At 35.9% G+C, this 72,089-nt stretch overlaps 5 protein-coding genes and 1 pseudogene across 7 annotated transcripts; 2 read left to right on the forward strand and 4 right to left on the reverse strand.

Moving 5' to 3' along the window:
* Positions 1-11,942: 11,942 nt before the first annotated feature.
* On the forward strand, positions 11,943-13,436 carry MYBR1 (myb domain protein r1). Its single transcript, XM_086592128.1, has one exon. The coding sequence runs from the start codon at positions 12,242-12,244 to the stop codon at positions 13,181-13,183; it is 942 nt and encodes a 313-aa protein (XP_086448254.1). The 5' UTR covers positions 11,943-12,241; the 3' UTR covers positions 13,184-13,436.
* Positions 13,437-16,013: 2,577 nt separating this feature from the next.
* On the reverse strand, positions 16,014-18,671 carry LOC147520579 (DNA-dependent metalloprotease WSS1-like). The gene is made up of 5 exons (XM_086592129.1): positions 18,532-18,671; positions 18,112-18,290; positions 17,831-18,026; positions 16,920-17,477; positions 16,014-16,466 (listed from the first exon to the last, which is right to left on the reverse strand). The coding sequence occupies exons 2-5, from the start codon at positions 18,264-18,266 to the stop codon at positions 16,278-16,280; spliced, it is 1,098 nt and encodes a 365-aa protein (XP_086448255.1). The 5' UTR covers positions 18,267-18,290; positions 18,532-18,671; the 3' UTR covers positions 16,014-16,277.
* Positions 18,672-20,212: 1,541 nt separating this feature from the next.
* Positions 20,213-25,398, forward strand: LOC147520580 (UNC-50 family protein). The gene is made up of 10 exons (XM_086592133.1): positions 20,213-20,506; positions 20,814-20,881; positions 21,124-21,149; positions 21,823-21,913; positions 22,469-22,564; positions 23,054-23,122; positions 24,248-24,306; positions 24,410-24,532; positions 24,843-24,914; positions 25,000-25,398. The coding sequence occupies exons 1-10, from the start codon at positions 20,417-20,419 to the stop codon at positions 25,053-25,055; spliced, it is 750 nt and encodes a 249-aa protein (XP_086448259.1). The 5' UTR covers positions 20,213-20,416; the 3' UTR covers positions 25,056-25,398.
* A 2,794-nt stretch (positions 25,399-28,192) lies between these two features.
* LOC147520581 (putative cinnamyl alcohol dehydrogenase 1) lies at positions 28,193-31,755 on the reverse strand. 2 transcript variants are annotated; one of them, XM_086592131.1, is made up of 5 exons: positions 31,577-31,755; positions 31,259-31,372; positions 30,944-31,171; positions 30,418-30,857; positions 28,193-28,495 (listed from the first exon to the last, which is right to left on the reverse strand). In XM_086592131.1, the coding sequence occupies exons 1-5, from the start codon at positions 31,663-31,665 to the stop codon at positions 28,314-28,316; spliced, it is 1,053 nt and encodes a 350-aa protein (XP_086448257.1). In that variant the 5' UTR covers positions 31,666-31,755; the 3' UTR covers positions 28,193-28,313. The 2 variants fall into 2 exon arrangements, with proteins under 2 accessions (XP_086448257.1, XP_086448256.1); XM_086592130.1 differs by lacking the exon at positions 28,193-28,495 and adding an exon at positions 29,741-30,061 and having other exon boundaries at positions 31,577-31,754.
* Positions 31,756-43,362: 11,607 nt separating this feature from the next.
* On the reverse strand, positions 43,363-48,589 carry LOC147520582 (Pseudouridine synthase family protein). Its single transcript, XM_086592134.1, is given in 11 exon segments — positions 43,363-43,843; positions 44,469-44,856; positions 44,973-45,019; positions 45,700-45,811; positions 46,484-46,585; positions 47,173-47,286; positions 47,611-47,691; positions 47,791-47,838; positions 47,925-48,034; positions 48,037-48,076; positions 48,161-48,589. Coding segments are annotated over 10 exon segments (1,395 nt in total). The 5' UTR covers positions 48,548-48,589; the 3' UTR covers positions 43,363-43,843; positions 44,469-44,502.
* Positions 48,590-55,763: 7,174 nt separating this feature from the next.
* LOC147520583 (putative aldo-keto reductase 2 pseudogene) lies at positions 55,764-57,188 on the reverse strand (annotated as a pseudogene). The gene has a single exon (XR_015212697.1). The product of XR_015212697.1 is annotated as a putative aldo-keto reductase 2 pseudogene (transcript).
* Between the last annotated feature and the right edge of the window lie 14,901 nt (positions 57,189-72,089).

Raw genomic sequence — 72,089 nt, forward strand, 5'->3', positions numbered from 1 at the left:
GACCCTCATAAACCCGACCACCAACTTCCAAAAATAAACCCCCCCCCACGCCAAAAAAAACCCACCAACTGAGGTAATCACCATGCTTGTGTGATTAACAAAAAAAAAACTTGAAGGTTTGTTGTCAGTCCTTGCTGTTTTGTAGGTTTGGGTTAGTTATGTTTTTTGTTTAGTTTCTTGTGGTTGTTTATTGGATTCGATGGAGTTGAGGTTGGTTCAGTGTTGAGTTTGTTGACTGGGTTTGATTTGACATAGCATTCTTGTTTGTTGTGGTTTGGTTTTGGTTTCGTATGATTTTGGATTTGTTAGAGCATAAGGTGTTATTGTTATGCTCTCTCAAAAGGAGCATGTGCATTGCCCCTTTCGTGAGTTAGACAAGTGCAAAAATTGGGCAAATGGTGGTGGCGACGGCTTCGCGATTTCATATATTGAAACTCATATTAAGAAACAACACTTGAGTAGGCAGGGAGATGCAAACAGACTACGAGATAAAATCAAGGAAGACGTAGGTTTATATTTATCCGTTCTTAACTTCTTGAAAACGGTGAACAAATGGATATGTGGTCAATGTGTCAGCTTGTATACACTAACCATACCATGTCGTCATTCATGAGGCATTATAAAACCACCAGAAAGGACTGATAATGGGGAATTGGGATGTCTTATTGTTGGTATACTTGAACCACTACCCATGCATCCCTAAGACCATGCAACTTGCACTCTCATTGCAAGGAGACACTGCCTCTTGTTGTGGTTCCCTCTCTTGATGAGACACTACTTGATAGGGCATTCTGTATACCTTTTCGCATTGTAAAAAGTATACATCGTGCTTGTCGTCTGGCCTTTTCTGGTGCATTGAAATTTGCACTCTGGGATATTATGTTTGATCCTAGTTCAGTTATGCCATGGGTTCATCTCCTCTTTCTCCTATGCTGCACTCTACATGTTTTTCAACCACAGAATTGTCAGGAACATCGGTCTGGTACTAGGAAAAATTTCAGCAGAAACAGATTCTCCAAGCTTTGATGACATGGAATGAGCCTAGTGGACTATTTTACCTTTTGGAGTCTGTAATAGAGCCGCCTTCAATCCAACCCCCAAGAAATCGGTTCCTACTTAGAATGTGCGTCAATGCTTACAGAAAATTGCTGATGGACATTTTGCTACATCGGTAAAAGTGTTGCCATCATCAGGGGTTGCCCCTAACTCAATGGAGATTGTACATGGATTATTAGAGGAGAAGCACCCGATGCGTCAACCACTTGTAAGACCTACTATTCCTTTTGTTAAGCCTCCTTTATTGGTAGAGAGAGACACTTTACTGTCATGCATCAGCTAGGTCGTTTCCGAAAGGCACATCATGTGGTCGTGATGGTCCCCGTGTTCAACACTTGTTGGATGCTATGAGTGGTGTTGCAGTAGCTATATCGTCTAACATGTTAGATGCCTTGATCCCTATGGTGAATCTTTGGTTACAGGGACGATGCCCACAACCTTTAGCAGAATTCATAGCAAGTGCCCCGCTTACTCCACTTCTTAAGCCGGATAATGTCATTCGTCCTACAGTTGTGGGCATGATTTGGCGTCGTCTTGTCTCCAAGATTGCAATGAAAGAAGTTTCTAAAGATGTGGTAGAGTACTTACAGGATTTTCTGTATGGGGTCGGTGTTCCTAGTGGAGCAGAGGCGATTTTACACACTGTTAATCGCATGGTATATGCTAACAGTGACAATACCTCTCTTTCTATGTTGCTTGTAGATTTTCAAAATGCTTTTAACATGGGTGACCGGACTACCATGTTGAGAGAGGTTCGTATTTACTGCCCGACTATTACCTCTTGGGTCGAGTATTTGTATTGTCAACCTGCGATGTTATACTTGGGGGTTGATTACATATGGTCTGCTACTTGGGTCCAGCAAGGCGACCATTTAGGTCCCCTTCTCTTTGCACTGGTGTTGCATCATCTCATTTTACAGATCCAGTCCAGATGTCAGGTATTGCTACATGTTTGGTACTTAGACAATGTGACTCTGATTGGGGATACAAACCAAATACGTGACATTTTTGTGTATGATTCAGGAAGAAGGACCTTCTTATGAGTTGCCTCTTAATGTGGCTAAAATTGGGATATTTTGGCCCTCACTGGATCCACATCGCTCCACTCCCAATCTCTTTCCTTTAGATTTATCCCGTCCTCAGTAGAAGGTTAGGTTGCTTGGAGGGGCAGTCAGCATTGATTCATCTTTTGTCATGGGCATTGCTCGTAAGCATGTTGAAAAAGTTATGACTTTGATAGACCGTTTAGCTATTTTGGAAGATTCACATTGTGAGTTAACACTTTTACAAGCTTGTGTGAGGATCTCTAAGCTGGTCTTTACGATTCGCACTTGTCCACCATCCTTGTTTAGAGAGGTAGCTAAGACTTTTGATCGGCATCTCCGTAGTATTCTTCAGGGTATTATAGTTTCTGATGGTCTTGGTTTCAATGATTTACAGTGGCGTTTAGTTATGCTTCATTTACGTCATGGTAGGTTAGGTATCTTTTGTGCCACTGATGTCTCTGCATTTGCTTTTGTGACCTCCCGTTTCCAGACTGTTGAGCTTCAGAACCACATTCTTAGGAGTTGTGGTACAGTGCTTATGTGTGAGATTTTTGATGATGCTAGCATTGCTTTGCATCATGTCTACCCGATCTACACCTTAATTCTTTGACTGTGAGTTCTACCGTCCCCTCAAAACCACAAAAAAATTTGGCGGAAGCTTTCTACAGTAAGATCATTGCAAGTCTTGAGAGGGAGTTCGAGTTATCTGCTCGTCAAAAGGTAGTTATTAGATGTTTGAAGTCGGAACACGTAAATAATTTTCTATTTGCCATTTCGATGGAGGGACTTGGACAACATATGTCGCTAATGGAGTATCGTTCTATTATCCGGTACCGTCTCATGATTTCTTTGTACTCTGATGGGGGTCTATGCCTTGTATGCAAAAAAGTAAACTAAATTACTATGCAACACATTATCGACATTTTTCAAATTTCAAATACGAATATGATCGTGTCAGAGATATTTTATGTAATACATTTTGGAGGGCTGAGATATAAGTGAAGAAGGAGGCTCCCGTCAATTTTCTCACGGATCCGAATGAGAGAAGATCGACACTTCGTCCTACGGATGTATTAATCTACAATTGGTCTGAAAATAGGCATGCATGTGTTGATGTAATTGGAGCCTCTCTATTGGTAGGGCTTGGGAATTAAGTCTTTGAGGTGAGAGAAGAAGCTAGTAGAGCAACGTTAGAAAAGATTGAAAAACATGAGAAAGTTTGTAGGGCTAACCAACATTGTTTCATTCCGTTTAGTTTTAACACTTTTGGTTTCTTTGCATAACAGTCTGTTGAGCTCCTTAAGAGATTACATAAAATTATAGACTGCAACATAATGATAGCTGGTTCTAACAAATTTATTTTTATGAGAATAAAATTTGTCATTCAGAAAAAACTTATAGCGTAATTTGTTGGCCGTCTGTAGTAATCATTTGTAAAACTAGTTATCCTTATCATTATCAAAAGACCGCATATGAGGCTAAAGTTTTAACTTTTAACTTTTAAGTTGATGTTAGATGTATTTGGCACCTGTTTCAAACAGAATGTGCATGGTAGTATTGTACACGCTTGTCGTCAAAACGGAACAAATTCATGCTAACCTCGTTGCTTTCTGGTTTCTTCTACTTTACCTTTAATATTTCGTCGTTATCCGACGGTCGGTAAAGAAAACAATGATTTTCAAGTTTCTCAACCAACGACTAATTTGCGTGTTAAAAACTACAATTCGCGACGCACGTGCCTATCAAGATGGCAACAAAATAAGTTTGGGTAGTTAGCACTTAGCAAACCACACCACCTGTCTTATAGCAAACCGCTCCAACGCAAAGAGTACAATTCCGAATTTGCGTTTAACAGTTTAACTATAACTATTTTCTTTTTCCGTTTTGTCTGTCTATCACAATTAGGGCTGTCAATTGTTTTAGATAACTAACTCGAACCAAACCCATAAAAAACGCTTTGAGTTTTTGTAATTTAGTTTGCCCTGCACCGAATTGATAAGATAACATTTTAGTAATATTTATAATTAATTTTGTATATGTTTATCAATTGTGTGGCTAAAATTAATTGATTTAATTTTTGATTGAATTGATTTTATACTTTTTGATTCAGTTGGTTTGGTTTTGGTTTGTAGTATATTTTATTGGTTCGATTCGGTTTGGTTTCAGATTCTCAATTTTATCAGTTCGATTCGGTTCGATTTTGGTTTGTAGTATATTTTATCAGTTAGATTCGGATCGGTTTCATTTAGGATTTAATTGATTTTATGGTTTTCGATTCAGTTTACCCAAAAAAAAAGTTTTAAGTTTTGGTTCAGTTTCAGTTTGAAATATATCTTATTAGTTTGGTTCGGTTTTGGGGCGGGGAGATTACATATATATAATAGCAATTAAGTTATAAAACATCGTTAATTTGATTTTACAGTAGAAGTGGGAGCTTGGGATGGTATAAATATATGGGAGGGGTTCTAGGGGCATATTTTATCTTTAACATGTAAACAAATTCAAAATTGTTATGACATTTTTAAGTTTTAGATTAGGCTAATTTTTTGTAGATATAATTTCTTAACTATTATAAGTATTGTCACAAATAATCAAAAAAAATCAAAAAATCAAAACTTACCAAATGTAGTTAGAATTTTATAAAAATTGGCTAATAATTGTAGACTGTTTATTTTCACTATTTTTTATATTATATTTGGCAAGTTTAGAAATTTTTGATTTTTTTAATTATTCGTGACAATCTTACTATATTAGAAAAATATGGGGTAAGAGGAATAGTATTTTGGTGTCACATTTGTGTCCGTCACAAAGATAGAATGATAATTACCTGATTTTCAGAAAAATATGGCAAAACAGTAAAAAGTGTTTAAGTCTTAAAGATAACTATTATAATAGTTAATATTTATTTATTTTTGTCATTTTCGGTTTTTTTATCTGTTCTGTGGGCTACTAAAATAAAATAATTAAAAAAATGTAAAAAGAGAGATAGACGGACAGACAGTGTTTTTTTTTTCTCTCTCTCCAACTGTGGGCTCTATGTATACTAAATATTTTTTTGCTCACGTGCATAGCACCTGGTGTTTGCTAGTGTTTATAATAGTTAGAAAATCATATATACACAAAATTAGCTTAATTCAAAATTTATAAATACCCTAATGATTTTGAATTTGTTTAAGTACTAGAATTTAACCCGTGGCTATGCCACTCGAGTCATTATTGGTAAATTTAGCAAAATAAAATCGTATCAATTTATTATTTTAACCCTAATTTTATTGGAAAAAAATCAAAAGTGTTTCCACTATTATTTTACATTTAAATTGAACTTTTGTGCATCATACATACTCAATTTTCGACAATATAGATATAAAATAATGTACCTACAAGTGCTTCAAATTGAGTAAATATGCCTTATGCCAACAAAACATGTAGTTGTTAAGTCCCTTTATAAGAATTAGAAAAATAAATAAAAGTTAATAGCAAACTCCTATAATCCAAAATATATATTGTTTTTCCAGGTTAACTATTTTTTGAGGTTATTTCAATGCATTTTGATCCACGACGATATCCCGTTCTATGATTTTAGTTTTTGATTTGCATTCCGTTTTTGGCTTTCCGTTAATTTATTCTTTGAGATTAGTTCAATATTTGCATTCGAGTTTTCTATTTTTTTAATTATTTTTTGAGTTTAGTTCAATCATTTTGTATTCGGTTTCGGTTTCCATTAATTATTATATGAGGTTTTTTGATGTATTTGCATATCGTTTCGATTTCTGTTAAATATTTTTGAGGATTTGCATCCAATTTCTAATTTCCGATAATTATTATCGATGTTAGTTTAATCAATTGGATTTTAGTTAATTACTTTTTTAGTTTAGTTTTTGCATTTACATAAAATTTCCGATTTATCGTTAATTACTCTTTGAGCTATGTATTTGAGTCAGATTTTTAATTTCCTTTTAATTATCGATGTGGTGTGTAATACCAATTCCTATGCGATCCATATTAGTGTATTTGCAAAACATGACATAAAAAAGTAAATTATGCTTGATTTTTTATGTGGGATCATCGAAGATTATCCAGGTTCGATTTCCTATTTAATTTTTTTAAATTATGCATTTGACTCAATATGTGGAATCTTTAAAGATTATTCTGAGCGGGTGTTGTTATATTAATTATTCTGAAAAATATTTGTAAATATCAGAACTATTATATATTAATATTATATTGATCTAAAACTCAACCAAATTTTTATAACATTAAAATCTCACTCTCCATTTAATTCGCTTTGATAAAACCCTTCAATTTCATTTTGTTGTTTAATAAAGAAGTTTTTGAAGTTTTGTGAGATTGCCTAATAAGTTGAAATTTATATATATTAAAATTCTACTTGAATAGCAAAGAGTTCCAATCATCACGGAAAGAGATAATATAAACACCATTTTAAATGTAAAACTATATTTATCGAGACATTCCCACAATATATAATTATGTTTTGAGGTTAGTTCAATCTGATTCATCAAATTTCAATTTCCGTTATTTTTTTTTGAGATTAGTTAAATCGGTTGCATTAGTTTTCGATTTCTTGTTAATTATTATTTTCAAATAATTCAATACATTTGCATCTAATTTATAATTTTAATTGTTCTTTGAGGTTATTTCATCATTTGTATCTAGTTTCGATTTACCGTTAATTATTTTGTAAAATTAGTTTAATGCATTTGCATTCGGTTTTCGATTTTCGTTTATTATTTGATTTTTATTTGCATTTTGATGATTTTCCGTTAATTATTGTTTGAGGTTAGTTTGAATTTGCATCCAGGTTTCGATTTCCGTTAATTATTTCTTGAGGTTAGTTCAATGCATTTGCATCTGAGTTTATTTTTTGAGATTAGTTCGATGTAGTTGCATTCGGTTTTCGATTTATTAATTATTTTTTAAGATTAGTTCCATCCATTTGCATTATGTTTCCAATTTATAATTATTTTTTTTCTTTGAGGTTAGTTCAACGCGATTAAATCTAGTTTTCGATTTCATATTAATTTAATCTTTAAGGGTTAGCTTCAATGCATTTTGCATCCAGGTTCGATTTCAAAACAAATTTTTTTTATATTAGTTTGATGTATTTGCATCCAAGTTTTGATTAATTATTATTTGAGGTTAGTTTAATGCAATTGTATCCATATTCCAATTTTATATTAATTAATTTTTAAGATTAGTTTAATCTTTGCATTTTTATAATTTTCGATTTTCGTTAAATAGTATTTGAGGTTAGTTTGATGTATTTTATTAGGTTTTTTAAAATTAATTATTTTTTGGCGTTAATTTTCATTCATTATTATATATTTTTAAAATATTTGTTTTATTGTTTTGCTGTTTTTTTTTTTTTTAACTATATTTTGAGGTCATGTTAAAGATATATTCGAAATAAATTGGTCTTTATTAAACACTAAAATTGTATGAATAAGCTTTTTATCAACTTACTCTTTACCGTCAAATGTACTTATTGTATTATCAACTTACTCTTTACCATCGGATGTACTGATTGTATTATTAATTTACTGTTTACCGTCAGATGTACTGATTGTATTAATTGTTAGCCGTCCGATATAAACTTAACACAAAATGCTTAAAGACCAAACTATTTTATTATATAGATTAAGATAAAATATGTCACTATAACCATTTCTAAATATATAAATATACAATACAGTAGGTCAAAGTCAACAAAATCAGCCACACTATATACGTATAGACCCCTACAATAATTCAAAAATAATTCAAATAGAAAGAAGGACGTTAGGTAGTAGGTACGGCGTACTAGTAAGTAGTAACAGAAAGAGATACGGATCAGTTTAACACAATCTTTTGCAATAAATGTCGCTCCTCCTAGCGTTAAATAATTTTAATTCAGTCCCTTAATAATTTAAAATTGTGTAAAGGTTGCAGGGGGAAACGGATTTGAAACACGTCCGTACAGGTAACGGAAACAAAAAGTTAGTTTAGGCAGTCCGAGATAACGGACACGTGGAGGTTTAAAAGAGGTGGGCCGTTGGAGTGGCGTAATAGTGGCAGGTTAACAGGCTGGACTGACAGAAAAAGAGTAATGATCCGCCCTCCGATTCGGCGACCAGATTTGTCGTTATTACCCAACTCAGCAAATCCGTGCGGCCGTTTTGATTAAGAAATCTTCTAAAAAAACGAAATGCTCTACAGCCTGGCTTTTTTAGTCAAACACTCAAACTCATCTGCTCCAACCGTACTCCACTCTATGTCCTACCAGAAATTTTAAATTCACCGCATATCATTCTATGTCTTCTTATTTACACGTGGTTTTAATTTTAAGATAAACTTGTTAAGGTGTATCTGCTGTACAGAAAGGCCAATATTGAGAGTCACCAGCAAATCCCACTTCAACTTATTTCTCTTATCTTCCTCAATTTTTTTTTTTTTTTTTTTTTTTCAAAACATAGACATGAATTCTTTTTTAATCAAGGAAAAGAATGAATGTATCAAAAATTAATTTGTCCGGTAGTTAGGAGAAAAAAATGCAAATGCAACTGTCTGTTAGCTCGTCTCATATTATATGGTACTTATGGTACCATAGTACAAAATATCTCTATATATCGCGATATTTAGGGATATCTATTCAAATTTCAAAAAAAGATATATAAATATCACGATATATTCAGAGATATATACGACTGCAAATATCGATGATATTTAAACGATATTTGTGATATTTGTGATATTTTAGGATATTTTGGAGATATTTGGCGATATTTTGTGTATATAACAATTTTATTTAATATTTACTATTATATTTCAAATAAATATAAATAATGTATCATTATATATCAATAAATATCTACAATATCTATGATATTTGTCGATATTTTGGATATATTCACGATATTTGTATTTGAAACAATGTCAAATATCCTCAAAGAGGGGGATATATCCACGATACATATCTAAAAATTGAATATCGATAAATACCCATATCCTGATATTTTGTACTATGATGGGTACAACCCATTTTGTATTGGGCGGATTAAAATAAAAATTTATTTTACAAATTTACCATTGATAAAAAAAAAATTGTAATTTGTGTTGGACACTCCCCACCTATATCAAAGATAACTTGTTTCAACCTTCTATTGTCTTTATCCTAAAAGACCCCACTTCACAAAAAATATAAAATAAAAAAAATAACTAATTTCAAAAAACAATTTTCAATCTAAGAATTCCCAAAAACAAATATATCTAGACAGTCATATATACCGCTATGTAGTTTGCTCAATCGACGTAGTGAAGTCGTCAGAGGAAACTAGAATGACACTACTAAATCGTTAGGACACCGTCAAGTATTGTATGGTATCAAAAATAGTGAAGTTTCCATTCGTATGAATTCTTTTTTAATTAGGGAAAATAATGAATGTATCAAAAATTAATTTGTCCAGTAGCTAAGAGAAAAAAATGCAAATGCAAATGTCTGTTAGCTCGTCTCATATTGTATGTACTCGCCATTGACAAAAAAAATCGTAATTTGTGTTGGGCACTTCCCCACCTACATCAAAGATAACTTGTTGCAACCTCCTATTGCTCTTATACTAAAAGACCCACTTAAAAAAAACAAAAAACAAAAACAAAAACAAAAAACAACTAATTCCAAAAAACAATTCTCAGTTTAAGAATTTCCAAAAACAAATATATCTAGATGCCCATAAATACCGTTATGTAATTCGCTCAATCGACCTAGTGAAGTCATCCCGATTCTAGAGGAAGCTAGAGCGACACTGCTAAATCGTTGGGACACCACCAAGTATTGAATCCAATTCCCAAACAATCTGGCTGGGTTGCATAAACTAAGCCCAAACGACACTGCTAAATCGTTATTAAATCCAATTCCCAAACGACCTAATTGGGTCGCAGAAGGTAAGCCCAAACAACATTGCTAAATCGTATAAAGTGAATTCTCACGGTATGCAAAGGTCATTTGAAACCTTCTACATCGGAACGACCTCGTGGTGTCGTATGAAGTGAACCACATTCATATGACGAAGCTGCTCCCTTAGCCATTTTGCTCTCCATTCATTATTGGTCTTTGTAATAAACTTTTCACACCTTTTCTAAAAATCATCACCACCCCTATTCGTCTTCAAAAATAATAGCGCTGTCACTTTCAGAACTATCATAAGCATAAGTATCTTCGTCGTCATCTCCATCATCAGTGTCATATCCTTCATAAGCATAGTAGTCGTCTTCATTATTTGTTTCATGTACATCCATTATCTCCTCCACTTCTTGTACTGCTATAGGAGGAGAGGCGAACCAATTTTCCGTTTCCACCTTTGGCGGTCTATAGTTTCCAAGAAGAATGACGAAATTGAAGATAACAAAGACAAAGGTTAATCTCCAATTCATTTTGGCAATCAAGTTCTGAAAGAAAGCATGAAGTTTGTGATATTATGGAGTGTTTGTGAATGAGAAAGTCATAATATAGTAAAGCAAGGTTGTAGCTAATCCTAAGATGAGAAATGGAAGTCTGGGTATTTTTACGAACCTCATTCAATTCCTTGTTTTGTAATCTCGTTATGTTTGCATTTATTCTAAACGATAAACGTAAATAATGAAGTTAACTGGTTATTTCCGATTTATATTTGTGTGGGCTTTGGTGATGGGGTCTGCCCAAGACTCAATGTTGTGCCCAACATAAATACAGACTCCAAATTGGGACGGGGTCTGCCCAACACAAAATGGGGTCTGTCAATAACATGACTCTTATATTTACCTACGAATAGTTCTTATATTTTACACTACAAAACAAAAATAAGTTCTCTTACAGTTCTTTGGAACTTCCAAAAATCAAAAATTTTAAAAATTTTATAGAAATTTACATTTTTCTCTTAATATTGAGCAATTTAGATATACTATTACGACTTACTATTTAAGTAATGTTGGTTTGTAACTCTGCATTAAAATATACACATACATATGTCTCAATGTAAATCAATGGTTATTGTTAGTAGGTGGATCAAATTAGTAGGTGTATATCATTAATGCTTAGTACGCTAGAAAATTAAAAAAAAATCATAAATCAAATAGTTGAAAATGGAAAATCATATATTTAGAGCATCTTTAGGTGGTAGTATAACTTGTCAAATTTTTTCATATTTGAAGAAAAAATTCGGAATTTCTCGGAATTCCATCTCTAGGTGGCTTCATTCATGGTCGCGATAACTGCATTCGCATTATTGTTGTTCGCAAATCACGGAGGTTTGGATGCGGATCGCGAGGCGACAAATAATACTAATGTAAGCCCCAAGTTATTTTTTTTTACTTTGACTAGCACCACGCGCCAGTAGTACTAGAGAGCACCACTACTAATGTCGCGCAAGTTATTTTTTTTTACTTCGCGGGAGTTTTTTGTGAACTTGGGGGCGACAGTGGTAATGTTGTGCGACATTAGTACTGGCGCGCATGGTAGGGTTTCCAATTGCATTTGCGGTCGATATTTGTGACCACCTAGAGTTGGTCGAAATTTGCGACCAGATTTTTAAAAATTTTTTCAAATTTTTAGAGTATACTACCACCACCTAGAGATGCTCTTATTCTATATATTAATGTAATCCGTTTCTTGCTTCACACTTTACAATTTCTAAACGTTACTCACGGTGTGGATTATGGAGTTTCATTTCCAAAAGAGTATGTTTTATCAAAAATTTCTTACATAATTGTTACAAAAATATTAATTGGTAGTTTGATACATAAGTTAAAAATAAAAATAAATGGAAAGGTTGTTAAATAAGGAAAATTGATATGGGGATGAGGCAGGGATGAGCTGATTCTAATTACCCAGAGCTTGGTTGAGTATGTAAAATCAGCACTGTGAAGAGTTGACGCGTGTCAACGGACAGCTCACAGCTGTATACATTCAAACCGCTTCCCTGGAAGAAACGGTGTTTTTAATGCTTATCACCGGTATTACAACCGCTTAAACCAGTCATCTATATCCTTTCGTTTATAAACCCCTTTCCGCTCCCTTCCCAAAAATCTTCTAAAACACAAAGAGAGCGAGGCTCTCCACCTATCCCAAAAAAAAAAAAATACCAATCCTATTTTCTCAAATTTTTTTCCCTATGGCTTCTATATCATCATCAAGAAGAGATCTTGATCGAATCAAAGGACCATGGAGTCCAGAAGAAGATGATTTATTAACAAAACTTGTCCATAAACATGGCCCAAGAAACTGGTCTTTAATCAGCAAATCAATCCCGGGTAGATCAGGAAAATCATGTCGTCTTCGTTGGTGTAATCAGCTTTCTCCTCAAGTTGAACACAGAGCCTTCTCTTCTGAAGAAGACGATACTATAATTCGTGCTCACGCCAAGTTCGGTAACAAATGGGCCACGATTGCCCGTTTATTAAACGGTCGCACTGATAACGCGATTAAGAATCACTGGAATTCTACTCTTAAGCGCAAAGCTTCTGGTGGTGAAGATATTTTTATTGATGGATTGACTAGGCCGTTTAAGCGATCGGCGAGTGTAGGGACGGTTGCGCCGTATAGTTCTGGGCTTTATCTTAGTCCATGTAGTCCTTGTGGATCAGATGTAAGCGATTCTAGTTTACCAGGTTCATCTTCTGGCCATGTTTATCGACCTGTTGCTAGAACAGGTGGTATTTTACAGATTGAAACTTCTTCATCAACTAATGATCCACCTACTTCACTCAGTCTTTCTCTTCCTGGTACCGATTCGTGTGAAGTTTCGAATCAAGCTATAAAAACTCAATCCGTTGATCAAATACCATCTGCCCTGCCAATGCAGCAATTTCCTCTATTGCAGCAAAACAACAGTAACATGGTGTCATCAGATATTAGTGTCTCGCCTATCGAGAAACCAGTGGTTTCCAAGGCATTTAGTGCAGAGTTTTTGGCAGTGATGCAAGAGATGATTAAAAAAGAAGTTAGGAATTATATGTCTGCGATGGAACAGAATGGTGGTATGTGTTCTTCTCAAGCTGTTGATGGGATTCGAAATGCTCTTGTGAAGCGTATTGGCATCACTAAGATTGAGTAGACAAGTAGTATTTTTCAGGCGGAAGAGGAAAAGAAAAAACATATATTGTTTTTTCTGTTTCTTTTATACAAAAATAAATTTTGGGGCTTGTACAGAAAATGAAAAGGAGTTGGATTGACAGAAATCATCAAATGCCAAGTTGAAGAACACTAAAAAAAAATGAATCTTTCTCTTTTTCCGGTTTTAGATTAGTTGTTTAGTTGAGGATAAAAAATGAAGAAAAATCTTCAATCAAAGTTTTTTTTTCATCTTATTTGTTCTTCATGTGATTATGTTTTTTCTGTTTTATTTAAACTTTCAGTTGATATATTCTGTTAGAACTTTGAATTATGGCAAAAGAAGTTAAAAATAGCAAAACGAAACGTTTTAATTACGAGACAGAACTGAAAGGAAAGAAGAGGGACAAGTGGGTACGTTTTTTTGTTTGTTTTTTGTCTTAGAAACGAGATTCGGTTTTGAATTAGGAGATAAGTATCCAGCTATAACAGTTGATTTTAAAATATCTTACTGTTGGACTGCTGGTTTTGATTTTTTAAAAAAGATTTTCTGTTAAATACTTAAATTATGGTTGTACGTTTTGTTGAGACAGCTGTATTGCCAATTAAGTAGCCGTGTTCTTTTTGGAAGTTAAAAAAGAGTTTTCAAAGTCTAAAAGGAAGTCGCTTCTTATCTAAAACTGATTAAAAGGAAACACACTTGAATGTTATCATTAGCTGTTTGATTTCATTATTAAATCTGTGATTCTTGAGTCGTATTTTTGACAATGTCTCAAATGGAAATATGTTTGCAATGTATTTTCTTTCTTTGGCTTGTTTTAAATCTTTTAATGTTTGGTTCTTATAAAAAATACAGACAGCAGTTTTCTATCGAAAAAAAGAGAGAAAATTATATCACGCTGATTTCTGCAAAGGCAGAAGTAATATTTTATCAGAAGTCATTCGGCCATTAAATTTAACAATTTTATTTATTTATTTATTATTTTTGAATCCTATTTCATGAGGCATACAGAATCAGCACCTACCATCGCACCTCCGCAAAAATCTGTGTTAGCTTGCACTGCTGACCAATATCTATGTTTAGTATCTTGATGTTTTACGGCAAGTCTAAACTTTTTCTACATCAATCAGTTTCCCTTCAATTTCCAAAGAAATGGAGCGGGAACATCAGTATGACTCCTCTAACTTCTTTCCTAACCTCCTCCATAACTCCCAACAAACTAACTAACCGCATTTATATCACACTTCTAACTATTGGGAATTGACGGAACGACCAAGTCATATGAGTGTGGCTCATGTTTGATTGATGTTAACAATTTAACTCCTAATTCATTCTCTGTCCTACTCCTAAGTCCTACAACTACCAACTACCAAGGGATAAATTGGTAATCAATACGTTCAACAGTTTACACTCCCAAGTATATTATCTAGAGAGCAAATTGTCGCATTTACAAATTACAAGTTTACAACTAAAGTCAGTAAGCGTTTTGAGCAATGTACACGTCGCAAATGATGCAGCATGCACGGTTGGCAATCGCAATGATAGCATTTGTTGTGCAAATCAGATATGTATACGTATTGAGTATTGAGCATAGGATTCTACGTCACTCAGTGTCTCAGTACGGAAACCATTATTTCCAGATTGGTCCGTCTTGCAGCCTGGCATGACCATTGCAAGCTGCACCGTTGCGCCTCCACCATCACGACTGTTTTGTAGGTGTGATATTCTCTATTCTCTCTTTTGTAACCCATAGTAGAGTGCGTTTGTGTTTCATGTATTTTATGTCGAAACTTAGGATTCTGTGGTATTGTCATTTTTTCTCCTTCCAAGGGCTGTGATTCGTCCGTGCGGTTGGAGAAGAGGTGAGAAAAAAAAAAAGTGTGAGGGGTTATCCATCTGTAACCTAATGGCGAGTGGTGACTAACATGAACTTGTTTTACTGCAAGTCTACTGGTCTAACACTAGATTCAGACTAACAGAAAAATGATCAGATACTTTTTGGATAAGAATTTACTCAAAGACATCCACAAATATGGAAGGGAGTATATTGTGGGAAAAATGAGACTGCCTTCAATGGTTGCCTCCATATCCATAATAAGTATCTGGAATCAAGTTTCTAAAAACGTAATTTTTTTACAAATGAGGAGTGATATTTATAGATATAGAAAATAAGAGTTTTCGGAGCACAAAGACTCTCACTGGATAAGACTGGCCAACATAATATTTGACCGGCTTAAGTGGCTAACTGAACCAGTGGGCCGTCCAGGTGTTAACTCGAACAGTAATCGGGATTGGTTAATTAGACTTATGACCGAGGTTAATGATCGGAGACAGTCATATGTACTTATAATCAATAATAAGTCCCTAATGAAGTTGTTGGCGATGGTACAAATGTGGGGATACTACAAATACCAATTTCTCTAAGTTGATTGGAAGGTTTCTTGTCAGGCTATATAGCAGATGATCATGTGATGTTGCATATCCATGTAATCCAATTGATTCTCTCATACCAAAACATACAAATTATGCACCTATAATGTAGGAACAAGTAAAGTTAGTGAAGAACAGACTCTTGAATTCACAAGTCATTGCCGGAGCGTTTAAAACATTTCCCATAAAAAACTCGTACAAGTAATAGCTAATATTACCGAACAATACTTGAACTTGTGATTTTCTATGTCGAAATATTTTGATGCCCAGCTTTACTCATTAATCCAACATCAAGAACAGAGATTTCACACTATTTACCATCATCTCCTGGCTACCACAAGGACTCGATGACATGGGAGCAGTACCAAGTCATGACTTGGTAGAGTATATTGGTGACATGGAGTTAAGGAACAAACAAAACACTTGATAAGTAAGCTAATTACAATGGTGAAGCTGATACAGTCGCACGAGTGTCATTTTGACCATTTCTTAGTCACAAGTAAACACAGACACCTAGATAAAAGTAAGCTAACATGGGTCCAAATGTTCTCGAAGGGAAAACTTCCCCGCCCCACCCCACCCCCTCCCCATATTTTCAAATATATAAGCACAGAGTACATGCAAAGATATTGCTTGGACTAAACAAGACAAGTCTTTGTCCATTTCCTCACGTTCCGAGATTGAGTCTGGAAGACGTTGGTGCTCCATACGAATATCTCCATTGCCCACAAGCCAAGCATTTGTCCAACTTCACATTGTTCTCTAAGGTACAAAATTTACAGGACCAGATTTTGAACTTTGTCCCGATATCTATAGGCTTTTGGTTACGACAAGCTTCACATATCTGAGCTAATGGCTGGAGTTATCCACCGTCGTTGAACACAGAAAATTCCAGTCAGTTCATGGGAGACCCAATAGAAATACTAGCTTTTATGCTTTAAATATACACCTTTCCATATTATCAACAGAAACAACAAAAATTAAACTGGCCAGAAACTTCTAAAAGTAACCATCATAACAAAAGCCAGTTATACTTGCATAACAGAATCAACCTAATATAACCAGTTTTGTCAAACCAATATTGACTTCAAACTAATAAGCTCAGACAACCATAGTTCCATCCAATATGCCTATTTTTGAACATAACTGTATGAGTGTAACCGATTAAAATCAAGTATTAGCTGACATGTGTTTACGTCCTTATGTTCTCGTGTTAGAAAGAGATGCAGTAGATTAATTGATGAAAACTGCAATATGCAATATGACATGTCTCTGCTTTGTATAAATATATCAAGTTTAAGGCTTTTACCTGATTGAACAAAGTGCATATCCCACATTCCCAAAATGAGTTCTCCTCTGTAACATCTATTGTCCGAGGGTCAAGGATGGACCTAGAGTTAGAAGCCTGCATAACATTTTCTGGATGACCATGTTTTGGTCCTTCACTGGAAGAAGTAATTGTTGTTGCCGCATTATCTCCCACAACGCCTGAGACATGTGTCTCTGTAACGCTGGAACCTCCCTTAAGTTGAACTGCTTGGGGCATTTCAAACCCACTTTCCTCTTGAACAGAAACTCCAGAAGCTTGAGATCCACACCACAACTCATCCTGCATTCTCCTTTCTGCAGCCATTGCAGCAGCTTGTATTGGGCTTAGTGCACCCATAATATCGCTATCACCACCAAGACGCTTAGGGCCAGAGGGTAATAAAGAACCAAGACGTGCTCTCTTTTCAGCTGCAGTTAACGCAGATTGGCGAAGAGGTGGCAAAGAAGGTTGACGAGAAAACCCACCCAATCGTCTTCCAGGACGATCGAACCCCTCACCTGTGCCAGTTATTCCTCTGGTCATCAGCTCCTCACATTCCTAACACAAAAAAAATTAATTACATGCCAAGGTACAAGTTCAAAAGTAAAAAGTGAACTAGAGAAGCATAGATCATAATTGCATCAAGAAGTATGCAACAATTTTCTTCTTTACATTGCAGCATGGATAATTTTTCAGTTAGGTCAAAGAAAAAGGAAAGGAAAATACAGGCTACATTTTCAAAAGTAACACATAGACCAAAAAGCCAAATCCTTCAAACTGAGATCAATTGGTGCCGACTCATCATTTAACACCCTCCGCAAACTCCATTTTAATCAGAATCTTTTAGAAAAAACTAGCATTCTGATATGTTTCATCATTGGATAAAATATAGTAAAGAGTTAGATTAATACCTCTCTAATGTCATCCCATAGCTTATAGAAAGCAGCATTGTGAGGACCATGATCGTTATGACAAAGCTCGTGGAGCATTGTGTCAAGAACTTGATTATAAGGAATAAAATCCCAATCCCTGTTGTGCTTCCTCAATCTGAGCTTAACTTCAACACCATCTCCCATATTCATCCCAAGAAGAGAAGGGTTGCTAGGACTGCAATTTCAACATCTATCAACCAATGTGAAAAAAACAGATAAAATGATTAATAATAGACTAAAAAGCATGAAAAGAAATATACCTGAACTCAGATAGAAGTTTAACTCTCCATTTATGTTTTTTCATTATAGGTTGAACTTGTTTTGCTATTTTCTCAAGTATATTCCGCGCCTCATCTTCTCCTGGCATTTTTAAGGCCTTGATTTCCCAAACCTTGTTAAGATCTCCGAGATTCATCCTCCGTTAAGTATATTGCAAAAGCTGTATCAAGAGAAATAAAACCATAAAACAAGTATTAGTATTTTTGTCAAAGTTAAAAATCATGTATCCACAAACTCACTCCTGCATGCAATATTATTATTCCACACTAGTGTTGCATATTTAACAGTTGACACTACGTTTCCAATCTTTTGGAGCATATTTCGGAACAAAATTAATAAACTCTGAACACTTGAGAGTTTCAGTTAATGTACTTCAAATGAAATTGGGTAATCAGGCTTACCTGATAACTTGGTTTTGGGGAGGACCAATAAGGGTAACCAATTTGATGTATAAATACTTAAATACGTGGTTGTTGTTTCAGCTTCACTACTCCATTGGACTCTGTTTCAAAGTTACGCCACAAATTTAGGCCAAAACACATAAATTGGACAAATAATTTCGGTTTTATGCACGGATGACCAATAATTACGGTTTTAGATAAAAATGGGCTGATATCAGCATCTATCACTAATAATTTCTATAATAAAGACATTTTCGGGCAGCAAATTATATTTTATTAATATCAATTATGACTTTCTTCTCAATCTAGCAAAAAAAAACTCAAATTAGAAACTTGTAAAATACTTTTGAGATCTAATTGTTTAATCTTTGAACTAGTTGATTTGTGTGTTGTGAACTTGTGATTAATGATTTAAGATATGAGAAAACATTTATCTTCTTCTCCATCTAGAAAATAAAAAACTCCAACTAAAAACTTGTAATTTTTTTTTGAGATTTAGTTGTTTTCATTTTTGAGTTAGTTGATTTGTATGTTGTGATTAGTGATTTAAGTTATAAGAAAACATCTTATTCTCTTATGACAAACACTCTTTTCATTTTTCAATTCTAGATTATTGATAATTGAAAAATAATTGGGTCGATTTCGGCATTGGTTCGACAAACAATTGAACAACAATTGAATTTTTTTCAAATATTCGAATCTTGTGTTAATCAATTGTGTGATTTATCTCGATTTTGATATTGTTATCGTCGATGATATTTTTAAATTTAGAGTAGTAGTCGGATATACATGCAAATACCACTATGCATGTGTACAACACACATGCACACATTATGTATACAATACACATGTAAACACCACTATGCATGTGCATACCAACATACACACACCATTATACATGTGTATAGCATATATGCAAACATCATTATACATGTGTATAACACATATACAAATAATATATATGTAACAAACATGTATGCATACAACAAACATACCAATATATTATGCATGAAGTTGTATGGCCCAAACCAACTCTTAAAATATGGCCCTATATTATAAATTCACATGTCAAAACAAAAATCGGTGCATTTTTGCCAAACGTTATTATTTGTTATCTCCTATTTTTATGAATTTCTTTTTGTTTTATGTAACAAACAAAGATTTTAAACATCTTTTATGTAATATGTGAAATAATATGGAAATAAATTAAAATTTGTATAATTATATTGTTCTTATTAGTAAAATGTGAGGTGTGTTAAACTAAAGTGGACTCTAGTGGTGGGTGGTGGCCCCTGAGCCAAAATAAATTTTTCTCAATAGCCAATATGCATGTGTTCAACAAACATGCAAACATTTTGATTTTAAAATTTTATGTTAGATAAAAGCTTAAATCGTGTGAGAATTTTTCTCAATAGCCACAACATTTTGATTTTGATTTAACTGATAAAAAACTTAAATAAGGGTAATATTGTATTTCAGTAGTGGTCAATCCGGTTTGTCATGAAGCCTTAATTATTTGCGAAACTAAACTAGAAGCGAAATTAAAATGCAATTTTGTCCTACGGGCAGTTTTATGAAGTTAGACAGTCCTTATTTTTTTCTTTCTAGACGGTCTTTAAAAAGAACCCGGCCCATATAACTATCAAGCTTATTGAACAAGATCAAAGACCATTATTACGTCACGATGGGCCCAAAATGTGTTGCCCTTTAGTCATACGGCATCGGGCCGAAAGGGCTGAGAAAAGTTGATCCAAAACGATATTGGTAGATGCCGACGATCAACTGGTAGAGTCTTCAAGTTCTAGCTCAGAGATAGAGATCAACAACAACACGTGCCGAAATTCCACTAGATCTCGAAAGCTGAAGGAGAGAGAGAGAGAGAGAGATGCTGCCCACAGTGTCATCAAAAGGGCGCACGGCCTCAAACGTGCGGTCGAATCCTGTCTTTCCTCAGTATCTCCGAAGAATAGTCAAGGTTCACATATATTCTCCTTAAAAATATTTTGCAAATCTAGGCTTCCTCTCCAAGTTGTACATTTGTTATTATCTGATTCAAATGTCAAACCACAAATTTAGGTTGTCTCATTGCTTACAATTATGTCCACTTGTTAGTCTACTGTGTTAGCAATTAACATTAGAGTGAATGACTGATCACTAATATTATTACATCTCACTCGTTTAAAAAATTCAATATACTTCAAAGAAAAATATTGTGTCATGACGAGTCATTTATCTGCTGTTATCTTGATCTCATGTTACTTTAATATCCGTGTTATTTGTAGTGGCAACAAATGGATATTGAATATACTTTCTGGCAAATGCTTCATCTCTGCACCGCGCCTAAAGTTGTGTACGTATCTATTCTTGCTCACTCCTTTTATTAGTTTCATTCTAATCATTGTAACTGGACTAGTTTTGAGATTCTTTCTACGTCTTGTTTTGGGAAATGATGGTCTTTTGGTTATAGTCATTTATGATGGTTTTCCCAAATATGCGAATGCTAGAGGCTATATATGTTTCGGAAGACCTACTGAATCTTATAATTACTTTGTTTTATTTTCTTTTGCATCTGGAACTGAACTTGGCATGCAGCTATCAGCACACTAAGTACCACAAGCGTAAGTTTGACTTCTTTATGCCAATCCTTTTTACTAGTGCATATTCGAACATATGTTTAACTAAATTTTTGTTTGGGCCGTGTCCCAGCTTATAAACTTGGATTAGAGCCATCTTGTCAATTATGAATGATAACAGTTGTTGTATGCATTTCAAGATAAGACGAGAGAGAAAAAAGTGGGTTAGTTTTTTTACCAATCCTTGTTTATTTTTTGAAGTCACCATTTACTTGCAACTTTATCAACCCTTAGTTTTTTTTCCTTCACTTTCATCACATCATCCTTTTTCGCTTCCACCTAATTTAATTATACTTAATCATATGGTTAGAACAATCAAAATTTGCATAATAATTGTGTGTCTTATTATGAAGTTCTGTCTAAGCTCACATTTTGTTACCGATAAAAAGAAAAGAAAAGAAAACTCTGATTTTGTTTTTTGAACTGGATCAAGTCAATCTACAATAGCATACCATCTGGTGAGGTTCCAATTTTCTTTCTTCATATTTGATTTTTAGTTGCATGTACCTACTGAAAAGGGGGAAGGTTTTTTTTTTTATAGAAGGAAGTGAAATAAGAAAGTTTAATTATTTTGTTGCTAAGCTCTGTTCTTTATTTATTTGTTGGTAACTAAATGTGTGTGGAAACGAGTTCAATCTTCTTTCTTATGTGTTTTCAGAAACAAAGAACCAGTGGGCACGCGATGATCCAGCTTTTGTTGTAATTTGCAGTCTTCTATTGGTAGTTGCAACTTCCGCGTATTGTGCTACGTAAGTTTTTCTCATGTGTTCTTCGTTCTAGAAGTTAATCTCCATTTGACAAAAGAATTACTCAAAGCTGATCCCCATGTGGCTTTCGGAAGAGGCACCATGAAAAGGGGTTTCATAATTTGTACTAATCTTAATGCCTTGCCTGGCCTGCGGAAAAGATTATTATGGGTGGATCTGTGTCTTAGGAATTCAGATGATCTCATCTTATAAGATGATTGTCATTGAAAATTACTGCATACCTTAGAAACCACAGAGAAACACAATATTCTTCTTCCAAGTTTTTCTAAGCAAAGGATACTGAATTCGTGGTTTTACTAAAAGGAAATGATCTGCATGATTGTTTCTACACATTGCTGCATTGTGGATGAAGTTTGCAGTCGTTTCCAGAAATTCTACCCCATTTTCTGAAATATGATGTCTCTTGTTTCCTATCAAGCGGTTACTTTGGGTCTTAATCTAGAATGTTCTATTGTTGTTTCATTTTTCTCATTCAGTGAACATGAATCCTTTCAAGTTGGTAATTAATTCACATGCTTTATACTTAATCTATTTCAGGTATGACCATAGTGTGGCACACGCTATCTTCACAGTTGTTTCTGTATTGGTTTTTCACTTTTTAGTAACTGGAGTGGTTGTGGCTACATGTTGTTGGTAAGCCTTCAGATTTAATTCAATAGATGATTCTTTCGTATGATGCTTTCTCTGTGCCTGATATCGTTCCCAATATTGGGTCCTTTCTGATTTTGGTTGCTAATAACATTAGACTTTCTCATCACTTTTGACTCGTGGAGAGTAGTTTTTGGATTGTGGAGATATTCCTCTGTTTTATGCTACCTTATACTCCTGGCTATATGATATGTTGCTTGTAAAATGGAGCTGTGGAATTTATAATAAGTTTTTGGTTCTTGAACTTACTTCCTGACCTCGCTGTATGTATCCATAGTGCTTCTTGACAATTTCATTAAGAAGCTTCTTCTTTTACATCAATTAATGAATTTATTATGGCATATCATTCGCCTGGCTTCAAATGCATGCATGCTCCATGCTTCGTGGGAGACGATTCTATCAATGATTTGTCTATAATAGTGCTCCATATTGGTAGTAGAAGTTTCATGGATTATCTTCTTTAATGCCTTGCAGGTTTTTGACAAATACATATCTTCGCGAAGAGGTTCCTAGTAGCCATGCAGTTGAGCAACGTGTTGAATGGCAAGTCATTAAAGTCTAATGTTAATATGTTATACATCTGATCTTGTGATAGTTGCAAGGGCTTGTAGTTTTCTTCTAAATTGAATATGAACTTTGTGGTTCCATGTTTAGCTATGGTAACGTTGTATTGTGACCATGTAATACATCTGATCACTGCATTTTAACTGTTATGTTCAAGTGCTCATAAGAAATAGGCACCCTGGGCAGACTTGGTATCTATGATGCATGGATACTCCTAAAATGTCATTGCACTGGTATTGGTCGGGTACGATAGCGATACCGATACAAGTACCAGATATTTCTAGAATATTTGTACCTCACCCAAAAAAAAAAAAGAACCCCAATAAATTTTGAGAGAGAGAGGCTGGCGGAGGAGATTTAGCAAAATTCTTTCATTTGAATGACCAAAATTTTGAATCTCTCTTCTTTCTCGAAAGAGATTGAACTTCTCTAAATGGATTCCAGTTGGAATCCTTGAAATAGACCTGATCCGATAGTTTTGCTCCATTGAAAATGTAAATTGTTTCTTGAGGCTTCAAGCTGTATTGACTTTGGCACGTGTTATAATAGTTTCTCACATGTTCCTGACTTACTTTACTCAAAGAACTACTAAGAATTTTTTTAGAATACATATATTTTAGAATATTCCTAATAATTAGCCGTACCTGTATCCTAATATTTCAGAAAATCCGTATCGGTACCCGTACCCGTATCCGTGCATCATAGCTTGGTATTAGTGATTATCATTTCATGAATTCCAAAGGGAGACAGTGGAAGTCAATGTTTTGACCCTTGACTTAATTGAGGGATTATATTTCTTTGTATTATGCACAAGTAACTCTGTATCCATTTGATGCCTTGTCCTCGTGTAAGTACGAAGCCATCCGCACCAGATTCTTATCTCACATTAAATATTAAAAAAAAAACTGTTTATAATTATATGTTTCTGTTTTTTATGCTCATATGATTTGTTCTGAAGTGTTCATTTATGTCCCTCTCCCTCCCCACTTTCCTTTTTATTTGTTTTTGTACTCTTTTTGCTATATTGAAAACATGATTACTGATGTCGTTGTGCTAGAAATTGATTGCATGTGCTAACCGTGGGTCTCCTTTCCCTCCTTGAAGGCTTTATGCATTTGATGTACACTGCAACTCTTTCTTCCCAATGTTTGTTGCGCTTTATGGTAATTTCTGTCTTCTCCTGTCACTACATTCTATTGTTAAAGAGAGGATGTACTGATTATTATTATTATTTTGCTCTGTACTGATTATTTTATTTTGTACCAGTAATTCATTACTTTCTATCACCCCTCTTGGTGGCACACGGTTTCATCCCAGTTCTGCTATCAAATTTGCTTTTCATGGCGGCCATTTCCTACTACCACTACCTCAACTTTCTAGGATATGATGGTAAGTTTGTTAGTTTTCCAAAAAACATTATTATATGAACCATTTCTAGGAATGGGTGTACTGTCAAAAATTGAGTGGTCAAAGGTCAGGTATCTAGGTGTACAAGTGTGACAAGGGATATGGTATGGCAATAGTAAAAAAAGGGTGTGGCAAGGATATTTTGGTTAACACAATGGTGCTATAATTTATCTTACTTGAGTTGTGCATTTGTCCTTTTTTTGAGGTCACTGTTAGTTGAGAAATAATGCACTATAAGGGTTTGTTGGTGTGGTAATGTAACTATCTGATTGTGTTGGTTAAATGACTGCAGTGCTTCCCTTTTTGGAAAAGACCACCTTCTTCTTGTATCCCATTGGAGTGGTCATCATTCTTTTTCCCATCCGTAAGTATCAACTTCTGCTCCTGAGTTCACTGTTATTTTCTTTGACATGTGACGTTGAAGATTAATTATGGTCTAATGTTTGCAGTGATTCTGATTGGTTTCAACCCCACAAGATACATGATGAGTATTTACTTCAGTTAACTTCTAATATGCTGAGGCTAACACTGCAGAGACCATATAGGATTGAGCTGTAACATTCTATGGAAACATCATTTTGAAACTTGAAAGGAAAGAAATGAAAATCTTTGTTGATGTATGGATGTTTCTTTTTTGTAAAGAGCGTAAAGGTTTCTACATCAGATATATTCAGCTTTTGTAGCACTCATTGTTGAGTCGTTGAATTTGAGTAAGATGGAGAGGGGGGATTGGACGTTTTGGGTAATTATATTGTGTGGCTCTGTGGGTCGAAGTGGATGAGCTGAGACGTCAGATGGAATGTGTTTTTGCTCCTCTTGTGAATAACAAAATGTTGGAAGACCGCAAACCGTCTGTTCAAATTGCCCCCTAAAAAAGATTATCTATTGTTATTTTCTCCAGCTGAGAATTATGGTTTGCGAACTCATTGAAGCCATCTGTTCTTTTTTGTCGAAGTTTCTAGAGTTCCAGATAGAACGCAAGTTTGGCTTTACTGCTGTCTCTCTCGATTAGCATACGAACCTCTTGTTTTCACACTCTTGTGAACTTTTCCACACCTTTGATTAAAAAGTTTATAATTAGTAATCATTCAAGTAGCTTTTTGTATTGATCGTAAAACCCAAAGACAGTCACTAGCTAAACTTCATTGGAGAAAATAGTGATCAAGTCAATAAGTCATTCAGTTATGGGGTCTGTTAAAAACTAAAAGGGTTAGCCACCACTTGGGAAATTAGGGTATTCTCTCCAAAATACACACAAAAAAATACACGGTAAATCTAATCTGATTTTGTTAATCTGATTTTGTATTTGTAATGTGATTTTGGAGGGAGACCCTAATTTTCCTAATGGGGAGAAATTAATTACTTTTATATTATTTTAATTTAGAAAACCCAAACTCAAAAATGGTTCTCCTAATGTTTTTATATTAAATTATCAGATATTCCAGGTTGACATGGCGACAGGTTTAAAGATTGAAAAAAAAAGCCCTCACTATCGTAGAGAGATCAGGGCAAATTTTTTCAGTTTTTTTATCAATTCGGCAAGAATTGAAATCATTAATTTGTTAAAAAAAATCAGAAAAGCCATAAATAATTAAAACAAAAAATGTTTTTATATTAAGATTATAACTAGAATTCAAAAAATCATACTAGTATGACTGATGAGGTTTATTTGTGATTGCATCATGTCAAACTAAAATGGTTTCCGAAATTCAGATATTTTGAGCATAAATCAAATTCAAACTTTGCAAAATTATATGTAAAGTCTTGTCAAGTTGGTATTCCTTAGTCGTTACAATATCTTACAAATGTTTGTAATTTAGAAAATAAAATATTAAAATAAATATATAGAAAACTATCAATCATTTAAAAAAAAAATTGCTAAAAAATCGGTAAACACTGAGAATTAGTAGACTTTTACCGTTTTTATGTTAATTCGTTTAGAAATTCTGTAACTAGTAGTCAATTCGGAGACTTTTTTCGTTTTTTTAAAAAATTCGGAGACTTTTGTGACTATGCTCACCATTCTTGCAACTTTTCCTCAATATTAAGAAAGGGTCCTACGGAGCCCATATTGTGTTAGAAAAAAAAAAAAAAACAATTATTACAAATATATCATTAGTTTCAAAAAGTCCAAAAAATAATAATTATTACAAGTGTGTCATTGGTCCCAAAAAGTTGTTTTGTGTTAGGCACCTCCCAAACCAACGTGAATTTTTCATTTTTAGCCATTCTCTTCTCTTCTCTTCCACCATCCTAAATCTTAAACTATGAAAACTATATCCTAACACTAACATTAAACACTAGGGCTGAATATGTACGTGACTAAGGATGAATATGCATGTGTACAGTGGCTGAATGAGAAAATTTGAAAACCCCAAGCTTAAACGACTCGGCTAGGTCGTTCATTGTGCACTAAAAACGATCCAGTTACACCGTGCGATTTGAGTCCAAAACAATGTGGTAGTAATCGTTTTGGAATTTGACTTAGAAAAATCCCCAACGATATGGCTACACCGTTTGGACTAAGGGAGTGTTTGTTTTTCCTACTTATAAGTGTTTGCTACTTATAAGTGCCAAACACTTATAAATGCTACTTATAAGTAGGTCCTAAAATATGTTTGTTTTTTGCTACTTATAAATACTTATAAGTGGTAGGGGTATTTGTTTTTTCAGGCGCTTATAAGTGTCGACATTACAATTTTATCCATATTTTAATAACACATGTATTCTCTTGTCGAAGTTAATGATGATCATATAAGAAATCAATTTAATGGAAGTAGAAATAAATTCATATAGACCATGCATTAAACAATCCACAATAGACATACTGTTTATTATGATAATCAAGAAGTGATATTGGAAAGATATTAACTTCTTCTCATTTGCATCAACTCATTTGCTATTTGGTTAGTTATGTAATTTTATATGCGTCCATGGGTAGTTTTGTAATTTTATGTCTAATCTCCTATTTATAAATTGGCGTAAGTAAAATTTTCTCGTTTACAACTTTCGGCCCTACTTATAAGTTTTTTTGACCGTTGACTACTTATAAGTGGGAAAAAACAAATGGTCCACCACTTATAAGTGCTTATAAGTGGTTTATCACTTATAAGTAGGAAAAACAAACACCTCCTAAGTCTATAACGATATGGCCACACCGTTTGAGATTTGAACTTTGAAAAAAATATAAAGTTATGTTTTTTGGCCTTTTGACCAGTGTGGGCACATTGTTTGGACTAAGTCCCAAACGGTGTGGCCCAGTCGTTTGGGACTTAGTCCAAACAATGTGACCACACCTGTAAATTTTTTTTCTAAGTCCAAATCTCAAACGATATGGCCACATCGTTTTGGACTTAGTCTAAACGGTGTGACCAGACCGTTTGGTTTGCACAACGAATGACCTAATTGGGTCGTTTAAACTTGGGGTTTTTGAATTCAACTTTTTGAGACCAATAACACACTTATAATAATTGTTTTTTTTTTTTTTAACTTTTTTGGACCGATGACACACTTGTAATAATTGTTTTTTTTAGAGTCCATCCAACACAATATGTTCCGTTAGTAACAAATACCTTCAGAAATTGCGTACTCAAACAAAACACATTGGAATTTGGAACCACCGTAATTATGTTCTCCACTCCAAATAAAAATACTATTGTATAAATCAAACTGTAGTACTCTGCTCATAACATGTAATAAAGATCGTTTAACATCAAAATCACGTTTGTAAAAAGTTTACACGAGTTGTGGACAAGCACGCAAATCAGGAATCAAGCTTGCTGCCAGCAACATCCACAACAAATCTATATCTGACATCATTCTTCTCCAACCTCTCCATCTTGACCACTTCAATCTGGGAACTTATCCCTTTCTCTTTGCAGAACTCTAGCATCTCTCCTGTCTCTTCCATACTCCCAACAAAGGTCCCAGATATAGACTTCCTCCCTTCAAAACAAATTAATAAATACGTTTAAAAAGAGACAATATATATATTATATAGGGTTATACAATAGGAAAAGTTTGGCTTTACTGCTGTCTCTCTCGATTAGCATACGAACCTCTTGTTTTCACACTTTTGTGAACTTTTCCACCACACTTTTGATTAAAAAGTTTATAATTAATAATCATTCAAGTAGTTTTTTGTATTAATCGTAAAACCCACAGACAATCACTAGCTAAACTTCATTGGAGAAAATATTGATCAAGTCAATAAGTCATTCAGTTATGGGTCTGTTAAAAACTAAAAGGGTTACCCTACTATATGGAAAATTAGGATCTTCTCCTCAAAATGCACACGAAAAAAATAAACGGTCAATCTAATCTGATTTTTATTTATTTTATTTTTTGTTTTTTATTTTGAGGGAAGACCCATGGGGGGAGATAATACCAGTTATCACCCAAACTAAAATGGTTCTCTGAAATTCAGATATTCCAGGTTGACATGGCCCAGTGAAACCCCTCACCATGGTAGTCCCAAAGTTGGTATCAATTCAGCAAGAATGAATAATTCGTTAAAAAAATCGGAAAAACCATAAATAATTAAAACAAAAAATAGTATAGCAGTGTGTGATTGTACCATAGTTTGGAATTTCAGAATTTTTGGAATTCCGACAAATCTAAAAACTGAAATTTATTAAATTTCAACCCCTATTACATTCACAATTTCAGATGATTTCGGAATTTTGGATATTTTGACTCTATATTTGAGGGTTTAGTTTTCGGAGGGTCAGATGATTTCGGAATTTTGGATAGTTCGGAATCACGAACTATGGATTGTACATCATGTCATGGTTATTTTGAGCATAAATCAAATTCAAAATTTGCAAAATTATATGTAAAATCTTGTCAAGTTGGTATTCCTTAGTCCTTACAATATCCTACAAATATTTACAATTTAAAAATAAAATATTAAAATAAATATATAGAAAACTATCAATCATTATAAAAAATGGGAAAAATCGCTAAACACTGAGAATTAGTAGACTTTTACCATTTATGTTTATTCGTTTAGAAATTCGGTTACCAGTCAATTTTAGAGATTTTTTTCGTCTTTTTTTTTTTTTTTAAAAAATCGGAGACTTTTGTGACTATGCTCACCATTATTCATAGAACTTTTCCTCAATATTAAGAAATTGCGCACTCAAACAAAAGCACATTGGAACCACCATAATTATGTTCTCCACTCCAAATAAAAAACAATTGTATAAATCAAACTGTAGTACTCTGCTCATAACATGTAATAAAAGATCGTTTAACATCAAAATCACGTTTGTAAAAAGTTTACATGAGTTGTGGACAAGCACGCAAATCAGGAATCAAGCTTGCTACCAGCAACATCCACAACAAATCTATATCTGACATCATTCTTCTCCAACCTCTCCAAGGCTTTGTTGATGTAATCCATCTTGACCACTTCAATCTGGGAACTTATCCCTTTCTCTTTGCAGAACTCTAGCATCTCTCCTATCTCTTCCATACTCCCAACAAAGGTCCCAGATATAGACTTCCTCCCTTCAAAACAAATTAATAAACACGTTTAAAAAGAGACAAGTATATATATTATATAGGGTTAACTAGTAGAGTCTCCACCCCACCCCGATCCTAATTTGCTCATCTATTGGTTAGCCCTAATATATATTAAAACATGTTTATCTTATCTTATTCAGCATGCATATGAGCATATCCATGTGTGAAGTTGAAGTTGTTGGAGAATGGTGTTTGTAGACTTGTAGGCACACCAACTCTTAGAAGTTAGTACTACTGTAAGCTACACACCACTTTGATGTGACGACAAAATAACATAAGATATAGCTGATTGAAAATACTTGAGGAGGCAAATTTTATTTTGGAAAAACTTGAGAAATTACCAAGCATTATCAAGGGAGAGACAAATTTGAGAGGTTCTGCAATGACACCCATGATGATCAATCTACCATCCACTTTTAACAAAGAAAGATAGGGCTCAAGTGGGTGGCCCACAGGTACTGTATCCAATATGTAATCAAGGCTATCCATGGCTTGTAGCATTTGCTTTGAATCTGTGCTTACAAGATAAGCATCAGCACCCAAATCGTCCATAGCTTCCACTTTCTTTTTCTCAGATGAACTAATCACCGTGACATGATGTCCCATGGCCTTGGCAATTTTCACACCCATGTGCCCAACTCCTCCAAGGCCCAAAATCGCTCCTTTAAGCCCACTTTGTGTCAAATTATAATGCCTCAACGGGCTGAACACGGTTAACCCGGCACACAAAAGTGGTGCTGCTTGCTCTGCTGGCAAACCTTCAGGTATTTTCACGACAAACCTGTAATGAGAAAGCCAAAAAATAATAATTAAATGATCATGAACTTCGGAGCATGATAATAATATAGTGAATTGAAGATGACTTACTTTTGATCAACGACCATTTCCCCAGCAAACCCACCTTGGGTTGGTTTTCCATCAGTATACACATCATTGTAAGACCAGATCCTCTTGCCACAATATTGTTCAATGTTTGATTTACATGGGTGGCACTGCCTGCAAGATCCAACAAGTGCACCAACTCCAACGCAATCTCCTACTTTGAATTTGGTCACATCTGATCCAACTTCCAAAACCTCTCCAACTACTTCATGCCTAGAATAGAACAAATCCCAAAAATCAAGAAATTGTAGAAGCAAACAGAAAAGAACTAAGACAGAGTGGGTGTAGTAGTGTACGAACCCAGGGACCATAGGGTAGTTAGACATGCCAAGATCATTCTTGATTTGGTGGATGTCAGTGTGGCAGATACCACAGTATGTCACCTTCACGTACACATCTTCTGCGCCTGTGTTTCTGTTCAGTAAAAGTTTAGCGGATAATTAGCTAGTATGAAATTTTGTGCTTTAACGCCTTTAAGTGCTCACACTCTTTGTTTCGTCACAAAAATGATTTTTGACTGTCGCTTATACAAGAACACAACTTCTTGGTGAGTTGGTGTCATATGCAACAAATCATTTGGTGATACTTGAATACTTCTGTGACAATTAATAACATTACCTTAGACCATAAGTGTATGGAGATAGAACACCAGTTGGGTCTCTGGCTGCCCATCCAGTAGTGGTTCTCTCAACATCAAGACTTCCCATTTAATTGTGAGTTAAAGAGAGAAACAGGGGGAGGGTTTTGGTGTGGTGCGGAATAGTCGAATAGAAATGTGAAATGAGTAGTGGAGAACAGAAGAAGGGACGATGAATAAATAGACACATAAAAGGAAGAAAATTAGCACAGAGAGACTTGTCACTTGTCAGCAACAGTATAGGTGGTGGTTGGTGGAGCTGGTACAACGTCATGCTGCCCTCAATAACTCTTTTGGGACTCAATTTCGGGTATCAAAATCCTATTATCTTTCCAAAATTAAAAAAACAAACATAAAAAAATAAATTCATACAAATTAAATGACTAAAACCAAAATAACAAATAAATCAAAAAATTGTCTATATTTCTATAAACAATTCAACCAAAGAAACAAAGAAAAAAAAACATTAACTCTCAAAAAATGATTTTTTGACATAATCATCCAACATCCAAACATTTGTTTAAGTCAATAGATAGATAATCATATGATTTTTTTTTTCTTCGTTCAAAATTAATATAAATTAAAATGATAAAAAATAAAATTATGTAACAAGAAAGTGAATGAGGGGGACTGAGAATGACGAAAGTGAATTTTTTGAGCGCTCAACTATTTTTAGGGTGTTGAGTTTTATTTTTTTTATTTTTCTTTAAGTAAAAATTTTATTGATAATGATAATGAGTTTTACAAATGATTAGGAGGGGTGTGCAACAAGTTGCGCTGCAAGTCTTTTCCCAATGACAAATCCTATCCTCCTAAGTACAAACTCGTTAGAACCAGCTGTCATTAATTATGTTAATGTCCATAACTTTTTGGAACCTCTTAAGGAGCTCAACAGACTGTTGTGCAAAAAAACCAAAAGTGTCGAAATTAAACAGAATGAAACAATGCTGGTTATCCTTACAAACATCCCTTCATACCAATGTTGGTTATCCTTACAAACATCCTCGTGTTTCTCAATCTTCTCTGCCGTTACTCTATTAGCTGTTTCTCCCACCTCAAAAGACTCAATTCCCAAGCCTTACCAACGTAGATGCTCCAGTTACATCAACAGATAATTCCCTTCAGACAAACTATAGATCAATACATCCGCATGCCGAAGTATTGATCTTCTCTTATTTGGATCAGTGAGAAAATTGACAAGAGCCTCCTTCTTCACTTGTACACCCTCCAAAATGCATTTCATAAAATGTCTATGACATGATCATGTCGATATATGAAACCTGAAAAATGTCGACAATGTGCTGCATGGTCCTCGAAAGCATCCAATTTATTCTTTTTGCAATCATGGCATAAATCACCGTCAGAGTACAAAGGAATCATGAGACGGTGCCGGAGAATAGAACGATACTCCATTTGCGACATACGTTGTCCAAGTCCTTCCATCGGAATAGCAAGTAGAAAATATTTTGCGTGTTCCGACTGCAAACATCCCATGATTGCCTTTTGACGAGCAGATAAATCAAACTCTTTCTCGATACCAGCAACAATCTTACCGTAGAACGTTTCTACCAAAACGTTTTGTGGTTTTAAGGGGACGATAACATTCACAGCCAGAGAATTGAAGTCAAAATCGAGTAGGCAGAGACTCAATACACTGCTAGCACCATCAAGAATCTTATCTGAAAGCACTGGACCACAACTCCTAAGAATGTGGTTCTGAAGCTCAGAAATCTAAAATTTCTTTATCTTATTTCTTTTTTTGTTTAATTTGTTTGTGGAAATGTTGGCAAAAATTTTTGTCATTTATTTGTTACTATTTTCGAGTGTTATTTTTGTTATTTAATTGGGTAAGTTGTCATTTAGTAGTTGTTACTATTTTCTCTATTTTAGTTTTTTAATTATTGGAAAGAGAAATATAATTTGGATGTCACTTAAGATATGGAGTCCCTGTTGAGTTATTAAGGGAGTCTAAATAGATTTTTTGATATGTATATATCTCTGTGTTTTTTTTTTCTTTACTTGTCTAATTTCTAACAAATCAAGATACCCATTTGTTCTGGTATAAAATGTATCATTGGGGGATTTGACCATGAACCCATTGATCCTAGTTATAGGGGAGTGATCCATATATAACAGTTTATACAATGCCCTCTATCTTATTCTACAAATTTACTTATAACTTATTTTTTGTGCATGTCATACTCTCACCATTCGAAAATTTCTAAAAATGTCAAAAGAGAGGATTACAAAATTTTATAAGTCAAAATAAACTCTAATTTCAAATCAACTTTTGAAAATGGTAGAAATTTTGAAATAATCTAAAACTTTGTGGATGTGATCCATACAATGGTTTAAATCATAAACACAAAATACCAACCATTAGTTCAACTTGTAAATGGGTGTTGTATAAATTATTGTCTAGAAAGTGATTTAGATGGATTCCCTTTATTATATATATATTGTTTTCGTGTGAATTTTGACTATTTTTCTGTCCAAACATGGCATAATTTTCTTGATTTGGCATCTCAATCAACACTTGGCGTATATTAAAGTATGAGTCCTCTTAAAGTATTAAACACCTTAGTAAGAAGGACACGTGGTATACAGGCAGTGAACTCCACCAACTACTGCTTACGATGTTCGTTTGTGAGTTTGTCCAAATTCTTAACGAAAACGCTAATAATTTTGGTAACTTATGATGCAACTATTTTGTTAGGTTGATTTTAAACGAGCCAATAAGTCCAACTTAGTGGTCTTTTATCTTTACTCTCTTGTTCCTCAAGTTCTTCTTTATTTTTTTGACTCAAGTAATGCTAGTGTGTCATCTCCAAATTAATTTGTATAAACTTTCATGGCTGTTATAGTTTTGAGTTTTGACTTTCAAATTAATTGATCATATGGTAATACACTCATTTGGTAACAAAATCTTAATTGGTAACAGAAAACACTCGGCCCAACACCCTATTTCAGTCTTTTGTGTGCCAAGCAATATGCGGGTTATGCCATTTGGTACATATTTAGATTAATCCAACCGTCTGAACGGTTTATTCTTCGCGAATTCTTTCATGAAAATTCTATGATACTAAAAGTATAGAACACTATATAACCACAAGCATAAGAAGCCAACTCTCATGGGTTTTTCCATTAAGTTCTTACGCTATTCAATAATTTGGCACACTGGGGTATTAAAACATTGTTTCGCAGTATAGTAGACTGATTATGTGGCTGCAGTCACTATCACAAAGTGATCTTGTCCCACCCAATAATAAGGAACAAAAACAAATCAAATTAATCTAACAAATTTATTTAATATCTATATATTAAAACAGAGGTGAGGAACAAAAACAAATCAAATTAATCTAACAAATCTATTTAATATCTATATATTAAAACAGAGGTGAGGAACAAAAACAAATCAAATTAATCTAACAAATCTATTTAATATATCTATATATTAAAACAGATACTTCTAAGAGAGATTTTCTCTCTCTAAGGTGGCACTCTAATATGAGAAATAACTTTTTCTTTCTCCTACATGGCTTTCTACAATGATTTTTACCATGCTACGTAGACTCTTTAAAAAACTTGATTCAATTTCCATTTTTCAAAATAGTGCTTGCACATAGATCTACTTACGATTAATAGATTTTTCTCTATCCTAAGTGACACTCTAATATGAGAGATAGCCTTTTCTCTCTCCTACGTCTTTAGAGAGTTTGATTTAATTTCTACTTTCCAAAAGAGCACTTGCACATGGATCTACTTACGATTAATATAACTCTACCACATGGTTTTCTATTTTAGTACAACTTTTCCAATTTAAGTGCAATTTTAAGTGCAATTCAAATTAGTATATACAATTATTTTCTAAAACATAATTATTTTTAACTAGCTATTATTTCCTCAAAAATATGAAAGAAATTACCCCACAAATTTTGCACATATAAAGAATATATCAATTATTTCCTAAAAAATAGGAAACATGCCCACAAATTATGTATTTTTCTTTAATGTTAGAATTAAAGATCAACACAAGCCATTTAATAAGACGTAAATCTGAAGCTCTCTCTTAAAAATCTTAAAAATAATTGGAAGTTTCAGAGTAACAAAATAATCCAGGGATTACGCCCAAGCACAAAGCCCAATAATAGTTTTGCCCCAAGTCCACCATAAATTTTAATTACGAATTTAAGAAAAACCGGCAGCAATCTTCATTAATAATTTTGATTTTAGGACAAATCTTCATTAATCATTTCGACTCAAGGGCAAATCGGGATTTACATAGGACAATATAAAATTACAAGAAATTGGTCCCAAGACCCATTTTCGGGTGAAAATCACTCTCAAAGCCAGTGTTGAAAATACAAATTGACCGGAAACTAGCAGAACACGGTGATCATGAAAATAACAATGTTAAATATGTCTTGATTTCTATTCTAAACAACATAAATGGACTTCATATTATTATTCCAAAACTATTTATTTGCAGCATAAACTGCGTGTATACAGACATATCACATACGCATTATCTTACCCCCAATGGTATTAGCAATTTAGCTATAGGTAAAAGTACAAAATCTAGGTAAGAGGATGTCATCATAAAATTGTAGGCATTGATACCACCAAAATAAATGTGTATAATGGGACTGGAAATGAAACGCACTCATTAAATTCAAAGTTGTAAAAGAATGATCATTTCATTAAATTAAGCAAGACTTGACACCAAGACATATCTCTGCCCATGTGAATAGATTTTGATCTTTCATGTTGGAATTAAAGAAAAGAGGATCATCATTATTGTTGTGGCCAAGTAATTAACCTCATTGCTAGTTAAGTAATCTTTTGATCGGAACAAAAAATTAAGCAAACGAAGTTGCGCTGCCTAGCGTATGAGTAGAAGACACAAAACGGGACTCAATTAGGGAAATTGTGTGTTTGTTAAAAAATCATGAAAAAAGTCTAGAAACTATGTTCTATACGTGTCTAGGTTCCATTTTAACATAAAATCCATTTGACATAACATCACAAAAACCTTGACTGGAAATGGGGATTTTGCTTGGACTTAACTTCAAAAGGGTTTGGGGAATGGGACATATGGGATAGATTGATGATAGGTGCAATTGAGCATAGAACACACTTGGTCTAAATAAATACCTATTTTGAAGTATTGACAAGTGGCCAGAATACCACTAGGGATGAGATTGACCAACTGTAACTTGGAAAAAGACCATAATTTATTCAAAATCTATAAGAAGAAAATAAAGAAGAAGATAAATTGAGTAGGGAAAATACACAAGGAGACTCTTAATTGTTGAGATGGCCAAAAAATTTCGAATTAAGCTATCAAGTTTAATATTAATTAAGGGGACTAGGGGAGATAAAAAAACTTGAATATTTTGTACTTAGAGCATCTTTAGGTAAAATACTATCCTAGCATCAAACACCAAATTTCCAATAATTTGGTGTTTTTTCATCTTTAGGAGAGATATATGTTGATGAAAACACCAAAAAAACACCAAACCAAACACCAAATCGGCCAAAATTTGGTTCCAGCTTTGGTGTTGTATCAAATCTCTCTCGTGGTTTTGGAAAAACCGCACGGTTTTTTTTAACACCGCATGGGCTTGGGCTAGAATGTGGGCTTCAATCACGCGGTTTTGCGAAAACTGTGGGAGAGATTTGGAAAGAGAAAAAAGAAGAAAGTTTATTTGCGACACATCGCGCGGTTTCTGGAAAACCGTGTGGGCTTGGGCTTTTAAGATGGGATTTAGTGACGTGGTTTTGAGAAAGCCGCGTGGGCTATATGACGCAGTTTATCCAAAACTGCGTCATTTGATGTCGAATATTTGATGTTTCTCCTAAAGTTGGTTGGTGTTTTTTTGGTTTGGTGTTTGGTTTGGTTCAGAAATTTGGTGTTTTATTGGTTTCTCTCCTAAAGATGCTTGTATAACTTATAACTTATAGCTTATAAGTTCTTACTACTATAAGTGCTTGTTACGTACAGTTTGTACCTACATAGATTAATTATGATGTATTAGTTGGGGTGTTCATGTGTGGTACGTGTTAGGAGTTGCTACCAAATGCGTAGTTAAATCCTTTTGTATATTAGAGGGTTTAACTAAAGCATCACATTTTGTGCTTGAATTAGATCGTAAAATTTTTAAATGTAAAATCTATCAAAATGAAGCATTTCCTGTTAGGAAACTCTCGATCTATATGGGAAGTTTAAATCTTATTAACCTTATAATATCTAAAAGATCCCGAGCATATGCCCGGATCCAAAACAAACTTTTCAAGTCAATAATGTTCTGATAAGTATATTTTCAAATGTTATCATCTTTTCAATTTACATTATTCTCTAACCATCTTGAGCGCGAGTTGATAAAGCTAGGTGTTAGAAATTTCAGATGCAAGTAACATCAAATAAGGATTTTTTAATTTTTTTTCTCCTAAATCGATCAGGTAGGTGCTAAGTGCACATACACTTATGTTGGTCATGTAGTTACACCTATAACATGATTGAACTGTAGGAAATTACTCAGAAAACAACCCTTAGAATGTGCAGAAACATTGGCAGTGTATGTGATTTGGATCAGACACAATAAGTTGAAACAAGGTTGTAGTGGAGAATACATAAATGACTATTGAAGAATTATAACCCATGGAGAACGGCAGTTAGCAATATTAGGAAGTACTCGGGACTCGGCAACAGAAACCAAGTCCATTATTCTTTATGGATGAAGCATTAGGTCATAATATGTTATTGACTAAATTTTTACTATATTATGAAGAACCTGAGTCACACCAATTAAAGAAGCACAACGACAAGATTTGTCTATCCTAGAATATATGTGTGTGATCTAAACTAAGGTACACTAAACGTTTTTGTACTACATACTTTTGTTTTTTTCAAATTAATTTGCTAACTAACAGTAGATTTGTCGAATTGAAAGATTGTCATTTAGGTTGACAAGTCATTAGTCTTGAACGAGTTGATAAAGCTAGGTGTTAGAACATCATTCCATATACAAATAGCATCAAATAAGGATTTTTAATTTTTTTTTCTCCTTGATCAAGTAGGTGCTAAGTGTTTACCAAAAAAAAAAGTAGGTGCCAAGTGCACAAAGCCACACACACTTATGTTAATTTGAGTCCAGTTGCATAGCACACTTATGTTGGTCATGTGTAGTTGCACCTATTACATGATCGAGTAGAAGGAAATCCTTAACAAGTGCAGAGAATGTTGGCAGTGTATGTGATTTGGACAGCACACACTAAGTCGAAACAAATTTGCAGTGGAGAATACATAACCAAGTTTGGAGCACATGGAGAACGATAGCTAGCAATATTATGAAGCACTCAGGACTCGGTAACAAATATGTTATAATAGAAGAATGTGTTAAATGAGCGAGAAATATGAGTGTGAGTGTATGGCCAGAGGAATTAATTACTACTTACTATGGAATTCAATGAGTAATAATATGCGTAGGGGATGAGTTTGGTTTGAGGACGACGACTGGGCAGGAAAAAACTTAACATGGTCTTAATCTGAAGGTGTTGTACATCCAAGCTCAATGCCAAAAGTAGAGCTCAAGGCTTTCAATGTCATGTTTGAAATTCATAAACAGAAGATATGCACTAAAACCCCTACGCACAAGTTTGAAACAAAAGACTACTTATAGTGTTGATATCTAAGGAATATTTAGTGTGACAGAAAGAAAAAAAAAAATTGAAAAGAAATTTAGTGGATTGGCACAATATAGGTTATGGGTTATGAGGGACTTTGAGTAGCAAATAAGTAAGGTCATATATCTATCTCTTAATAAGAATTGAAGTAGCAACTTAGTTCTGAAAATAATTTCGATCTGTCAGTGTAATATAATATACATAATGGTGTGGTAGCATATGCAAGGGAGTCACTTAGATCAAATGCAGGTGAAGATACTGTATATGGCACTTTCAAAACTAAGACCACTGATGCTATTTTAAAGCTGCAAAGTTGTTTTAAAAACTAAGACAATTGGGGACCCTAAGCAAAGTTCGAATAGGAGGCATCTCTATTATTAATACTAAAGTTCGAAATATCAAATTATAAGATAACAATTATAATAAAAAAATTGATCACAATCTTTTCCATTTTCTTACTTGAATAATATTCTTAAACTAATAAACTTCAATAGATTTATTTAACACAGAATATAACTAGCTAGATAAATAAAAGAAGAATTCTACACCACAAAAGTAGAAAGAATGAAGGATTATAGAAAAAAAAACTATAGAAGGCAAGGAGAGATGATGGAGGTAAGATTCTATTGTAGCTTTTAATCTTTTATATTTGTTAAAAGAGAATTAGGTTAAAAACTTTTATTAATTATGGATAGGCGAGGAGTTTTTTGTTAGAGAAGGATGAGAGAAATGTGGAGAAGACGAGGGAGTATTATTGTTAGCTAACGGTTAAAACAGGGCAATAGTGGGCTGAAATGGTGATGGCTATATATGGTTAGCCGGCCCGGGTTACTCAACACTAAGCTCATTATCATGCATTATTTCTTAACCATGCATCACGTTAAATTTTCTTATCTATAGTCCATAATAAGAAAGTTTTTCACATTGTAGGGCTTTGGTACTTTAGCTATTAGGGTGTGTAAAAGTTTTTTTTAAAGCAATTATGAGGGGCAGTATATCAATGTTAACTGTTTTACAATGAGTTTTTATGAAGCAGTTTAAAAATTGTCATTGCTAAAAGTATGTGTTTTATGGACGTGTATACGTTTGACTTAATGATAGCTTCACCTTTTTCTTTGATGGGAAAGGAATTAATTTTTCTGATATCTAAAATAGTAGTCCGGCCACGTGGAACTTCTCTAACATCCGTAATATATAATGTATACAATAATAAATTGCTTATAGATTACAAAGTTCAAAAATTTGAAATGAAATTGAATTAAAAAAAAATCATCCTATCATAACTAAAAGAGGCCGGACGTATGACTGTGTACAAAATCTAGTCAAGAACTAAAACAAAAGTCAAATTAAAAATTAATATTTTGTGTACGATCACGATTCATCAACAACATTGGATGCATATGTTTATTTGGACTGTCACTAATTATGTCCACAATCCAACTAATTATGTCCACAATCCAAATATACGAGTATATTACGTTATTACCTGTTTTATGTAAAAAGAAGATGCATATGCAATTCTCTTTTCGTTATTACCTGTTTTATGAAAAAAGAAGATGCATATGCAATTTTTTATTTTTTTTATTTTTTTTTTATTTTCATTAATCTCAATTCTCTTTTCGTTTGACCAGGGAAAAGTTAGAGTGCGAATGAAATACTCTTACACGCTCACATTAAAGTTTAAACATGCTATAAACTTGAACCCTTATTATAGGGAGCACAACTTAGTCCTAGACAGTTACCAAATAAAAAACTTAGTCTTAGACTCCAGTTAGTGACTTAGGCTGAGTCCAATGGCTCTGCATTCTCTCAAAATCCATGGGAATTGTGATGGTTTTATCTCTCTATCCATATTTAACTCTCTATATAGAGAGTATTATTGAGGAATGAAGAATGCATTCCACAGGAGTTGAAATGCCGTGGTTTGTAAAAACCCAAATGACGGCAATTGAAGTGGCGTGAAATGTAAAATACAATTTCATACGATACTATTTGAAGTGGAGTGGTTTGCAAAGTGTCCACACCAAACCACATGCTAATTATCATAACAACAAATTACTACACTAACCCCACTACTTCTATTTTATCACCACATGTAAGGACAATTTTGTCTTTTGTAAAATTTGGGATAGAGATTGGTTGAAATGGCGTTGAAAAAAAAAGTAGGTTTCAAACTGTGCTAGGTTAAGTGGCATAGGATTGTTCAAACCATTGATTTAGTGAAACCTACTCTCTATCTTATAACACTGTTATTTAGAGGGATAGAGATGGAAAGTGGCAGACCATTGGACTGAGCCTTAGTGCCTAATTTCTTGACGCACATATCATGTTCGGAAGTAGACTTTATCAAACTTAATCTGTTTTTATATGAAGGGGATTCCCACCTCCAGGTGATTTGTTTCTAGTTAATGGTTAGGTTTTTCTAGCTTGAGTTGGATAAGAGGAAAATAATTGAATTAGTATAATTATCTTAGGATAAGTGGATAACTATCATTACTCATTAGCGAAGTTGTTTTCCTATAAACAAATTTAGATATTTCTCACAGCCAGGAGGCGAACAATAAATTTATTAGATAGGGCTATTTTTTAGTAGAAATGCTTGAATCACAACCCGTTCTTTATGTTGTTTAGCAATAGCTTATTTAATTTGTGAAATTTGATCAAGACTTGCATGGTTTTTGCTCGGATGCGTAACTTTCTTACCTGCTTATGAGAAGGACTTCGGAGGAATACCTTTATGGACTAATCTTTTGTTTCAAGTTTCTCCAACTGCTCATGGGCAAAATGGATGCGATGTAAATTATGGTCTCAGTAAAATTCACCAGCCAAATTACTTTTGGCACCATGATAACGCTCTTGCAAAAAAGAAATTACATGCAAACTCCACCTATTGATGCATGGGTAGAATCTCTCTTATTCTCTTAATATTATTTGTTATATCATTCAGGTATCCATGCAAGTATGATCCTAATCAGAAATTGCCAAAGAATACTAATTTGAGGATTAAACAGTTCACAGATAACCTGAAACTTTTTGAGGAACACAGTTGCAACTGTTGTATATTCTCTTACAAAAGAGTCCGTGTGTTGTGTATCTCGGCAGATCTAACGGTGTAATAACACGGTTACAGAGATTCATCTCTGTACCCGGTTATAGAGGAACCGGACTCCTTACAAAATATATGCATTCAAAACACCAATCCGGTACGGATATTAGCAGTGCGTAAATACTAAATACAACTTGAAACAGAGCATTATCATGTTATAGCTTATGACGCGGTAGACTCCTTCATCCACTCCCTATATTCTCAGCTCAACAACTTTCATTGCTTATTAGGTAATACAGATGGATATATGACACTCTACCGAACCAGTTAAGTAGCTTTCAGCACAAAGGAGCAGACCACCAACTTCATAGTCTTGCTTGAACCAGTTAAGTAGCTGTCATAGTCTTGCTTGGGGATGCAAGAAATGGTGGTCACCTTTCGAATCATTCAGTTTTTAAAATAAATTTAGAGACAAGAAAAATAGGTGAGAGTGACTCGAGAGCAGCCTCTCCGCATCCACAAAGAATCAGCATGGAGATACACAAAGCAGCCCCATGCCTCGACCTAAACCCAAATCAATTTAACCTCGTGTTTCCAATTTTTTAAAATCAAATTGGATTGACTGTGTGTTTGTTTCGGTGTATTAACTCCCTATATGGCAACTTAAATCGTTTTTTTTTTTTTTGTTTTTTTGGGTGTGTGTGACCGATACAACTTAATTCCCTTAAGCCCTTAATTCTTACAAAAAGGGGCATACCTACAAGACATTTATATGTTCGTGTCAGTATAGGCTCATAGGTGATATACTTATAATTTAAATTTCTACATTAATAAACCATAAGATCATTATGACCCAGTCTGAAATGGTTGTATGGTGAAAATGATCAAGAAGATGGTAATTAGTCAAATACAAAACATGCAAAGAGAGATCTCATTCCAGTTACAATGCAAGTATGCAACCCTTAGCAACTTCTAGTAAGTTCCAACTTTAGAAACATAAGTTGAAGTACACAATGAATTAAACTGAACCACAAAGAAACAAAATCACTTCTTTAAGTTAAGAATATGAAAAATGTCAAACACACATAAACAAAAAGCCGTTACAAAAGAATGCTAAATATTATCCCCAATTACCCGCTTTCAAATGGGGTGTTATGACTTATGAAATTATAATAATAAAAAAGACACAAACATAAATGCTAATAAACAACTAAGCAAATGAGTTGCGTACCTGCAACCAACACCAAAAGACGTTTTTTTTCTTGGGAATCACATAGGTCTTCGAGGACCAATTCCCAAGACCCAAAAAGTGTGTCAGTGGATGCATGCAGATTAGTTGTGATTGCGTTTTCGCATATTTCAGTAACAAATGGTTACTGAAACAATGAATGCATGAGCATAAACTGCACCTGTTTCAGCAACAGATTATGGTCCAAGCAGAACTGCACTATTTGTTCTCGGGGCATCCTGTTCGGTAAAAGGCCCGTGTTGTGTTTCTTCTTGATCCTCTCAGCACCTAACTAACGAACAAGAATTAAAACAGATGAAATTATCTCCACAAACTTAAATTTATTGAACAAAGTAGTTTGGGTATGTTAGGACTTAGGAGACATCACTATTGCCAAACCTAATGCCTCGCATTTGCGAGTAAAATAGTAATTGAACAATTGAACAAGACGGTACCAAACCGTTCATAAGAGGCTTAGTATTTATTTCCACACACCACAATACCACCAAGTCTTCTGTGCGATTTTTTGTAACAGGGGGGACAACGACTAACATGATCATAGAACCTGTAATAATCTTGTATTTACATAAAACCTTCAGTTAGCTTTCAAGTTTTGATTAGTTTTGTTTTTGTTTTTTGTTTTTATAATTTAGCTTGGATGCCCTTTCAAGTCATATCTAGTAGTCTCCTAGACACCAGAATCACAACATCTTAGTAATAAAGGGCGAGAGTGGTTGGTTCCCAATCCAAGATCCAAGATGAAATAAATTAGCAGAGGACCTTGCATTGTGAAGCAAACCTCTGGAAATCAAATATGAATCCAACCATGTGGAACCTGGATTTGGTACAAATGCCTATCAGACCATATTAAATACAAGACAGCGCCAAAGAAAACTCCAAAACCAAAACATACCTAAAAGAGGAGTCCATGAATATCTTTTTGCAGCTCAGGACCTCAAGGCATCCCAGCTTCTTTGCATATGTAAAGGCAAAGGAGCAACCAAGTCCAGGCCCTGAAGTTGTGACAGATCATGGTCTGTAGATATCTGCATATGTTGCAAGGCAAGAGACACATCGGGCAGAACCATCCGCTTACAGTGAAGATGTAAGTGAGGCCGCTTCTCTAATATACTTCCACTCTCTAAATCAAGGCCGAAAGGAACCATCTTCAACGTGGGAAGTCTCTCTGTCTTCTCAAGATATGATCCAGGCATAGGTTTCCAGTTTCTGTGAGCCTGCCAACCATACTTATAGTCTCCAACAATCGGTGTTCCCAATACCTCAGCACAGTGAACACGGAGCTGCATTACCAGGAAAACAGGGAAAGAAAGATCAATCAAACCAAACAATGGTGACTAGTAATTTTAGAAGAAGAAGACATGCAGTCATTCTCAAGGTCAGTTTTTCCAATCCACACCTGATGTTTTCTACCTGTAAGTGGACACAGCTCCAACCATGTGTAACCTGATGAAATTAAAATATTTTAGATCAAGAAATCTAATTACAAGTGAACTAAGCTAGCTCAATGGCGATCAAAGTAAAAAAAAATGAGGCCTCCAATATACAAAAAGAGCTACATGAAGTAGAAAAGGAATTCCTCCAGTGGCTACAGTTTTGTATTTAAATCATTCCAGAATACCAATATGTGGTTATTGGTTTATTTTTTGTCAGTCTTAAAAGTGTATTGAGGAGTTGGCAAGGAGATGTGGAGTATCTTCTTATCTTCTCTTCACTGTCATTTTCACACTTCTAATAATGAGTTGAATGGGTTGAGGGGTATGCTTTACAAGCAAACATAACTGTGCCTTTCTACTGCAGGCCGCTTTTTCAGCCAAATCATTGCTCATGCTGGCACTTTGTTTATTTGGCTTGAGAGAACCAAAAAATATTCGAAGATAGATTCTGTTACTTCCAGAAAATCATTTGAAATTTTAAGCAATCCTTTGGACACGGGTGTTTCATGGGCCTTCTGTAAGAAACCTTTGGTTTGATAACTGACTGGAAGTCTGTGGTCCAGACATGATGGCTTTGGATTGATCTTGTAAGCTGGGATATAGTGTAAAACTCTCATATGTTTATTAACAAAATTAGTTTTATCAAACAAAAAAAATAAAAAATAAAAATACTAGCTGTCTTTAGCTAACCATGATGTGACGATTCAATCACCCTGTACTCTGTTACTGCATGCTGACATGACTGATTTTGGGTGTCATCCACAATGGTTATCCTTTCAGCTTTCCCGTTGTCTAGAACTACCTGAAATCAATTGAAGGGTTATAGAATCTGAAAGTAAGCGGCAGTGAGTAAGAGATGGCACAAAACCAACAAATAGAAAGGACAGACATTTGTTTGCCGTTTACTTTCTTGAAACACTAAGGCATCATTGTGTGAAAACTTCCACACTAATGAAACCACGTGAAGTAAATCCAAGTTCTGAACAAGGGGATTTCGACACAAGCTAGGTCTACATCCAGATTGTGGATCATGGAGTAATCATATGAAAGCGAATAATAATGATATTGAAAGGAGTTACTACATAACGTCTGGATGTACGTTCTAGTTGCCTTTTCTTTAGAAACACATTATAGAAAAGTTAATTCAGTTAAAAACTTTCAATGACAAATCTAAGGATGTCCAGCAGCTTATCGTTAAATGCAAGTTTTTTATGTGGGATTGGATGTCGTATTTACCAATTTGTAAGCGTTTAAAATTGGAGGATCTTGTATTTAGGCGGGATGCTGTGATTGAGGCTTACCCTATGCATGCTTGTACTCTTTGTCGTGTGAATCTCTCACACCACATCACTATTATTAATTTAGTATAAAATACTGTCCTGCTGAACAAAACATTAAAATATAAATAAAAAAGAAAACAAAAAAACAAAAAAGCAAAAGGAAAGAAGACCATAGTGTTCAATTCTGTACTAACCTTTCCCAGTGGAGCAGAAATTAATCCGCTTGAACGTCTTGGACTTCCCATGACAAGTGCCCAGTAACTCCTTTGCAAGATTCTTTTGGTATTGTCAGAATCCTTGAAATGAAGATTAAAATTCAATTAAAGATATATATTGTTTTAACAAAATAAACAATATTCATAAACAACAAATAAGGAGATCATAAGCAAGATCACACTTATCCCATTTACTGAAACGCAAACACAGTCTAAAAGCTTAAACCCTAGGCCCAAAGAAGACGAACAATGTGTTTAAAAGGTGGAGGAGGAGGAGGGGTATTTACTTGAATTTCTAACAAAATCCCGGGCGGAATAAACAGTAGAAGTTTGGATTTGCTCATGCTGGTGCAGAGAAAAGGAAAATGATAATTTCCTGGTAGATGATGTTCATTTAGTCATGCAAACAAAGAAGCATTAAATTCTGTTTTGAGAATTGATTTCCAACTTCAATTGTCGAGCAAGCCTTGGGATTTATGTTGATTGGTCACCCTCACTAGAGACAAGTATCTCCATCGGTATAGATAATGATACTAAAAAACATATTGAAGCTGGAAGAACAATTTCTATAAAGGATTATAGATAGCAAAAGACAGAATAGAGTTACTTCAATCAACTGATTTTCATAAAGTATCACAGATAGTACACGATGGAAGAGATTTACTTACATCAACTGATGCTCCAAAAGTTTTCTCACGGAAAACGGAATGCAGAATTGCAGCACTTGTTTGCGTCCTCCCCAACACTAATATGCCACTACTATCTCTATCAAGCCGGTGTACCTGAAAAAATCACGGTTTTGATCATAGCATGTAATATTTTCTTTATCTTTTATTTTCCCCATTCGGATAAGTAAAGCAAGAATAATCCAAGCACGGGGAACAAAGCAATTGTCCACAAGTAAGTGAACAATTTTGACTGTTTAAATAATAGATACTCGTATAATTAAACGACGAAAAAAGAGAGCATACTAATTAGTACCAAATAAGAGACATGATCAAAGGCACAAAAGTATTAATAAGGTTAATAGTTCAAACTCAGAGTTATCCTTTATTAAGTGAACATATATCATTTAAAATCCATCTACTATAACAACATGAACTCACCAAACGTGGGGGTTCTGGGTAGTCATATATCAAAGAAGTTGCTGCAAGCATATCCAAGCTATCCTTGATTCCAATGCCACCCTGCCCGATATTCAATTAGAAGTTAATACTTACATAATAAGACAATAAGAAAAAAACAACCAAATAATACACAAGTAAATCGAAGAAAGAAAATGTTACCTGCACTGGCATTCCACGAGGCTTATTAATAACAATAATGTCTGGGTCCTAAAAACCGCCCATCAAGCATAAGTACTTTCTATATTCCACGAAAAAACAATATAATACATGTTAAACAAATGAAGAATTTATACCTTGTGCAATATAATACTTCGCATGTAGTTTACTTCATCCACACTGCAACGAAACTTTTGTTTCTCCTTACGTTCACATTTTCTTTGTTTCTCTTCAACGCTGAGGGGAGAAATATTCTATCCCCTATGTTTAATTCATCCTTTGCTGCCACCTTTTAAACATTCTTAATCATTAGTGCCCATACATGGCTAAATTTTTCTTTATACAAAATATAAAAAAAAACACAAGTAATTACCCTTTTAAGTCTTTGCTCAGGAGCTGTAGTAGTAGTAGTAGTAGTAGTGGCTAATAAACTGGGACATTCTTTTCGAACCTGACGTAAGCGGAAGAGTTTGTGAACGAGAGAATTAGGGAGTTGTGGACAGCAACGAGTGACCCATTTGAGAGCGTTGGTTGTTGTGGAAGTTGTAGTGTGGGAAGTTTTTGATAGTTGTTTGGCAAGTGAAGTAGCATCTATAGTGGAAGTGAATGCGGGTAAGGTGAACCATTTTCCGTTATTTTTATTTTGAGTCTCGGCCTCTTTTTTGGTTAATGAGGTGGTTGTTGTGTAACTTTTTAGTCGACTGGAAAGTGTTGTTGTATTTGAGGAGCGTATCAAGTGAGAAGCAATTTGTTTCGCCATTTTTTTTTTTCTGAGGTTTCCGGTTGCACAGTAGATAAATTTCTTGACCCACGTCTTTAATAACGATATATTTTGTTAATTTAGACACCTAAATTTCTTATCGGGATTCTTTTGAAATTTCAACAAAATCTCAGATGATAAAGAGTCAAAGACCCATATGAGTGTCCTTTGAATTTTGAATTTTGAATTTTGACTTTGTTAGATTTGATGTTGACTATCATTTGTTAGGATCATGAGTATGCAGTATGCACATGAGCACATCCAATTGGTAGCTTCTCACTTTCTTGTTTCTCCTCGAGGGTAGCAGCTCGTTATATGAAGCACCATACCTATAGCATAATAGCAAGTAATCGATGTATAGATGTTGGGGAAAACAATACTAATTGATTCCCACTAAAATAGTTTGCACTTGAATAATCTACTACTTCAATAAAAAATCAAATATTTCACTGGAATAAAAAAACATTTTAACAATCATAAACTAATGGATATAACTATCATAAAACTTCAAAGTAATAGAAATATTAGACCCGATTAAAACATACCACAACACGCGTTTGTGGTTTTGCCAACGAAACTTACTTCCACAATAACTAATTTTTTTATAAGTATGAGTAATGAGAAAGATTAGAAAATCACTCCTCTCTAGAAAGAAACCCGGTCTCCAAATTATTAAATCATTTTATCTCCCCATTTTAAAACTTTTCTCATTTAAAAGTTTTCCGTCAATTTTGATTGTTCTCAAAATTCCACCAAATTTTTTTTATTCAAAATTTGGTTTAACTATCACAAAAACCTAATTTACCGCGTTTTTATAATAATCTGAAATTTAAGATGGTCGCTGCCTCGCCGCAAGTTTGCAAAAGAAAAATTTTTTCAGGAGAAAAAGCGTAAACTTGAGATGTTAAGGCATGGCGCTTTTAAAACTCTTGGCAAGGCCAATATGAGATTCACAACATTTGTTAGTAACTTAGGATAGGGGTGTAATACTGGGTGGGTCGGGTCAACCGCGGGTCAAATACTGATGGCTTTTATCGGGCAAGGGGGGTCAATTTTGACGGGATACAAATTAAAATTTGGAGGTCCATAAAGGCGGGATAGATCACTCCTCTCTCCACCTTACTAGATCACTCCTATCTCTTTACAAGCTTTTATCTTTGTAAGGGTTTTCTCTCAATTTTGATTGTTCTCAAAATTGGGTTTTTATTCAAAATTTGGTTTTCCAAAACCTAATTTCTGTTTTTATAGTAATTTGAAATTTTGGTGCAAAATGAAATCCAAAAACGCATTCGCTTAAAAAGCATAAACTTGAGATGTTAAGGCATGAGCGCAGGCGCACTCTTGGCAAGGCCAATCTGAGATTCACAACATTTGTTAGTAACTTAGGATAGGGGTGTAATACTGGGCGGGCGGGTTAACCGCGGGTCAAATAGTGATGGGTCGGGGCAGGGCGGGTCTACGGGATACAAATCCAGTGGTCCCCGACGGGGCGGGGCGGGTTAAAGTGTCATGTCTTAGTACTATCACCCGACCTATTGGGTTAGTTTAGGTAGGTTTTGGGCGGGTCATCCGGGTTAGGTGGAAATTATCATTTTAACTCAATTTCATTCACCCAAAAAAAACTTTCTAATTCTGCAAGTAATATATTTCCAATTCACAACATAGAGAAAAGAATGGAATCAATCAATAAAAAATAAATAAAAATAAAAAAACTTGAACTTGAACCCAAAACCATATCTGTAAATTTGAAATTTTTTTTTTTTTATCGTGATTTATCATTTGTAAATTGATTGTTTTCTATAACATGATAAAATGAAAATAGGGGCGAGTATCTATGGTACAAAACAATAAAATATAAACTAAAATAATTCAAAATTATAATACAAGGATGAATGATTTATCTTCTCCAAAATTCGAAAATTGAATTTGAACTTTTGATATTTGCCCAATGTTCAAACTTGAATATTTGAAGTTGATGTTGAACTCATAAAGTCATAAGTTTGTGTTCATATCTCCTAAATTCTTACAAAAGATAAAAGAAAATATAAACAAAATACAAAAATATTAGTTAGAGTTTTGAAATTGTGCGGGTCAACGACTTTAGACACGGTGCAGGTCGGGTGGCTTGACGGGTTGGGTTTGAACATAGAACCTACACCCATAGCCCGACCGCGTAAAAACGGTGGCGGGGTGGGGCGGGTCTATTTTCGGATCGGTGTGGGTTTGGGTGTCGGGTGAAAACCGGGTACCTTACCGGATGATGGGTCAACGATTTTTTTTACACTCCTAACTTAGGATCATGAGTATGCAGTATGCACATGAGCACATCCAATTGGTGGCTTTTCACTTTCTTGTTTCTCCTCAAGGGTAGTAGCTTACATGAAGCAGCAGACCTATACCAAGTGATTGATATATAGATGTTGGGGAAAGCGATATCAATCGATCCCAACTAAAATAGTTTGCATTTGAACAATCTACTACTCTAATAAAAAATATAATATTTTACTACAATCAACAACCACAATCCTAAATTATGGATATAACTATTACAAACAACCAATAGAAATATTAGAGAAAGTAAAACATACCACAACACAAAGATGTACCATGATTCGGGCAATTGATGTCTATTTCCACAAAAGCTAATCATTTTATAAATATGGGAAGGAAGATTACAATTACTCCTCTCAAGTCTCTTTACCTTACTAGATTACTCCTATCTCCTTACAAGCTTTTCTCTTGCAAGAGTTCTATCTCAATTTTGATTGTTCTCAAAATTGGATTTCTATTCAAGACTTGGTTTTCCAAAACCTAATTTCTGTTTTTATAGTAATCTGAAATTTCGGTGCATCCGAAAAATTTCGCGTTACTGTAGAAAAGCAGAAACTTGAGATGTTAAGGCATGAGCGCGGGCGCACTCTTGGCAAGGCCAATTTGAGCGTGCGCGTTCTCTTATTTTTCCATCTCAAAACTCCAGTAGACATGTTTCGTGAGAGGGCTAAAAAAAACTATCTTCTTTTTCATGGCAATGGCGCGGGCGCGCCTTGGTCACGACCAATTTGAGCGCGCTCAGACCTTTTCACACGAACAGTACCAGTTTCTCTCCTCTTCCTCATGTGAAGGATAACTCCAACAATAGAGCCCTTCGTCCACATCTTTATTCGTGTTGGTTCCTGGATAAAGAGCTTTTTTTCTTTCATTCTTTTAGTGGTTCCGTGTACTTGCTATTGTGCCTTAAATTACAGACTTACAGGAAAATACCTTCTGTACCTCAAAAGATAGGCCTTCATTAGCCTGGTGCAGTTCAGTTCGTGCTATATTCCCAGAACGACAAATATAATGTATTTTCAGTTAATGTAAACGTGAAGACTAATCACATTGAGATTTTTTTTTTTTTTTATAATAATCACATTTAGATCTTTGTTACATATACTGCACAAAAGTGCAAAAGAAATGTGTATAAAGTTACATAAGGTTATCAAAAATGGGACTAACCGCGTAAAGTATTTGTATCACACATGAATTTATAAATAAATGAATGAAAGAACTGATTCTTCTCCGTTGTCTTGGACCTAAACTATTTGCCAGTTTAGATAAGGCTATGTTGTTTGTTGTTGCTGTACAGAGTATTTTTGTCAGTTGTCCAACGAGGCCACATCACCGATGAGCGCCTGTAATATAATTGTGGCCTTGCCCAGGACTAGGACCAGAGTCCTTGATCCCACCAAAAATTTGTATATCTATCAAGGAGTGACCATCACCAGATTTGTTAATGGATCCTTTAATCCCACCGAGGCTTTGAACATTTGTGTAATCGTGACCTTTACCACGAGGACTAGGACCTGAGACCTTAATCCCACCAAGAGTATTATCATCCGTAAACTTGTGACCTCCGCCTGCACTTGGACCTGAGTCCTTGATCCCACCGAGGGTTTGCGCGTTTGTAAACTGGTGACCACCCCCTGCACTAGGGCCAGAGCCTTTAATTCCCCCCAGAGTTTGAGCATTCACAAAATTGTGACCTCGTCCGCCTGGGCTAGGACCCGAATTCTTCATCCCCAGGATAGAAAAACCGTAGAACGCATCAATTCCCCCCGAGCAATCTGATGACCTTAAAACATCGAGAGGGCGTGCCTCTGTCGCCAAGAAGATAGAGTTTACAAGAAGAGTAAGATGGAGAAAGAATGAGAAACACTTGAGGTTGTTAGCCATAGTTGTGTACGGTAATGAGCTGAAGCTTTATGTTGTTGGATATGGAGTGGATGGGTTTATATTTATAGTAGTGCCAACATTGTATTGTGCTTGTTTGACTAGAAACCAACCAAGTGCCCCATTCAAACAAGCATTGAAGTGATGGTAATTGAGGAACCACCGAGGGAGATTCATGGCTATTGAAAGTAATACATTAACGCATTCGGGTCCAATATGTAAGTTTCTTGGGGAGAAAGATTCAATGGAGACTTGGGAACTTTACCATCATAACCTTGTACTGATAGTTTTTGTAGTTGCATTAACGGTCATGGCTTGCGTGAGTGAAAATTTTCCTTCGTTTAAAAGGGCATGGGTCCAAGATTTGCACTTCATTTGAATCTCATTTGTTTATTGACTCGTTCTTCCTTCGATTTTATTCATTTTCTATGTTAGAGGGTGGGGTTAGTACTGTTGACTAATTCATTTGCTGACTTTTTTTTCCCGATGCAACTTTCATTTGCTGACTTGGTGACATTAGTTAATTTCTAATTTTCTTATATTATCACATATCATCATTTTTTCCTGAGGCCATCATCTAATGCTGACTCCAAGTCCAAATGCGTATTAGTAATTGATAATAATAATTTTTCAAGCTGTTATTGTTCAGTTTTTTCACTTTTCTGGGATCCCATTTATACCCCCCTTTATTTGGTTTGTCGTTGAAAGTTTTTTTTTTTTTTTTTTTTTTTGGTAATTTTTATTATTATTATTATTTATTATTTTATTTTTTGGTTTGTCGTTGAAAGTTCCTATTGTTTGCCCCACAAGCCAAATTTTGAACAAACACACCAACCTCTGGACCCTGTGGTTGAATTTTGAGTCGTAAACTTAATCTGAGAACTTAATCTGAGAACTGTTTAATTGTTTTACGTTATTGCAGTTTTGTTTTTATTAGATCATTCATAATTATGCTATTGTGTTCTTTGTTGGATTAGCATTTGTGCACATACAATCGTCTCTATGTCGTAACAGAATATCACAAAATTGCGTTAGGCGAAAACAGAAAACAGTTAATTGCATTTGAGCTTCAACACCAACTATCATTCCAAACATGGCACAAGGACTCTAGAGACAAGAAAGTCACCATTGCTAATCTGTTTATTAGGGTGTGTTTGTTAAGTGGTAAATGGGGGTGGCAAATGAGATTTTCCCACTAGAAACATAATTTGCCAGTGTTTGGGTGTATTTAAGGGTACCTGGAAACAAAATCTTTATTTGCCAGGCAAATAGAATTTTCTCACTATAAATGGGAAAATAGAAAACACCTCCCCCTGAACTTTTTTGCCAATGAAATAGCGAGAAAATTTGCCACCCATCTCTAGGGGTGGAACTCGGGCAGGTTGGGTTGGGTTGAGGTATAACTCGAAGTTTCAAATGCTTCAACCCGAGGCCGAGACCAAGCCCTAGTCGGTCCTTAAATTTTCAGCCCAAGTCCTAGCCCAACCAATTCGGGTTGGGTCGGATTATATCGGGTTATGTCGGGTTGGTCAAACTTCTCGGGGTTTTTTTTGGAATTAGGAGGTAAAAAATACAAAAATTAAAATCTTCTAATGAAATCAAAGAGATTTGATTGTTTGAAAGGAAAAATAACCTTGTTGATTACATTATTCTCTCTAAAATAGAGATTCTAAACCTTATTTTTTACAAGAATAGAAGGATTGAAATGTATATGTACACGAGCTCGGATTTTTCGGTTTTTTGATATTCTAACCTGAGCCCAACCCAAAACCAAGTCAGGTTTTGATTTTACAAAATCAAGCCCGGACCACGAATCTAACATGTTAGCCCAGGACCAACAAAAGTCGGGTTTTAATCTATCGGGCTTGGGCTAACCTGACCCAAGTCCCACCCCTACCCATCTCTCGGTCTCCTCTCATCTCAATTATTTATGTAGCTTGCCACTCCCAGTCCCTCTCGCTCTCTCCTCTCTCCTCTCTCCCTTTCTCCATGAACTTTCCCTACAAAACTGACAAATATTATTTGCCATGAGAGAAAAACCATATAAACAAACACTAGTAAAACTGACAAATTTCATATTTTTCCACTATAAACTTTTGCAAACAAACACTGGCAAACTGAAATTTTTCCACTAGAGATTTGCCTGGCAAATCTATAGTAACATACCTAGGTGAAATTTTCACTAATTAAATGTCTCCCATCTCACTAATCAAAATGGAGGGAGAAGAGAAAACTTGCTTAGGTGAAATTAAATGAGTCTCTTAAATCTTTGGACGGATCTCCATCTCTTCCTCCCGATCTCCCTATGTTTGGTGGAGTTAAAAGCTTGAGAAAAATTAGGTTATTAATTATTAGTAACTTAGTAAATAAAAATACAAAATAAACAAAACTAGCCTCTATTTTAAATATTTATTACATTTGCTACCATTTCGAAAATTTCATAAAAACTGCAAAATTTTTCCGTAAAAACTGCAAATTAGTGAACAAAATGGATGAAAATTGAAAAAGTGTCGAAATATTTGTGAAAAGTGATGTCATCACTTTGAAAACTTGCAAATAGAAAGTGTAGGATTCGAAATGTTTATGTGCCCACCAAAAACGAAAAATTTCACGAAATATTCGCGGAAATTTTGGAAATTTTGTTCCTTGACTACAGTGATTACAGTCCATTGAATTCAAGAGGGAGCAGTTAAAAAACAATCAGGGAAGCAGTAGCTGTCCTTCTCACAGGAATTTTCAAATGTTTATCGATGATAATATCATATTAGAAGCTGCTCATCTTCTTACTAAACATGATATTTCATCATCAGTCTGTCCTATCTGTTGACTACAGTGTCCAGAGTAAATTCTGGTAGATTTAATTAATATATTTTCGGTTTAATCAATGTGCAAAAGAGGTGAAATGCACAATCTATGAGATCTCAACAAAATTAAAGAAACACCATGCATACAAAATTTAGCACCTAGGTAGATAATTGGGCACGAAACTAAATTAAAATTCCAATAGTTTGTTCACATAAACATACTGTTTATTGAAACAAAAAGAACCCGCGCTAACATTCACACTGAACATAAAGAAAGTAGGCACACATCACCAAAACTTGTAAAGCCAGTTCCCAATATCAATTATCTTCACTCACTCTTCCATGAAGACAATTCCGGAGTATCTGATTCCTTCCAAGTCTCTGAAACCGCTCCTTTTCTTTCGCCCTTAACAGCGTCTTCCGAAGCTAAACGTTCAAGCTCAGCCATCTCTTCAGGTGAAAGCTTCACAGATAGAGCACCAATATTTTGATTGAAATTTTCAATTTTAGTAGTGCCTGGAATTGGACACACATCATTCCCCTGGTGATGAACCCATGCCAAAGCCAGCTGCGATGAAGTGCATCCCTTTTTAAGAGCTATCTCATTTACGAGATCGAATAAAAGTTCGTTATGCTCCAGATTCTCAGGTTGAAACCTCGGTAGGTGCTTTCGGATATCACCCTCAGACAAGTTCTCAACCAGCTTTGCACCTGAGGTAAGAAACCCCCTTCCTAAAGGACCATAAGCAACAATTCCAATACCAAGTTCTCTACAAACAGGAACAATTTCTTCCTCGACGTCTCTTGTCCACAAAGACCATTCTAACTGTACAGCAGTAATTGGATGCACCGCATGCGCTCTTCTAATTGTTGAAGCAGAAGCTTCAGACAAACCAATATATTTAATTCTCCCTTCTTCAACTAATTTCTTCAGTTCTCCTATGGTTACTTCAATAGGAACTTTGGTATCGATGCGATGTTGGTAATAAAGATCGATGCAATCAACTTGTAGCCTCTTCAAACTAGCTTCACAGGCTGCTCTAACATAAGCAGGATCTCCACGTATGCTTATTTTCCCATCGGCGGAATGGAGACCAAACTTTGTAGCTAACTCCACTTTGTTGCGAATGTCTTTGAGAGCTTTGCCTAGAAGGATTTCATTTGTGAATGGACCGTACACGTCGGATGTGTCGAGGAAAGTAATGCCTGTATCGATGGCATGGTGAATTAAATCTATCATGTCGGATTCGGGCTTTGCAGGACCGTAAAATGCCGACATCCCCATACATCCTAGACCTTGTCTAGAAACCTCAAGGCCTTGAGAACCCAATTTTATCTTCTCTATCTTTGCCATCTTTATCTTATGATTTTGTTTTGGATTGATTTGAAATTATCTTCAGTGGGTGAGTGGAATATATAGTCGACTACTCGACTATAGATAGATTTGGAATAAACAATGTGACGTTTGGAACGATGTTAATGTCACGGTGGTCCAATGTCCACCACAGCACGACAAGATTACTTGACACGGGGCACATAGGATAATATTGAGTTTTAATTTTGATTTTAGCGAGCGTCGGCATATAATTATGACTCAAGTAGCTTTAATTATTATTATTTTTTTAAACTTAAACTGGGGTTAAAACAGACCCCTATTGGAGTTATCCCTCACATGAGGATGATGATGAGAATGAGGATGAAAGAGAGAAAGCAGTACTATTCGTGTGAAGAAGTCCGAAGCTCAAATTGGCCTTGCCCAAGGTGCGCTGCGCCCTTGTCGTGAAAAAGAAGATAGTTTTTTTTCCAGCCTCCCGCGAAACAATGTTACTGGACTTTTGAGGGCGCGCGCTCGAATTGAGCTTGCCGAGAGCGCGCCCGCGCCCGCGCCCATGCCTAAACTTGCAGTTTCTATTTCTACAGTAACCGTGAAATTACAAAGTTGAGTATAAAAACACAAGTCACGAAAAATAAACCCAATTTTGAGAGAGATCAAAATTGAGAGATAACCTTTGCAGAGAGAAAAGCCTGTAAAGAGAGATGAGTAATCTAGTAAGGTGGAGAGACTTGAGAGGAGTGATTGCAATCTTCCTTCCCAAGTTATAAAAAAATTAGTTCTTGTAGAAGTAGGCACCATTGGCCGAACCACATTACATCTTTGTGTTGTAGTATGTTTTATCTTCTTTGCATTATTATTACTTGTTAGTGATAGTTGTTGATTGCTTGGAAGGTTGGGCATGTTGTTGGTTTTAGTCGAAATTTAGAATTTGTCTGGAGTAGTTGTTTGTTCCATATTGCAAGTTATCTTAGTAGTGGGGATCGATTGGAATTGTTATTCCCCAACAACCCCCACCTGTTATTATTGCAAAAAGTTAAACCTTACAAGCATCCCTAAGAGTTAGATCATTAAAAGGAGGAACACGAAAACATTATACCAACAGGCTTCAAGCCTAATATGTATAAGATAACATACTAGTCATTCTACAATCGAACCTAAGAAAGTAGTCCTACTTCCTAGTCATGATTTCTTTAACAATCTTAGGATGATCTTTCCTAAGATGAGTCTGCGCTTTCTCATAGTTGCAAAAGAAACCTTCGTATGCACAACACACATAAGTGAGTCCCAAAGTATCATCCAAATTTTTGTTGGTGTAGTCCTCAAGATTTATCATCTTTTTGTTTTTCGTTAGGGACTTTACTTTATTCATCATTACAAGCGTAGGCTCTATTTCGATCTCTTGAAGAACGCTCTTGGATCCATTTGCTTCTTTTTGACTTTACAGTAGTCCATTGATTTTAATCCTTAGAAGGCGCTACATAAAGTGTTGGGGCTACTGCATCTGTAAAGAACTCAGTCTCATTCTCTGAGAGATCATCATCTTCATCCTCATTTCCAGCAACTAGCCCTTCATACATGTTTTGTTCTCTACTACTTGGCAGTTGGTTAATCGGAATAACTCTAGATTGACTTTTGATTGGTGTGACCATATTACTATTTTCTCTCTGGTTACTTGAAGTTCCTCTCTGTGAAAAGGTGTTCACATAAAGAGTATCCATAGTTTCACCAATCATATTTACTATTGGAGTTGTTATCTCAGCAGGCACATAAAGTGCTAGCTGAAGTCCAATGGAAGGATCAATTCCAGTCTCATGTACACCAGCATTGAGCTCTTCAACCTCTGTTCCATTCCCCTGAGCATCAATACTCTGACCATTTGGTTCATGTTGGGCAGTTGTACCAGTGGGCTGCTCCCTGATCTCTTCGCCTCTATCATTTCTTATGCAACTTGTTCTTGCACCTTCAGAGAGGGCACTAGGACGACTCCTAACTCTCCATATTCTTCTATTCACATCTTCTCCACTTCCATTGCCAGCATACGTTACAATATTCCTCACAACATTCTCATAGCTTGCATTGGCATTAGGAGTCATTCTTTCATTCGCCTTCCTCCCCGTGAACTGTTTACATTGTTAGCATCCAATCCAAGTAGATTGTACAAGATTGAGTCTACTCATTCTTCCACTTCGTTAGTGGTATTCAGCTATACGCCTTGACTTTGCATCAGATCACCCAAACATTTTTTAGTTTCATGCCCAAACTTTTGACACTTCTCACATCTGTTTGGGATCCAAGGGTACTCAAACGAGATAATCCATTCATCTCCTGGTGCTAGTTCAACTGTAAATAAATCTGGAAGCTTGGCAGAAACATTTACCTCGATACATAGTCGAGCATAATCGATTCGCTTCTTTTACTTTGTAGCTTCATCTTGACTGAAAGGAATGCCCACCTTGCTAGCTACGAACCCCAAATCATCATCAGTCCACAACTCCTTAGGGACGTTGTGACATTTAACCCACATAGGGATTGTTGTTACCATTGCTCCCTGTTTTTCAACACCTCGAGTCCATGGATTTATGATAAAACAACGACCACTAAAGATTGGACCTTCCTTTAAAACTGCTTGACGAGCGTCATTGCTTGAGAATTTGAAGTAAAACAAATCTTTATCCGCAATAATCTCAAATGTCCCTTTATCTTTCCATCGCTGTTGAAGGACGTTTTTCACATATGGGAATGAGAGGCGCTGCTTTATAAAGAATCCCACTACGTAGTCACTCCATTCATTACATCCTTGCATAATCAGATCCATCGGTACCTGAGTAACACCATTCACTTCTTGTAAAGTGAAGTGCTTTAATGTTTTTTTAAGAGCAGACACCCTATTTTGAAGGAATAAGCTACTCCATCCATGATGATGCGAAGGCACCGGGCTAACCGGTATAATTCCTCGGAGAGGAAGGTGCTGCCACTAAGGAGATAAGTGGCTCAGACGGTGTTGCATCTGCTGAGGGGGAAGGGTCAGCACAAGGAGGCTGAGGAAGTGGAGTTGGATGGGAAGGAAGAGGAGGAAAAGAAGATATACTGTTATCCATTGATAGATCAGTTAAGAAGGATATAGGATCTCCAGTTTAGAGTTGGTCAGCTAAGAAAAAAAAGGCTTAGTCAACCGAAGTCAAGGGAAGAAAAATAACAAAAAAATAAGCTTTTAATAGGGACGCTATGTTCAATAAAATCTAGTGATAGAAGTCCAGACCTTCTCTCTCTAGAAGCCATTGAGAGGAATGTTATTTAATTTTGGTTTTAGTTAAGGTCGGCATATAATTATGGCTTAAGGATAGTTTTTGTTCAATGACATTTTTGCCCTCCACTTTGATGATTTTGGACAAAAAACATGTCTTTACTTTGTTTGACCACTTTTCTCTTTTCTTTCTTTCTTTATCTCCCTCCACCAATTTTTGGGAATCAGATTTAATTATAGAGAATGAGCGATTCAGATTTTAGCAACGAATTTACATGCAAAGAGGTGTATGCATGTTTTAATACACATACATAATATTATTTGCATGTGTATGATACACATGTATAATGATGTGTGCATGCGTGATATACACATGCATAGTAGTGTTTGTATAACACCCCGTCTTTTAATTGTTTTTCCTATAATAATATTAATATTAATAATAATAATAATAATGTAAATAAATAACAGAGATAAGATATCCAGTAGTTTTGGATAAAAGCCCGTAAGTAAGTAGATAGGTTTAAAACCCTTGTTTTTTGGGGAGGTTTTAAAAACTAGAAAATAGGGGTTTCTCACGTAGAGTTTTTAGGGAAAAACAAAACGAGAGTTTTAGAAAAAAAAAGGAGAGTTTTACTGAGAGAAAAAAAAGGGGGGGGGGGGGGTTTGAACAAGAAAGATCGTCCGGCCATGTGACGATCGACTTGATCTTTGGGGGTTTTCTGCTTAAGGAAAGCTGTTCGGTTTATAACAGTGAGTAGATACTTTATGCACTTCTTTTATAAAAAATAAATTTCTGGTTATTTGTTAGATACTGAAAAAAAAAATGGGCTGTGTTCATATTGTGTTTTGATACAAATTTCGTTTTTCTGCCTTTATTCTGTCTTTCTCTCCTCTTGTTTAACTATGGAATTTGGTTGTTTGTTAGCATAGGGAATTGGTTAATAACTGAAACTCTGAATTGAATCTGTCGGAACTCGGAACATAGCGTCAATGGCGGCTTAAGTTAAATCAATAAATCGTTATGATTATATTGTTTTTTTTGTGAGCTGGACTATTGTGGTTGTGATTGGAACTGTTAGGATGTGTTGGTGATAGATGGGTTGTTGGTGTCGCGAGGTGGGGCTGCTGAAGCTCCGGAGGAGCTTCAATGGCGACCAAACCAAACCAAAATCGTCCTGCGTTTTTTTTTTTTTGATTGTTTAGATTAGTTTGTTGTGAGGTTATGCTGTTGGGTTGAGGTGGATTGTTGGTGGTTGATTGGGTGCTGGAGAGAGGGTGATTGAAGCTTGAATAAACCATTAATGGCGTAGATCGCGTTTTTGCAGTATGATGAAATCGTGTTTTGTTAGTATAGATAGGTAGGGGTTTGACAAAGGATGAAAACCGCTGGGTTCCTTTTGTTTAGAGGTGGCCGGTGGTGGCTGTTGTGGTGGTCGGTGGTGGCTGGAAGTTGGATGAGGAAGGAGATGAACAGTGAATCACGATTTGGGCTTGGGCCAAATCGTGATGGGCTTGTATGTTATAACCTTTGGATTTTATTTTTGGGCCTTAGACTTTGGGCCTTTGGGTTAGAAGAGTTTGTGGACTTTGACTTTGACTGTTGACCAGAGTGGACTCTGACTTTGATTGTTGACCAGAGTGAACTTTGACCAATTGACCCGAAAATTTGACTTTTTCCTAAAATTATCATTCGGTCTATTAGGATAAGTCTAGGACTATTAGCATGTTTGACTTAGGTTAGGACCTTTATAAATATACTTGTGTACGTGTATTTACTGCTTTGTGATTTTTCAGTCTTTTACGATACACAACGTTATGACACTTATACATTCATGAAATTAATAACGTGTAAACCAAAAATAATTGAATCAAGATTTTTTTCCTTCGTTCTCTAAAATAAGTTATGCAATAAAGTTCAATAATGCGTAAACAAAATTTACCGCACCCTTTTAGAACTCTCAATGCCTCAAGTTTTAGAATTGAGTTTATGACTGATGAAGTCATATGTTAGGTGGGCATTTATTGAATGTGCCATAAATGGCCCGTTAGCGTTATATAAGGGTATTCATTGAATATGCCATGAATGACCCGGGTATTCATTGAATGTGTCATAAATGACTAGATGGTTTGGACTGCCCTAAAGAGGAACTAAGGTATTCGCCTTGCGGGTTAGTTGTATTCCTTGAGTGTACGGGAATGTAGGATTGGGTATTCCTTGAATGTGGCAGGAATGACCCAGGACATTCATTGAATGTGCTATGAATGGCCCGTTAGTGATATGATAGGTATTCCTTGAATGTGGCGGGAATGACCTAAGGTATTTATTGAATGTGCCATGAATGACCTGAGTTTTGTGCCCAAAGAGGTTGTGAAATATGTGTATGAAATCCCAGAGATGGCTATGATATTGTGGTAATTGGTGGGAGAGAGGCACACAGGAATGTGTGATTTGGCAAATGTGTAGAGTGCAAATCGTGGAGTAGGTACTAAAGGGTGGATGTATAAGAAAAGTAATTGATTAATTGACAAGAGAAATTGATTTGATTATGCGAGTGTGTTTGGGCTTACTTTTGAATCCATATAGGATATCTACATATGTTATATACAAGTTCTAACTTTTTTTTTGCGAGGAGGGTAGGACTTAATAATATTTTTGTAGGACGCCGGTCCTACCCCTTATGTGGCCGGACATCGGTAAGTGTAATTCAATTATTTAGATATTAAAAGGAGTTATTAGAATTAGTTAATAAAATGGAAGTTTTGCTTGGGAAGAAACTATGCGGTTGAGATGATGAACTACTGTCTTCCAAGTGAGAATGATTAGGTTATGATAGATTTAAAGTGTTAGTTGGATAAGTAAAGTTTGAAATGTTTATATGTATTTAGTCTACTCATACCAGCAAATTTCATTTTGCTGACCCATGTTTGCTTTGTTTTGGCAACGTGGGTGTGTTCTTGGGAACATAGGTGGAAGGCAGTGGAACCGCGGCGTGTGATTGAGATTCTTGCCTGGAGCAGTCCATTAGTTTTCTTTTAGGTCTGATTCCTATTGGAAGGATGTAATAACGTAGTTTCCCTTTTTCATGGCATGAGAACATGGTAGTGAGGAATACTATTCTGAGAGTTTGTTTGATATTTTATTTGGAAGGATGTTATCTTAATAAAGAAGTTGCGGATAACAATATTGAAATCGAGACAAATCACACGATTAATTAACATAAGATTCGGACTTTTGAATAGGAAATTCAATTGTTGTTCAATTATTTGTCGGACTAGTGTCGAAATCGACCCAATTATTCTTCAATCAACAATAACTTAGAATTGAAAAATAGATTGCAAAGTGAGAAGAGTGTTTGTCATGAGAGAATAAGATATTTTCTCACATCTTAAATCACTAACCACAACACACAAACCAACTAGCTCAAACATGGAAACAACTAGATCTCAAAAATATTTACAAATTTATAGTTGAAGTGTTTTTTTTTTAGATGGAGAAGAAGGTAGATGTTTGTCATGAGAGAATAAAGTGTTTGTCATAAGAGAATAAGGAATTGATTGATAGAAGTGGAATTAATTAGGGGTGTAAAAGAGGCCCTCAAGTCCTCGACCCGGCCTTCACGTTTTGAGAGAAGAGGGTAAGGGCCTAGATGTGAAAGCATGAGGGCGACCCTCATCCCGACCTTCAAAGGCCTTCACAAGGCCCGCATTAAGGCCCTCACAACTTTTTTATGTAATTTTATTTATATTTTGTTAAAATGTATGTAATTGTATAAATAACAAAATGAAAGTATGTTTTACATAAGTTCAAAATAACAAAATCTAGTTACATGAAAAATCTAGTTTAAAATAACAAATTGTTCTATTGTCGGGATATGAACCCCGGTCACTTCTCCATGTATAAGCAAGAATAAAATATAAATCAGAGTGATGTGATATGATGCTTGATTGGTATATGATAATGAAGTTTTTAATCAACTTCAACTAATCAAACACAAGTTATTCTACAACCTACAACACCATATCATATTTTTGGTATCATATACATTTATTATTGATTCATGCAATACATCGGCACATAAAACCTAAAAGCGAATCGGCACATAAAACCTAAAAAGCGAAACATTTTAATTTTATTATCTTACAAATTTTAGCCAAATTATTAACCAAAGTCAATATTGAGAAAACATAGTATTTTAAACGCGATAATTAATTTATCGTATCAATTTAGCAAGATTATCTTGTAAATAAAGAGTTTAAAAGTAATAAAATCGGCCCTCAAACCGGGCTTTTCGGTCCGACCCTCAATTCTCTAAAGAGAGGGCTGAGGTGAGGGTTAGGGCTTCACAATTTTAGCATTGTCCCTCATGAGGAGGGTCGGCCCCGACCCTCAAGTCATATGAGCTTCATGGTTTGAGTCATAAACTTAATATGAGAACTGCTTGATTGTTCTTTCGTTGTTGTTGCTGTTGTTGTTGTTGTTGTTGTTGTTGTTGTTGTTTTTTATTTGATCATTCATAATTATGCTATTGTCCTCTTTCTTGGATTAGTATTTGTGCACATACAATCGTCTCCATGTCGTAATAGAATATCACAAAATTGCGTTAGGCGAAAACAGTTAATTGCATTTGAGCTTCAACACCAACTATCATTCCAAACATGGCACAAGGACTCCAGAGACCAAAGTGTTTGGAGAAAACACTCTTAGGTCTCCACTGCAAATCTGTTTATTAGTGTTTGCGCTTATGTCACATCTGTGCATCTCAACAAACATATAAACATGCAATTTGCACATAATCCCTCTCTCCCATGGTTAGTTGGTTTTGCGGTGAAACACAACTTCAATTGTGCTATGATAGATGCTTTGAATTCAATCTTGTGCACTTTACAACATCTACTACCACTCCTATAAGATTTGTTGTTGTCCAACTATAAATGGAAAACCCTGATATCTAGAGCTGGTGAAGTAAGTGTTTCCCAGAATCCTAGTTCATTTCACTAGTTAGAAAATGATGTATATTACATAACCAACTCCGTTCCAAATGTTCGAACGAGTTTGTATTTAGGAGGATAGGATTTGCAAGTCATTCAGAAAGGACTTTCGGCACAACTTGTTGTACGCTTGTCTTAATTATTTGTAAGACTCGTTATTAATAAAATTTCCACTTGATTGAAATAATAATAATAAACTCCCTTCCAAATGCCTCCCACGGTCCCATGGTCAACCACATCCATGCTAACGGACCTTGGAGCCCCCATTGCAACAACTAAATTTGCCCACAATCGATTGCTTTTGGATGTTGATATTAGTTTATTAGGATCCATAGTGAGTTCTATCTTTGATGGGAACCTATGTAGGAAATGCGGCGCAGACAAGCGGGGTTTGGAGCACACTTGCATCCCAATGGCAAACTGAAGCTAGATGCTTCAGTTATCTAGGTTTCATTTGGAAACTTATCCATGTTAGCTATGTAGATGGAGAACATTGTGACAAAACGGAAGCGAATTAAAAGTTAAGGTATGAGAAAAAACTCTGCAAATTTTTATTATTAACGATTGATTCCCCTGTTTACAGACTATGATCTCCTTTTACAGAGTAATTGAAATAGGAATGCTACTAAAAGTATACTAATGCCTAATCTTTGACTCATAATCTATTTAGGAATAGCTAAATCATAAAGACTAATTATATCCTAATTCTAGAACTGTTGGGGATTATACCAATACCAATCGGTTCCCCCACTACACAGATAACTTGTATGAACACACTTCAACTCCGGACAATCTCAAATATCAACTACAACCTATACTAACATGCCCAACTCGCTAAACAACTATTAACAACAGATAATAATGTAAAGCAGTAAAAGCAACAAACCACAACACAAAGATTTACCGTGGTTCGGCCAATGATGCCTACTTCCACAAGAGCGGAGTTAATAAAATGGGAAGGAAGATTACAATCTCTCCTTTCGGTCTCTCTCCTTACTAGATCACTCTTATCTCTTTACTGGGGTTGTATCTCCTAAAAGGTTCTCTCTTTGTTTTAGTCCGATTCCAATCCTTCCGACTTGTTTGGTTCTTAGGTTAGGTTTTCCAAAACCTTGATTTTTGGTTTTATCTCCAAAACCAAATTCGGTAATCAGTGAAGCGAGGCCCACAAAAATTATGCTCGAAGCGCTGGCGGCTTCGCTGAGCCGAAGTCGCTACCAAGACTGGAAGCCTGGCTGGCCACTTTTTTGGCTGGTCGCTCTATGTTACCGAACTCGCTGAAGTCGCTTCTATCAGCGCTGGCCGCTGCCTTATGCGATGCGATGTCGCCGAATTGTCCCGTTTCCGGTTTCCAGGCTTCTCCTCATGTGAGGGATAACTCAACAATCTCCCCCGAACGGTGAGGGGGATACCTCCATGCAATTGCCAAATCAATAGAGGAGGTGTGTCGCCATTCCGCAATAGCACAACAAACATCAAACTTACCTTTCGTAAGACTTTGGTCATCATATCCGACCCATTCTTGTCGGTATGGATCTTCTCGATACACAAATGCTTGTCTTCGAAAGTACTTCTCTAATCAATGATAACGCGTGTATGTGCTTGGATCTAGAATGAAAACTTCGGATTCTTGCTCAAGTGGATGGCGCCTCGACCGTCACATAGAACTACAAACTGTTTCGCTTTAGCCCTAGTTCGTCAAGAACCTCTTCATCCATAAGCAACTCTTTGCAACACTCGCTGGCTGCAATATACTCGGCTTCAGAAGGGAGAGGGCAACACACTTTTGCAACTTAGATTGCCAAGAAACCGCTCCCCCGCAAAAGTAACCGTGATAACCGGAGGTGGACTTCATCGAAGTCAACATCACCGCCATGTTCCGATCGATCGGTGTAGCCTTCAAGTAAAGGGGCTTACTTCCACCAAAGCACAAACATGATTTGGAAGTGCCTTTGAGATATCTCAATATCCACTTAACACCTTCCCAATGCTCTTTACCCGGATTTGATGTAAATCTGCTTACCACCCCAACGGCGAAAAGCAATATCCTGGGTCTAGTACACACCATGGCATACATCAAACCGCCCATCGCGGATGCATAAGGAATCTTTTCCATCCGACTCGCTTCATGCTCACCCTTAGGACACATCTCTTTGGTCATGCGGAACCGCCACCAAGCGGATAACCGACCGGGCTTCGCTTTGATCCATGTTGAATCTCTTCAACACCTTCTCAATGTAGCTTTCTTGAGAAAGCCACAACTTTCCACTCTTTTCGTCACGAAAGTGATCCGTGATCCCAAGTATCCGCTTTGTTTGACCCAAATCCTTCATCTCAAAGGACTTACTCAAGTCTTTCTTCAAATTTTGATATCTTGTTGATGTTTGGGCCAACTATCAACATATCATCCACATACAAAGCAATAAGACAATGAAATCCCCATCCGAAATCTCTCGAACAAACGCACAATGATCGGAAGCGGACTTCTTGTATCCTTGCTTCACCATAAAGGAGTCAAACTTTATGTACCATCGTCTCGGTGCTTGTTTCAACCCATACAAGCTCTTTATCAGCTTGCATACTAGGTGCTCCTTGCCTTTGACCTCAAACCCTCCTCGGGTCGGGTCCATGTAGACATCTTCTTCAAGGTCTCCATGAAGAAAAGTCGCCTTAACATCTAGTCGCTTCAACCTCTAGGTTCATACTTGGCCATACCCAATACCACCCGGATAGAAGTCATCTTCACTACAGAGAGAAAATCTCATCAAAGTCAATTCCTTTCCTTTTGACCGAATCCCTTCACAACAAGGCGAAGCTTTGTGCCTTGGGTGAGATTGTTCTCCCTCATGCTTGACTTTGTATATCCACTTATTCTTGAGAACTTTTCTCCCCGTGGGTTTCAACTAACTCATAAGTGTGATTCTTATGCAAAGAATCCATCTCGCCATGCATGGCCTTCAACCACTTTTTTTCTTTGTCCGCACCTTCAAGTGCCTCTTGATAGTACATAGGTTCTCCACCATCCCGATAGTAAAGACGCATGTGGTGGATGGATACCGTTGAAGCTAGTCTCTCTCGCCGTGACCTCCTTGCCCCATCCGGGCGGGTGCCTCGTGAGGATACACTTCGCTTGCTCGGTGGTGGTTCATGCATCTCATCTGCAAGATCTTCTATACCAATAGGTTCTATCCCATCATGAAAGCAATAGATTCTCATCACGAGCTTCAAACTCATGGTTCTCTGTGATTCTCAATGCCTTCTCGCGACGCTCCACAAGAGGGAACTTCGGTTCTCAATCAACAAGATCATTGGTGAAAGCTTGTAGCTTTTCACCCTCCTCAAAGTCCGCTATGGTTTGGTCTTCCAGAACACAACATCTCGACTTCGGATTACCTTCTTGTTAATCGGATCATAGAGTTTGTAACCAAATTTTTCATCTCCATAACCCGTAAAATGCACCGCTTGGCTTTGTCATCAAGCTTGATCTCTCATCCTTCGAATATGCACAAATGCCCCCGCACCCAAATACCCTCAAGTATCCATAATCAACATCTCTCGCCCGACCATACTCTCTCCGGATAATCACTATTCGAGCTTTTGTCGGGTGACAAAGTTGATCACATGCACGGCCAGACGATTGCTTCTACCCAAGAGTTTCTAGGTAGCTTAGAGTGAGATAGCATGCATCTTATCCCTCTACAATGGTACGGTTCATTCTCTCGCTATTCCATTCTCATTGGTGTGTCTGGGAACGCCCGCTTCATGATTTAATCCCATGACTCGGGCAATACTCTTCAAATGGCCCAATGTACTCACCCCCATTATCCGAAATAATACACTTCAACAACTTCCGGTCTCTCTTTCCACCATGCCGTGGAATTTTTCAAACACGCCAAGTACTTCATCCTTGGTCTTCGACTATAGACCCATATCTTTCTTTGACGATCATCAATGAATGTCAAGAAGCACGGCTCCCCGGGTGGGACTTCACTCTCATAGGACCACATAAGTCCGGTGCACTAGTTCAAGCGACGTTGTCCTTTCGTGGAGACGGAATCTTTGGAAAGACACCCTCGCGGTTGCTTTCCTACCAAACAATGAGAGTACATGTATTTAAATGTGTACCTTTAATGTCCGGCATGGCCTTTTGCTTAGCAAGAACTTCCATCCCTTTTATGCCCATGACGATACGCCTCTTGTGCCACGTTCGGATGAAGCTTCTTCTTCACAGATTCGATTCGCTTTTTACACAAACTAGCCGTGGTTTTGTAAAGAGAGCAAGTTTTCTTTCCGGCCGCTACAATGGAACCTCCGCTTTCGGTTTCCATACCCCGCTACCAAACGAGTTTACAAAGCCATCATCATCTAATTTCCAAACCAAATTAGGCTTAACCCAGATGTCGGGGACATGTCTTACATCCTTCGAGTGTCAAGGTGTAGCCGACATTGGTTTCTACATGAACATCTCCAATGCCTATAATCTTCGAGACGCCATCGTTACCCATCCTCACTTCACCATATTCACCACAACCGTAGGTAGTGAAGAATCCCGGCGGCGCGTGTGACGGATAGGATGCTCCTCAGATCTATCACCCACTCAGATCCCGACATGAGGTACTTTCAAGACAAAGACACACCACAATCGACACAACCCCACTCAGGTCATCGATCGAAGTAGCGGTAGTATCTCTCGGCCTGTGTTCGCCTCCCGCACCATGTCTTCATGTACACGCTTATTCTTCTCATCCCTCTTCGTTCTCGCGACTCATATATGAAGTGGCCTTTGGTGGCACAATAGTAACATTGCCTCTCCGCTTTTAGGAGTTCTAGCTTCACCCCTAGATTTACTTTCGCCATCACCTCTAGAACGAGATGGTTTTTTCATTTTTGACCTCTCCCCGCTTTCTCGCGGAAAAGGACCTCCGAAGTTAGAAGAGCCGCTTCTTGCACTCCTTCTAGTCTCCTCATTCAACAAAGACGTGGTAGCCATCTCCATGGTAACAATTCCATCCTTGGTCGCTCCATGTAGAAACCGCTAATGTCTCCCAACTTTCGGGGTAGAGAGCCTAATAGAAACAAAGCCTCAACTTCGCCTCCCAAATTGATCTTCATCAAATGCATCCGATTGATGATATTCTCAGACTTCATTAAGATGCTCGCATATGAAGAACCTTCTTGGTACTTCGTGGTTCGCAAACTTCTTAACGACTAGCACTTTGTTTCCACCGACTTCCTCTCATAAAGGTCTTCGAAGTTTCTTCCATAGACCGAAGCGTCGTAGTCTCGGGCCACATGGTGAAAGACACCGCCGCCTATCCATTGTCGAATGTACCCAATAGCTTTTCTCGTCAAGCTTTTTCCACTCAAATTTCATCGCCTTTTTCTCGGTTTTACTCCCTCATTCTCAATGGAAGTGCCAAGTCCTTGCGGAAAGAAAGCAAGTCTTCCATCTTGGCTTTCCGGATGGTGTAGTTCTTCCTATTCAGACTCATCATACGAAAGTGTTCACGGAATGGTCCATCTCTACAAGTTATTTTAACCTCAAATCTTCTCTCAGAATTTCACAAACACCTTCTCGACCAAGATTCGATAACACCCTAGGCTATTCTAACCAAGGCTCGATACCACTTGTGGGGATTATACCAATACCAATCGGTTCCCCACTACACGATAACTTGTATGAACACACTTCAACTCCGGACAATCTCAAATATCAACTACAACCTATACTAACATGCCCAACTCGCTAAACAACTATTAACAACTGATAATAATGTAAAGCAGTAAAAGCAACAAACCACAACACAAAGATTTACCGTGGTTCGCCAATGATGCCTACTTCCACAAGAGCCGTTCTTAATAAAATGGGAAGGAAGATTACAATCTCTCCTTTTCTCACCTTACTAGATCACTCTTTATCTCTTTACTGTGGTCAGTATCTCTCAGAAGGTTCTCTTTGTTTTAGTCCGGATTCCAATCCTTCCGACTTGTTTGGTTAGGTTAGGTTAGTTTTCCAAAACCTTGATTTTGGTTTTATCTCCAAAACCAAATTCGCTGGCATCGTAGAGCGAGGGCCACAAAAATTATGCTCGAATGCTGGGGCCACTCGAGCGAAGCCGGGAAGACTCGAGCTTCGAAGCTGGCGGGCCACTTTGAGCTGGTCGCCTATATGTTATCGAACTCGAAGGCCGAAGTCGCTTCTATCGAGCGGGCGCTCGCTTTGCCTTTGGCGATGCCGAATTGTCCCGTTTCTGTCCAGCTCCAGTTTCTCTCCTCATGTGAGGGATAACTCCAACAAGAACAACAAAAAAAAAATAGAAACCTAATACTACCTTATTGTCCTGCATCACATTGCAATGAAGTTACAGAATATGAAGTTACAGACGGCTCGGGTAAATTACAATTTGGGTATAGAACCAAATGGATGGGAGGGGATAGCAGTGCGATGGTGCTCTCAAGCAAACATGTTGTAACACCTAGCCATAGCGTGCTTCTTAATTCAGTGCGAGTGGATTCAAGTGTTAGAGGCAATTGCCACCAGCATGCCGTTGATTTCATTTCCACTATTGACGGATCAACCAACCAATGTGAAGCTTGTAGTGGACGTATTTGAGGTTGGTGTAAACTGTAAAAGCTTAATTCAGATGGTGAAGATGGGGTGGTCAGCAAAGAAGAAATGCATATCAGAGAAAACAAATGGACTACAGTCCATTGAATTCAAGAGGGAGCAGTTAAAATGAAAACAATCAGGGAAGTCCTTGTCAGAGGAATTTTCAAATGTTTATCGATGATATTAGAAGCTGCTCATCTTCTTACTAAACATGATATTTCATCATCAGTCTGTCCTATTTGTTGACTACAGTGTACAGAGTAAATTCTGGTAGATTTAATTCATATATTTTCGGTCTAATCAATGTGCAAAAGAGGTGAAATGCACAATCTATACGTGGGATCTCA

The sequence above is a fragment of the Coptis chinensis genome, chromosome 2 (genome assembly GCF_015680905.1).
Source record: "Coptis chinensis isolate HL-2020 chromosome 2, ASM1568090v1, whole genome shotgun sequence".
NCBI lineage: Eukaryota > Viridiplantae > Streptophyta > Magnoliopsida > Ranunculales > Ranunculaceae > Coptis > Coptis chinensis.

Bases quoted from the DNA above. Each gene is read 5' to 3' on its own strand.
- MYBR1 (XM_086592128.1), top strand. From the start codon at position 12,242: ATGGCTTCTATATCATCATCAAGAAGAGATCTTGATCGAATCAAAGGA.
- LOC147520579 (XM_086592129.1), bottom strand. From the start codon at position 18,266: ATGAATCTCGGAGATCTTAACAAGGTTTGGGAAATCAAGGCCTTAAAA. The intron at 18,027-18,111 runs GTATATTTCTTT...TTGAAATTGCAG, and splicing joins AAACTTCTATCTGAGTTCAG to TCCTAGCAACCCTTCTCTTC. The intron at 16,467-16,919 runs GTAAAAGCCTTA...GGATAACTCCAG, and splicing joins TATGCACTTTGTTCAATCAG to CCATTAGCTCAGATATGTGA.
- LOC147520580 (XM_086592133.1), top strand. From the start codon at position 20,417: ATGCTGCCCACAGTGTCATCAAAAGGGCGCACGGCCTCAAACGTGCGG. The intron at 23,123-24,247 runs GCAAGTCATTAA...CCCTCCTTGAAG, and splicing joins GTTGAGCAACGTGTTGAATG to GCTTTATGCATTTGATGTAC. The intron at 24,533-24,842 runs GTAAGTTTGTTA...AAATGACTGCAG, and splicing joins CAACTTTCTAGGATATGATG to TGCTTCCCTTTTTGGAAAAG.
- LOC147520581 (XM_086592130.1), bottom strand. From the start codon at position 31,665: ATGGGAAGTCTTGATGTTGAGAGAACCACTACTGGATGGGCAGCCAGA. The intron at 30,858-30,943 runs GTAAGTCATCTT...TTCTCATTACAG, and splicing joins GAAATGGTCGTTGATCAAAA to GTTTGTCGTGAAAATACCTG. The intron at 30,062-30,417 runs GTAATTTCTCAA...TTTGTTTTGAAG, and splicing joins CTCTCCCTTGATAATGCTTG to GGAGGAAGTCTATATCTGGG.